This window comes from Mercurialis annua, linkage group LG1-X (assembly GCF_937616625.2).
Source record: "Mercurialis annua linkage group LG1-X, ddMerAnnu1.2, whole genome shotgun sequence".
Taxonomy (NCBI): domain Eukaryota; kingdom Viridiplantae; phylum Streptophyta; class Magnoliopsida; order Malpighiales; family Euphorbiaceae; genus Mercurialis; species Mercurialis annua.
Window position 1 is genome coordinate 52,047,610 of NC_065570.1, and position 62,710 is coordinate 52,110,319.

A 62,710-nucleotide genomic window follows, 5' to 3' on the forward strand; every position below is an offset into this window, starting at 1 on the left:
GGACGGTGGTTGTCCGATTAACTCTCCGATGCTAAAGTCAGTTTAGAGCTTTGAGCAGCGTTTTGAGTATATGAATGTAATCGTGATTCTAGGCATACCTCGTGCTCCTTTTATAGTAGTCGAATATACCTAGTAGAGTTGTATTAGGTAGGTGAATCCTACTTTGTAGGGATTCGGCCGTATCTTAAGGATTCTCCTGATTTGTCGAGATCTACCTTAATCTGATAAGAGTCCTATTTAGGAACGTCTTCCTAAATAGTCTTATCTTCCTAAAGTAGAGCTTATCCTTCCATATGTAGTGTTTGTGTCCAAATAGGACAAGGTTTCCATATTTAGTCGTTTATCCGAATCCCGGACCTGACGCGCTCTTGGCGGATCATGTGGGATTCGGTCTTTATTAGTGTATTACCGAATCTTAGAGATTCGGTATCTCCTTCATATCTTTCCGTCTTCAGGGGGAGTCCGGTGTCGCCTGAGAGTGGATCTCCTGCAACTCGGCTCCATTATATTTACAGTAGGATTCGGTATCCATCATTAGCCCCCCCGCAAGTGAGCTGAAGTAGTTTGGCATTTATGCCTTAGTGGATTTTAGCTCTTTTGGAGCTGAGTTCTCTTATACGGGCGAGTCGCTTTGTATTCCGGGCGAGTCGTTTCATATGTTTGTGGGTGACGTTTCCTCTTTAGTAAGATTCTGTGTTGCCACGTGTCGGCTTTTAATGATTTAAACGGTTAATGATTCAAAAGCGTTTTGTATTTAATCTCTTCGCATTTCTTCTTTTCCCTCTTACTTTGCTTTTCGAATTTACTCTCATTTCTTGTAGCTATTTCCTTTTCGTTCTTCGTTTGATTATTTGATTCTTCGTGACTTGTTTTCTCCAGATTTTTCAGGTATGTTTTCTTTCGTCGTTTGGATGTTAATATGGCTTTCTTCTTTGTATATTCTCCACGCTTTATATTCTGGAAATTTCTTCTGTACTTGTTGTTCTTTGATGTGTTCTTCAACGTGTTCTTCAATATATTTTTTGTTTGATCCTTATTTTGTGTTTATGTTTGTGATTTCCTGTTCTAGGATGCCTCTTAGTCGAGTAGAAGATGCTTGCGCTGCTATGGCTTTTACCAGATCGAAGCTTCGTAGGGATGAAGTCTTAGATATCTATTTTAAGTATAGTTTTCCTTTTGATTATAGGGTAATATTACCCGGTGCCGATATGGCTGCGTCTGATTCTCCCGGATCTTCTTGTAGGGCGGTTCTTTTTGAAGAGCAATTTGCTGCTGGTCTTAGGTTTCCTTTGGATCCATTTTTAGTAGAAGTGTGTAGGGATTTAAAGGTTGCTCTAGGGCAACTTTACCCTGGTACGATTAGAGTAGTGCTCGCCTTTTCGGAGGCATGTAGGCTCCGGGGCTGTGCCCCTTCTCTCAAAGTGTTATATCATTTTGTAGATTTTAGGAAGTGTGATGGCTGCTTCGTTTTCGCCCTTGGTAGAGAAGGGCGATCTCGTATTTATCTTCCTTGCCTAACCAGTCGCTGGCGAAGGCGTTTCTTTATTGTCTATCATAAATTTGCTTTTCTTCATTTTTCGGATGGTTTTTCTTCTCATCCAGTTCGGAGCTGTTCTTCTTCTTTAAGTTTATCCGAGTCAAAACTTGCTTTTGACATATCTTCTTGTAGTATTGTGTCTCGTCCCATTTTAGATGTCTTGGTTAATAGTCATCTTCGGAGTCGATGGTTTCCTTTGGAGGATCCTCCTCGAGGCTTGGCGGATCTTTGCTACTCTTTTGTTCAAGGTATATTAATTTGCTTAAGTTCTTTTTAATGTTTCTTTTGTAGGATGTCTTCTTCTTCTGACGATTTCCTTTCCGGATTTCAAGTAGATTTGGACGTTCCGATGGGTGGTCCTGACGTTCCTGTCGCCAACGTTATTCCTGGCGACATTGTCGTGGATGGAGCTCCTGTTGATATCCCCCTAGCTTCCGCCGAGGTAGCGTTGCCTGAGGTTATTGTTATAAATGATGATGATGGTGATGACTTGGCTGTTCCAGTCGGCGACGAGGCGATTCCGTCACTACTTCCCCCTCTAGCATCATCTATCGTTTCGGGGGGAGTTGGGGGTGTGGCCTTAGAGGGGCCTGTTGTTGCTGATTCGGGGGAGATTTCTCTAGGTCGAGACCCGGATTCTCCGTCTAGAAAAAGACGTCGAGTTGTCGATGATTCTCCTATGAGGGAGAGTTTTCCTGGAAGCTCTTCTTCTGCTCCAGACTTGGTTCAATGGGTCGAAGGTCAGGATCCTGCCAGTTTGCTGAATCCGAGAGTGCTAGCGGAATATATCCGGACTTTGGCGATTCCTGATGATGTCACGTGGTTCTGTGGTAGGCCGGGTCAGGAGCTTTCCGATCTGGCTTGTTTTCATGGTTTCTCTGTAAGTGCTTTCTTTCTTGAGTATAATATGTTTTTTGTATTCAGTTGCTTTCTTATTTGTTTATTTCTGGTGTGTAGGCCCTTCAATCTGTTCTGGTATTGAACGACCGCCGACAGTGTGCCGAGGAGGAGGTCGAGCGTCTGTCTGCTCTTTTGGCGACTTCCGAGTCTGAAAGGGCGAAATTGAAGGCCTCTTTGGAAGAGCATGATTCCCTTCTGGCGCAGCTCAAGGCGCAGGATGCGATTAATGATCGCCAAGTGAAAGTGATTGAGAAAAAGACCGATGACTTGACTCAAGAGATCGAGGAGCTCATTCGGATCAATTCCCTTGTTGGTGGGGAGAGGGATAGTCTTAGATCGGAGGTTGAAGGTCTTCACATCCGTCTGCTAGATACGAAGGCTTTTTACTCTGCCCTGATAAGCGAGTATCGCCTTGCGATTGGGAAGAAACTTCTGGAGCAGAATCCCAATATTGATCTTTCTGGGGTCAACGGGTTGGATCCCCAGGCCATCGCCCGTGATCTCCTCGTCAAGATTTCTAAAGACCGTGTTTAGTAGTTTTCTTTTGATTGTATTTGCTGATGTATTAATTTTGCTTTTTGTAATTCGCAATTTATGAATATATTTTCTTCGTTTTTCTTCGAAATGTGCTTTTGCTTTATCTTTATGTACTTGTCTTGCCTCGAGGGTTATTCTAAACCCTGTTCTTGGCGTTGTTTTTTGTAGAGTTAATCTAAACTCTTTTTATTTTTGTTTTTGTTTCGAGTTAATCTAAACTCTTTTTTGGCGATTCGCCTTTTCTGAGTTAATCTAAACTCATTTTTAGCCTTTCGTGGCGATCTGCCTGGTTCGGCTATTTTGCTTTGAGTTAATTTAAACTCATTTTCTTGGCTCTTAGCTTTTCTTGAGTTTGATCTTTAATTTATTTTTTCTTCTTTCGTCTTTGATTTAATCATTCGTGGCTGTTCTTGATTTTTATTTCTTTATTGGTTCGTCTGGCTAATCAGATGGTAGCGAAATTGAATTTTTATTGATAAAAAGATGGCATACAAAGCATTAAAGATAGATTTGACGCCATCTGGTAAGACGGAGAGTCGTTACCGATGATGGGTCGTTTTTCATTCCTATTCTTCCTTCTTTTCGGTCTTGTTTTCTTGGAGATCCACCACTGACTCATCATAGCACTTCTTGGCTATTCCTTGGTCTCCTCTCAGCGTCACTACTCCCTTTTCAGTCGGTACCTTCATTGCCAGTGCTCTGATGCTGGTTACCGCTGCCGAGTCATGGAGGAAAGGTCTTCCTAGGATGGCATTATATGTCAATTCCATGTCCACTATGTTAAATAGTGACATGATTTTCTTGTTCATTCCTCTTTCTGGGCCGATTATTACTTCCAAGGTGACTGCTCCCAGCGGGGTGATGGAGGGTCCACCGAGTCCTGATAGCGGAATTGGGACTCGGCGTAACCTTGACGCTGTTCCTCCCAACATTTTGTATGCTGCATTCGTCATGAGGTTTACTGCACTTCCTTCGTCGATAAGGATCCGCTCCATGTTCCAATTTTCAATGATAGTAGTCACTACCAAAGCATCGTTGTGAGGTGCTTTGACGTGTTCATAGTCTTCTACATCGAAGATCACTGGCGGCATGTGAGTTTCTCGTATGTTCATTACTTCCTTCCTCTGCTTCCTCCTGATCGTGGAGCTACTATGCCCTCCACCATTAATCATGTGTATGGTTCCCAGAATTTTGGATGGGCGCTCGTCTTCCTTTTCTTTTGGCTTGTCTTCTCTGTTTCTTTTTTCTCCCTTGTCATTGCTCTTCTCTTTTCGGGCCACAAATTTCCTCAGTTCGCCTGTGTCGATCATTCTTTCGATCTCGACCTTTAAGTCTCTGCAGCTATCCGTTTCGTGTCCGTAATCGTCGTGAAATTTGCAGTACTTTCTGGTGTCTCTTGCTTCTGCTTTCATTTTGGGTGGCCATACCACGTTTTTGATGTTTTCTTTGATCCACATGAGGACATTAGTTCGGCTGGTGTTTAATGGAGTGAAGTTATTCTCATCATCTCTGGGATCGTATCTCGATTCATATCTTGTCTGGGGGGCGAATCGTCTGCTTTCTTCGGGTCTTCCTCTCCTGTCATCAGGTTTGGACTTGGTTTTTTCTCTGGATCTCTCTTTTGATTCTTTTCCTTTTGCTTCCTTTCCGCGAATCGCCCTTCGCCCTTCGTCTAACTCGAAGTATTTCTGAGCTATGCCCATTAAGTTCGAGAAAGTTGTGGGTTTATTGACTAGCAGCTTGTCCACCAGCTTTCCGAATCGCGTCCCGTCTCGCAATGCTTCTGTCGCCATGTCGACGTTCAGGTTGTCTATCTTCATAGCTTGCTTGTTGAATCGTTCGATGTAGCTTCGCAGGGTTTCTCCTTCTTCTTGGATACAGGCTCTTAGGATACTGGTAGTGGTTTTAGCTGGGATGTTTGTGAGGTATCTGTTGAGGAATTCTGTTGAAAGCGAAGCGAAGCTTTTGATCGAGCCTGGTTTTAATTTGTTATACCATCTCTGGGCTGTGCCCGTGAGCGTGGTAGGGAAAACCCTGCAGAGGATGGCGTCTGATACGCTGAGTAGCCCCATGGTCGCTGTGAACCTAGAGGTATGGTCTCGGGGGTCTCCTTCCCCATTGAAAATTGGCAAGGTCGGCAGCTTCATGCTGTACGGGATGGTTTCCTCCATGATCTCGGGCGAGAGGGGTGATCCTTTCAACCTGAGGTCCTCTATGTCTAATTCTTCAGATTTTAGTTTCTTGAGCGCTTTGGCGATCTTCTCTTCTAAATCTTCTTCCACCACATATGTGGCTTTGCTTTTTTGGGGTGTCTCTGACGATTCGCCCTCTCCTTCTTGGTGTTTTTTCTTATTTTGTTCTTTCCCTGCATCCCTTTCTTGTCGCTTACTCCTTGGTGGGGCGTCTTCTTTTTCCTTCTCCCTTCGTTCGTCTCTTTTCGTATTCAGACCGCTTCGGGCGTCCTCCTGGTTGTGCTCATTTCTGGGTGCCTCCGGTGATTCCTCGTTAGATTTTTCTCTGTCAGGACTTTCCTCGTCGCTGGTTTCCTTTTCTCGCTGGTTTCTTGCTTCGTTCCTTTCTTCGTTTCCTCTGGTCCGAGGTTCTTTGCTTTTGTTGTTTTCTGCCCTTGTCTCTCGTCGGCCTGGGTTTGCTTTTTCTGTTCTTTCTCTTCTTCTGGGAGCTGTAGGGCTGAAGTTTTCCCTAAGCATTTTCATAGTTTCTTCGTGCCTGTCGTTTGTTCTTTTGGCCTCATTGGCCAATCTGTCAAGATTTGCCTGTACAGATTCTAGTATCTTTCAGCATTTCGCTGTGTGGATCTTGTGCCGCTGCATTCGGTGCTTGTTCTTCAGTGCTTAGGTTGAAAGCAATTGGGATGCTTCCTCTTATTGGATTAGTTTGGTACTGGGGTGTTGAGAAAGAGAGCCCTCCGGTGTTGCTTTTTTCCCCGGAGTTGAGAAGCCCGTCTTCCGTCACGTTGATTATCTCCGGAGTGCTTTTTGGGTCCATTGGTTGCTTGTCCTTCAGGTTTACTCTTTCAGAAGTCATCTTCTTCAATGAGATTTGTTTTTGAGTTCAGAAAAGCTCCTTCTTTTGAAGTTTAGTTAAGCTTTTCCCACAGACGGCGCCAATTGATGGAGTCTGCCTTCTGAACCGGTGAGCGAACCTGCAAAACAGGGTAGAAGCTAACCGGACGGTGGTTGTCCGATTAACTCTCCGATGCTAAAGTCAGTTTAGAGCTTTGAGCAGCGTTTTGAGTATATGAATGTAATCGTGATTCTAGGCATACCTCGTGCTCCTTTTATAGTAGTCGAATATACCTAGTAGAGTTGTATTAGGTAGGTGAATCCTACTTTGTAGGGATTCGGCCGTATCTTAAGGATTCTCCTGATTTGTCGAGATCTACCTTAATCTGATAAGAGTCCTATTTAGGAACGTCTTCCTAAATAGTCTTATCTTCCTAAAGTAGAGCTTATCCTTCCATATGTAGTGTTTGTGTCCAAATAGGACAAGGTTTCCATATTTAGTCGTTTATCCGAATCCCGGACCTGACGCGCTCTTGGCGGATCATGTGGGATTCGGTCTTTATTAGTGTATTACCGAATCTTAGAGATTCGGTATCTCCTTCATATCTTTCCGTCTTCAGGGGGAGTCCGGTGTCGCCTGAGAGTGGATCTCCTGCAACTCGGCTCCATTATATTTACAGTAGGATTCGGTATCCATCAATAACTGATAAAAAAGATAATTAATTAAGGAAGTGATTTTTTTTTTAATGTATTTAGGTGTATGGTTTTGACTTGTCAAGTCATGTTATTTGGAATTAAACTATTTCCTTTTTATCTTTTTTTTTCAGAGAAAAAACGCGGTAATATGGCGGACGTGGCCTTCATGCTTAAGCCATCAAGGCCCCTCTCCATTTATCGAATCCAGTCATCATTTAGGATCTTAGAAAAAGAAGTGTCAATTTTATATTCATCAAAAAAGAAGTGTCAATTTTATAAATTAGTTTAAAACACACACATCATTTTGCTAACAGTCAAATAAACAAGACTAATTTTAATATTTATGTCTTATAAAGGACATTTAAGATCTTATTTAGTTAAGTCTTAATCTTTTAATTTAATCTTACACAAAACTTATCCTAAAATCTATGTATTTTCTATTTGTTTTTTTATTTTGTTTTTAAGATTTTTTTTATCCTTGTATTTTTTATAACAGTTTTATAATGTTTTTCTGTTTATAAAAATATAAAACTATCAGTGACCAAGTAAAACTGTTTTTGAAAATAACAAAGATTAAAAAAAAAAACTTCATAAAATTGTTTTCGAAAATATAGTGACCACGCAAAGATGTAAAAACGCTTAGAGACAAAATAATAAAAAAAAGTACAGAGAGCTTATAACAAGTTAAGTCTAATTATTAATTATGCCATCTAAAATTCAATTATAAATTTTAAAATGTAATTATAGTGAATAATTTACGAAAATTTAGATATTACTATTAGCAGTTACTTTATTCAATTTTTTTTAATATTTTTTAAAATAAAAAATACAATTATATTTCCATTTTATTTTAAATTTAATCTAGTATCAAACTTAAAAAATATTATTAGGACCAATACTAATGTATTAATATTCATTTGTTTCCATGAAATTAAAAATATGAAATATAAATAAATTTACTATATTGATTTGTATAGTTAAAAATATTATTTTATGTTTTTATTAAATCCTTGCACAAACGATCTCTTATTGTTTAGTTATCAAAAAAAATTAGCGAGTCTATCCAGTAAAAGTTGATAGCTAATTTAGTATTTAACTTATTTTTAATATCAAAAAGTAAGAATTATTTTTAAATATAGTTATTATTTTTCTTTTTATAGTTTGACTTTTTATACTAGTATTACAAATAGTTAATATTTTTAAAATATTAAATTAATAATGCCAATAGGATGAAGGTTTGCATTGTGTGTTGTTTGACTAACTCATATTTTTTTCAAACTTTGAAAAGTTAGGAAGCACAATTAGACATAAATGTAGAGGCTTCGATGAAGTTCCTGAACAAAGAAGATTAGTGGCATTATTGCTATAACGAAGAATGAGAAAGGATATATTTGTAATGTGATAAACAGTTGGGAGGGAACGGTTTTATTTTCTTTTAAATGCGTTTCCTTTTAAGTGGTCCAACTGAACTTTATAGCAGATACAACCTGTAAATTATCGATTGAGTTTAAATAACTCCCCCTTCTCTCAAATTTATTAATATAAAGTTAAATATGTTTTTCAAATTTTGGCTCTATGATACGTGTGATGTGATTTTATTTTAATTGAATACTCTACCAAGAGTAAAGGGTAGTCCATTTTTTAAAGATGTGTGTGATAAGAAAAAAATTGAGAGTTTTTTTTTCTTTTTTCCAAGATAACAGTAGATTAAAAGGGAGAATATTACACCAAAATTTGAATTACATTAAAGAAGCAAAATGAGCGTTAGTTGCTTGAGCTAATCCATGGGCGTCTGTATTCTCCTTTCTATCGATGTGGTAAAACTTGCAGTTTTCGAAGAACATGATAAAATGTCAAATATCTTTACACATACCCCAACTAGCACTCGAATGAGCAACACCTGAATTGATAGAACGAGATGCCATTCGAAACTAACATGTTTCCAGATTTTCCTAATACACCATTTCATGACTTCTTTCAGTGCTAAAAATTATAAAATTTCAGGATCCCAAATATTTCTGAAGATTGCTGAGAAGTGGCCTATTCTTTAACCTACACTGTCAAAAGCAGTCCCTTCAACTGAACCAAATTTCAGGTTTTTGCAGGTACCTGCATCATACTGAACCCTTATGCCATTTAAACGACAAGGTAATGATCTGACCTCTAGCCTAACTTCCTTAATTGAGGCGGAGAGGGATGTTTCACTGCCTGTTGATTCCACTTCCCTTGCCAGATCAAATTCCTGAGAATAATTGATGGCATTCCATCCGTTTCCTCTATAGACCAACATGCCTTCTTGAAAATCAAAGAGTTCATGGCTTTCCATAAGGACTACAGGATGTCGAAAAAATATTAGAATTAAGGTTTGGACTATCTCTGTCTTTTAACTCAGTCAAGATCCTTAACCAAGTTTGCTCATATGACTTGGATTGAATTAATTCTATATGTAATGAAAGAGGGGACCGAAACCAAACTCTTTTGGCAAAATCATAGAGAAATAAAAGATGAAGTTTTCAGGGGTTCCACACTTGGGGCAAACTAGGTCACCATTTAACCTAAAATTCAGATTTCCAGCTGTAGGAATGCCATTAAGTAATGCCCTCTAGAGGAACATCTTGAGCTTGTTTGGAATCTTCAGCTCCTAGAGACCTTTCCAGTCTCTTCTGGAAAGCTAAGAGGCTATTTGACTCTTATCCTGAGCTTGATTTAGGGCATTGTAGTATCCTAATTTGACTGAAAAAATACCAGACGCAGTGTGATGTCAGATAGTCTTATTAGGAATAGAAGTCATCTGTAAAGGAATAGAGAGAATTGTCCTGACATCTTATTCTAGAAATAAATTCTTAATTAAATTTTCATTCCAAGACATCAAGTCTGTGTTCATAAGCCCCTAAACATTGACAAGAACTTAATTTTCCAGCACCATGGGATTAGTTCTGGGAATGAAAGGACGATTCGAAGGGATCTAGGGGTCCTGCAAAGTGCTAATGTCAGTTTTTTTAGTGACTTGCCACCTCCTTTCTTGGTTAAGAAGAGTTATTTTAAAGAATAGACTTTGCCAACCCCATGAATCATTGTTTTTTCTTGAAGCTTGCCAGATGGATGTGTTATTGAAATATTTGCTTTTCAAGACTTTGAACAGGAGAGAGTCCTGATATTGTGTTAGTCTCCACAATTGCTTGGCCAAAAAGGCCTGATTAAAAGCTACAAAGTCCTTAAAACCTAATCCACCCTCCCATTTGCTTCTGTACAATTTTTGCCAAGCTATCCAATTGATCTTCCTTTTTTTTTTTCTATCATTGCTGCCCCACCAAAAATTAGCCATAAGACTATTGATTCATTTACAGAGGACTAAAAGGCAGTTCGAAGCACATCATAGTGTAGACATGAATGGCAGCAATAACAACTTTGAGCAAAGTCTTTTTTCCTGCCAAAGATAAGAACTTTTCATCAACATTAGGAAAAATGTTATTTATATGACATTGAGTCTTTGGTACAGTAATTTATTTTACATGCCAATTATAGGTCTTTTGTATTTTATTTTTTTAAAATTTATCAAATTTCATTAATCGAATATGAAACAGTTACATTTGTAAGAAATTTGGAAAAATTCGAAAACTAAACCTAATAACCTGACATGGAACAGACAACAAGCTGCCTGATTCGCAGATCTACTTACAAAAATAAAAAATAAATTATCTAATTGTTTTGCCAATAAAGTGTCGTTTTCGCTCAATCTTCTCCATCACCCGCAAACTGATTTATGAAATCAGAAACTACAACCGTGACATTGGATACAACCAACACATGAAGACCCTTCATAAAAAAAGGACAACAACCTTTCACATATAAAGGACAACAACTTTTATATAGAAAGGACAAAACAAAATTCTCAAAACAAACAAACAAAATACAACGTTCATAGAGTCAGAACATGCACCAACGTTCGACATGTTCCTACAATGCGTTAGAATCTTATCTCTTTATCTACTTTAAAAATTTGTGGATATGAGTTTTATGGCAAGAATGGAGTTTTGGATATTGTGAAAGATGTTGTGGTGTTATTGAAAGCTCATAGAGTTTGTCGTTTATATGAGATTGATGAATCAATCACGACTTTGTCTCTTTCGCCAGATTCTACTAATGACATTGCCAAGATCAAGGCCAACAAATTCGTAGTTGTGTGCCAATTGGTTGCTAAGTTAACTGATTTATCTTTTGTGTCATTTTGTATTGACAAGTTCAAGACGTTTGTGGACTTGTTTGAAATTTCTCAATTATAGTAACTGGTTATAGTGAAGTGGAGAAAGTGAAGTTTGGTTGTATTCTAATTTATTGAAGATGTAAGAAAATTCTAGTTAAGTGGAAAATTGTTAAAATTATTCCTATAATTCTAATTAGTCTAGAACTGTTTTAATCCTATTATGTGTTGAATATCAATTATACTCCCTCCGTCCCACAAAGATAGGCAAAGTAGGGTTTACACAAGAATTAAGAAATGTTGGTTAAATTAGTTATTTTTTGTTAATTTCCAATATTAACCTTAATTTAATTATTTAGATATTTTAAATTTAATTAATTTATTTTATGGGAAAGATAATTATGTTTTGGGAATTGTAATTGAATTTTGGAAAAGTAAGTTTCTATTACTTTTTGTATTGAATAAAGTGATAATTAATGATGATTTAATGAATATAATAAAAATGGTTGAAATTAATGAAGGATAATATTGGTAGTATTCAAATTAATATAGGAACTTTGCCTATATTTTGGACGCCAAAATAGCAACTTTGCCTATCTTTGTGGGACGGAGGGAGTATTTATTATAGGTCGTTGTGTAAGAAAAGGATGTGTAATTCTATTATGATTTGGACTCCTTATTTCTTTGACCTAATTTTGAACTTTATAAGTAGGCAAGTTTTATAGCTTTTAAAAGTCTCAGCCATATTAACACGACTAAAATATTATTTAGATTTATAATTGAATTTTGAGAATTAGAAAATTCTCTACCGTTATTTTGTAATCTTGATTTACTAGTGAATAAAAACTCGTCTCTTTATTAGTGGAGTAGTTTCTGACGAACTACGTAAATTTTAAATTTATTTTAGTTTGATTCTATATTTTTTCATAAATTTAATTTTCTAATTAATTTTTTACTGGTGATTAACTTCACAACAAAAATCATCTCCCAATAATACATCGAATCGCACATTATTTTACTGGATTGCTGGAGATGAAACATAGTGCTATATAATTTTACTTTTTTGATTTTTGATTTTATTGTAAATTTCAGTATCAACCATTTGTTATTTTTATGTCATTATGCTCCAAATAATTAATGTTTAATTTAGTTTAAATCTGAATATATAACATTAGAAAAATATAAATTTATATTAACTTAAACAATAATATTTTAAGTAAACACCCAGCAACGATATTATAAATGGGCTATTTTTGTTTTAATATAATTTTTGTGCTTTCTAAATAAAAGTATTTTAAATTTTTTTATTTTTTATAGATTGTAAAAATATATGAACATAAGTATATTGTTTATTAAATAAACATAGGGAGTATGTAAGTGTTAATCAATTATAAGTATAGTGTGTAAAATATTTAAATAAATTATTCAATAAAAAATGGTGAACATAGCACATCAATTTTGGGGTAAAATTTAGGGCATTTTGGTGTAAACCGTGGCATATATAGCACTAATTAATTATATGCATATGTGTCTTTAGAGTGATAGAGTTGGGGGACAAATGTTTGATGTAAGATACACAGCTAGTGTACACATTATACAAGATTAATTGCGTTGCTGATGGGATTTGGGTTTTGGAGGGTTCTGGCAAACTTTGGAAATTGCCCGCCCGGGTTCTACGGGCTGTCTGCTGCTTTGTCAGGGGGTTAGCTTAGTTTTTACCAACAAAGTGTGCGGCACTACCAAACTCACTTGACAAACACGATGCCAAGGAATGAACTCAAAACTAGACAATACACTTGGCAAGTAGAGTAGAGATGCATGCATATATAATATATATATATATACAGTGGCGGAACCAGAAATATTTTCCAGCCCGGGCTAAATAATCTAAGAAAATTGCTGAATTTTTTTTGTGATTTAGTGAAATATACTAACTCATCTTTTAAATTTTGTAAATTCATTATAACGCCCTTCGTTTTTAAATACACACATGTTTCAATAAAAAATTATTTCACCACTCCAATTTAAAATTAAAACATTAAAAATTTAAATTTGTAGTTTTAAATTAATATTTATAATTTATTAAGTTTGAATTATTTTACACTTTAATAATTTTTTGTGTAAAAATATAAATATAAACTAGTTTAATCTTTGATACTAAATTAGAAAGATGAAATAAATTCTTATTAATTTTTTTTATAACTACAAAGTATGAAAAATTATTACTTTGAATAAAGCATTTAATTTTTTTATTAAAATAAAAGAAAATTTGTAGTTTAAAATTAAAATATTTATAATTTATTAAATTTGATTATTTAACACTTCAATAGATTTGTGTGTGTAAAGTTATAAAAATAAACTAGTTTAATTTTTTATACTAAAGTAAAAACATGAAATAGATTCTTATTAATTTATTTATTTTTATAATTAAAGAGTATGAATAATTATTATTTTGAATAAAACATTTAAAACTTATATAGTAAAAAATCAGGGAAAAGCAAACACAAGGAGTCGAACTTATGAGGCTTATAGGCAGAAGAAAGGCAAATTGAGCTAACCACTAGGCTAAAATAACTATTCATTAGTTGTTTTTACAATAATTTATATATTTGAGCCCTGGCTGAAGCCTACCCAAGCCAAAGGGTAGTTCCGCCACTGTATATATATATATATATATATATATATATATATATATATATATATATATATATATATATATATATATACCAGCAAAAATATAAAAAAAACCCTCGTAATTCTTTCAAAAATACAAAAGCACTTTTAATTTTTGGACACACTAGCCAACGTGATTTTTGAATTGAACAAATAAACCCTTTTTTAAAAAAATTTAATAAATAAATCCTTCTGTTAAATATGAAAGTTAACGGAGTTAGATCTTTTAGGAAAAAAATATTCAAAACAACCTTAATATTTTTAATAATTTTCAAACTAAATCCTCAAATTTTTTAAATTAGAGATCCATATGCACTTTTGCCTTTTACATAATCTTAATTTTTCTAAAGAAAACTGATTTTCTCCGGCGAGCAGCTCTGCCACCGGCCGCTGGAGGAACATTAGACAGACGAAGCCCTCTTCGTCTCCGTCTGTTCTTTGAGAACACATGGATTTGTTCTCTGTCAACAAAGAACAGATCGACGATCGGTTGACAGAGAACAGATCCAGAGGAAGAGGGTCGGCATGAGAGGGTCAACGGCGGTTTCGGGCAAGAGTCGGAGGAGGAGAGTCGGGAGCTTTTTTTTTCTTTTTAAATATACGGTTTTCGAAAAAAGTTCGACAGTTTTCGAAAAAAGGCCGACAATTTTTGAAATATTTTATTGGTCTAATTATGAACAAACACCAATAATTAAGTGAAAGGGCACAAAATAAATCACGCTTGCCGGAAGTCGATTCTTCTTCTTTTTAAATATGTGGTTTTCGAAAAAAAGGGCCGACGGTTTTCGAAATATTTGATTGGTTTAATTATGAACAAATACCAATAATTAGGTGAAACGGCACAAAATAAATCCCGCTTGCCGAAAATCGGTTTTTTCTTTTTAAATATATCAATTTTAAATATTATTTAATTATTGGTATTTAAATGCAAAAGAGGGTGAAAGTATTAAAAAAATCATATATATAAAATCTATCAATACTTTAAGTATTGAGGCTATTTGTAAACTTTTTTCTATGAATATATAAGTGACACGTTAACGGTTAAGGTTAGTTTATAACTTTGATAGATGGGAGGATTTTTTTGTTCGATAAAAAAACTGAGAGAATTTTATTATACCCAAAAAAATTAAAATAACTGTTTTGTATTTTTTGAAAACTTACGAGAATTTTTATATATCTTATGCTATATTACCCAGTCTATTGTCTGGAATGGAGTAATTAATATATTAAAAAATAAAATTAGTAGTAGATAATTAAAAAAATTAAATATGATTATTATTTTTTTCAAACAGGACATAATGATTTTTGTATTAAATTATCTAGTCTTAATTTGATAAATAATTTACATCAGATAAAAATATTAAGAAATAAAATTTATTTGTGTGAGAAATAAACTGATTCATGAAATTGCAATAACAACTACTATTTAATTAAATAATGATTTTGTGCCTTTAGATGATATTTTGTCTTCTTACATTTTACTACAATTAATGAGGATGTGTAATATTTAATTATTTAAATATATTTATAATTTGCGATAGAAAAAATTCCAAATAGATATTAGTTTGGAACATCGTTGTAATCTCACCTTAACAATTTTAAATTTTAGAAAAAACCGATGATTACTTTACATAATATTTGAATTCCGATTTGATTATTGATAATTCCAAGTAATTAATTAGATATATAAAGTAAAGTAAATTTAAATATGTTTACCCTTCAAATTCAATAAAAATTCTACAACATCACCATAAACATGTAGAATTCAAATATTTAAGTATTATTTTTACCCTGGCCATATTCATTTTATATTTTCCGTATATACATATTGATTGTAGACTATATAAAGTCCTCATTTTCTTAATCATTAGAAAGAAGAGGAGCGTTTACCAGAAAAATTAAATTTACGATTTAACAGAATAATACTTACGGATTATACTTTTTGAACTTTAATTATTGGTTAGACAACTCAAAGTTGACAATTACTCATTGAATTCTCCAAGTTTATGCATGCATGTTTATGTTTTCAAATCTCTACTGAAATCGAGCTTTTACCACAATCAAACTTTGGTGATTTTTACGTCATTAGAAAAATTGGTTTTAATGATGGAAATTTGTGACAAAAAAAATCTATTAAAAATTTATGACGGATTAGTGAAAGATTTGTGATAGAATTTTTGATCCCAAATCGATCACTAAATTTTGTGACGGCAAAAATCCATTCGCCAATTTAGTTTTTTTTTTCAGATTTAATTTTATATTATGATTATTCTGGTGAAGATATTACTTGACGTAAAAAAGTTGATTTGGAGATAGAAAAGCCATCAATTTTGAAGTCGTTAATGGAAGATAGACTTGAGTATAAAAATTCTTAGGGAGAATTTTATGATGTTGATCAATATACTACTTTATTCTACAAGGAAGAAAGATATGGCTTTTTTTTTTATAAAAAACACAATTTGAGAATTTTATAGAGTATTTGTAAGATGAATGATTGAGTTAATCTCGTTATACTTTTTTAATACTCTATAAGTGATTTGAATCTAATAATTGCTTTTAATAGTTCATTGAATAAATAGTGTGTTTGGACATAGTCAAATTTTAATAAAACCATGACATTGCAAAAAGATATTTTATTTTGATCAAGTAGTATAATCTTAGGCACAAAATGGATTATAATATTTGTAATTTAGAATGGCATCACTATTAGATCATAAGTCAATTTGTTTGGAGATAATCGGGTGAGAACCGGTCTAAGCTATAATTGTAGCTAACTATTTGTTGATCCGAAATTTATGCAGTTTCATGTTGTTCATATTGCATGTGCGCCAATTTCAATTGGTTTTCTTACTACAATTAAATTGATACTAGAGTGTAGTTATGGACAACAGTCAATACATGAAGAATTTTGGGTATTGGTTCAGTTAAGGGCAAAATGCATAATAAGGAAGTTAAAATAATACTGTATGTTCAACATGTTTTCTAAATGCACAATGTCGGGTATCTCAGTATATAAAATTACAAGTTTTATGACGTATATGGCGATGAAGTGAGACTGAATGTTGCATTTGTGATATATGCTCATTGGATTTGCCGACTTATAAAGATTAAAGGATAGGCTACGACCTCATTATTTGTTTTTGATTTAATCATTATAGACTACTAGTGAAGTTTGTTTCTGATATCATTTTGAATACCAACAAAATTCGAAATTTCATGAAATTTTGATTGATACAACTGAAGATAGTAAATCTTCAAATCATTTCGGTTTCAGTAAGTTCAAAACGTTCTTAAAGCTTGTATGGTCCTCCTCAAATACCTAATTTGGAATAAGTTCACTTTGTACTTAAAATGAAGAAGTTGGAGCACAACAATAATCATAATTTATTGCAGAATCCAAATTAAGGTGGAAATCGTTGGAATAATACCAATAATTCTAATTATATTGTGACACTATTGTGGAGTATTTGGATAAATAATAACTTTGTTATCATTGCTAATTAGAAAGTATAATCCAATTATGATTAATATTTATAATACCATATGAATTATTTACCCACTATAAATTGTTCATCTTTTAGAATTGTACCAAAGAACCGAACACAAAATGTACATTAAACATTAATGTGAATAAGGGAAAAAGAGATGTGTATGATGTGAGCAATATAAATTAATACTGACCCTTTTGGGTTATTCTTATGGTTAGTCATACATTTTGTGGATTTTTCTTCTAAGATAGAGATGTTCTCTATTTGGTGATTTTCCATCAATTTTGTACTCCTTTTAATGCTTAGTGAATGGTTCGATTCTTTTGCCTGTGGATGTACGCTTTAATGCCGAATCATGTAAATTTTTTGTGTTATTTATTTTGTTATATTGTTGTTTGGTGATCAAATCCATAATTAAATATCTATCAAATGGTTTTGGTTTCGCTACGCATACCAATTCAGTTACAACAATTGGTACCATGATTTCAACAATTGGTACCATAACTCCAACAATTGGTATCAATGTTAGAATGAATAAAGGGTCAACGCGCCCACTAAACTTGTGACACGGAGTCATCTAACCAAATTTATACTTTTTGAGCAACTAATCCCCAAAACTCTTCATTTTTGGGTCAAATAACCCCATAATTGCATTTTTAAAACGCATAAAATACAAATCGGAGGTGGGCGATGCAAAAAGTAATTAGATACTTCCCTAATTGTTGCGATATAATTATCCTAAATCCATTTTTTAAAATAAAAATATAAATTATGGGGTTATTTGACCCAAAAATATAGAGTTTTGGATTAGTTGCTTAAAAAAGTATAAATTGGGTTAGATGGCCCCATGTCACAAGTTCAGGGGCGCGTTGACCCTTTGTTCATGTTAGAATACATATGACTATATTTGAAAAATATTAGTATTTCTTTAATGCAATATCAAATAAATCAAATATTACTTGAAATAGATATAAATTTATTTATTTTTTAAATTAGTATTTCTAACATATGCCAAATACTCCAAATTTCACCCTGCGAAGAGCAGTGAGTTTGAGAAGAAAGTACATCCACATAAGTTGTTGTCTTAAAAAGAGTCAATAAAAACTATTACAGAGATTAAAGAAAAGTTTCAAAGAGACTATCAGCGCCTATATCTAATTGTTGTAGTATAGCAATTAATGTATTAGTAAAAATATGGTATAAACTATCCTAATCTCAAAAATAAAGACAACAACGAGAAGCTAGTTGCAAAACCGAGTTGGGAGTCTACCATTAATAGCTCTGCATATGAGGAAAGATGGAGAAGGACGAAGATAACGCTTTCACACATCTCTACTCCAAGCGAGTTTAGGGAAAAAAAAAAAACTATAACATGATTATAAATTCTCTTATATGATAAGTTGTCAGACGAAGTAAAACGACAAACATAATAAACTCCTGAAAAACAAGAGAAAATAACATTATATAATATCAAATGCAGTCTTTTACTAAGTGCTTCAAAATAAATCAAAAAAATGCCAATAACTACTAAAAAAATATCAAAATGGAGACGTGGAGAAAATTGTATTGAGCCGTGGGGTTCGGAATTTTCTCCACGACACTATAATTGAATTTTTAATTATTTTTGTATCAGTAACTAAATTTTTTTTTTGTTACTAAGTTTTTTTTTTATTAATGGTAGATAATTTTAATTTTATTCTTTATCTTATTAAATACTTTTTTAATCATTATAAAAATTGTATTAATTATACTATTTGACTACACATTTCGCCCCGAGGACCATCTTCAATGGTTTGCATGTCAGCAGCAGACATCGTTTCAATGGTAGGTGCTTACCGTATTGGTAGCATTGGTTCTTGGAACATAGGCATTCTAATATTAAAGACTAAACTAATAAATTTTAAAAATAAAGATGGAATTATTTAATCAAAACATATTTAGTTCTTGCAATATATAGTTTTATTTTCTTTATTATTGTTTGAATAAGTATTGATAGTTTTAAAATGCCTTCTTGAATGGAAGTTTATTTTGTATTTTCTAATAAATATTATTTTTTTCAATATCTTTAATTTTTTTAATTATATTGTTCTAACTAAGCAGTTATGTCATTTTATTTTTAAATTTACTAATTGATGAGCGTCAAGTAAGTAGAAATATATTTCTAACTTATTTAACCGCATCTAATACGAATTACTTGGAAAAAAAATATTTATAAAAATTAAGAATTTAATTACTCCTATTTCGTTGGAATGGAATGCATCATGCATGGGAGAAGTATTCTATTAAATGTGTGTCACATCTTATTGAGACTTGAATAAGACAGAAATCGGTATTTAGAGGCAAGTTAATAAAATACAATAACCGAAAAGATTAAATAATGCATCCAATTGTGTTGCTTATCCTATCCGTTACCCAATTCTTGCTACCTACATTTCACTTATAATGATTTAATTTAAAGCATCCACGCAGTAGCTTGAGCAGAGGTTGCATAGTGCTGTATTTTAAACTGAACCGAACTAAATCGAATTAAAAATAATATTTTCGTTTTATCTATTATGTTTTTCTAAAATTTAATATTTTGTTTAATTTTTAATCTTAAAATAATTAAAATATCAAAAAACTGAATTTTAAATATAAAATGTTATTTCAAAATAATTTCTTAAATGCTAAAATATACCAACGACGTATAACTAAAATGATATAAGCGTTGAGAAGCAAACTGTTAAGGTCGTGAGTTCAATTTCTCATAAGCTTTTTCCTTACCCCAATTATAAAAAAAAATGCTAAAATATATAAAATATATTATAATTTGACTTAGATTTAATTTCTATATTGATTTTTTCTATATATTTAAGAATTTAAAAGAACAATTATTTTATGTTTTGGTGAAACTAAAAATAGAACCAAACCGAACATAATTCTATTTCCTCAATTCAATTTTATCTGTATTTTCTTAAAAATTTGTCCAATCTATTTCGACATTTTTAGCACTGATTCAAACTAAATTACTGATTTCGTCTCTCGATTTGTAGTTGTGGATTATACTTGGTTGCACATATGATGCCGTTTCCCTGCAAACTTTGAGGATTTTCGTTAGTAGCAACTCAATTCTAAATTATAAGCAGCGAACGAAGAGAGAGATAGTGCTTTGTTGGATAATTGATTATAAATTTTTTTATTTTTTTTATTTATATAATTAAATTTTAATTTGTTTTATTTTAGTGATTAAATTTTAAATTTATTTGAATAAAAAAAATTTGATAATTAATTTCATTTTTTATAATGATGAGTAAAATTATTTTTGTTGAAATAATTAAAATTTAGTCATTAAAATAAAATAAATTCAAAATTAACAAATAAAATTAAATGGTCAAATTTAGTGATTTTTAAAATTAATTTTACCCGTGCATTATTGGTGCAGCATGCGGAGCTACATAATTAGCTTTAGCTGTATCGATAGTTACTTTATTTTTTTGACATATGATAGTTAATTATCTGGATTAGGAACTTGAGGGGGTCATATTTACGATTTACACTTCATTATAAAATAAATGGTGTAGATTAATTTGATTAAAATTGTATTTTTTTGATCTACACCGTTCATTTTATAATGAAAATTGTAGATCATGAATATAACCTCCTCAAGTTCATTTTGAACTTAAGAAAATCTCAATCTTAATTATCCAGTTATAGCTTGTAAACTCAGAAATAAACATCACAGCTTTATTCAATTAAATTTTAGATTAATTATAAACTAAATCATGAAGCTTAGTATATTTTACAATTCTCATTCAATTTCAATTATGATATTTAAAATAGGTCAAGTGTATTATCCTTTACATAATTCAGAAACAGTAAATAAGCTTTTTTTTTTACCACTTGGACCTTAATATTTTTAAACGTTGCAAAAAACTCAAATTTTGAAAAGATCATTTAAGCCTTTTTGTTTCACTTAACCCCTCTCGTTTTTTGTTATTCTGTGGGGTTTTCAAATGTAAGGGTCTATTTGCACTATTTAAAAACATTAACGTTCCAAATGACCAACAAAAAACTACAAAAACTCATGTGAATAATTTTTTTTACCTTCTGCCTTTAAAACATGAACTATTAATTTTTATAATTCAGAACATCAAAAAAATTTCAGATAACAAAAACTTCAATATAAACATTAGATCTAAAGGTGTCAAAAAATCAAACATATCTTTTCGATATTTTAAGAATCTATCCAAACTTTTTAAAAGTTATAAATTTATTCCAATTAGATAAATTTTTTGTATATTAACCAATTTTTAAAAATTTATCTAATTATACATACGTAGTATTTTAAAAATTATTACCAATATTTAAGATGCTACATAGTTTGGATAACTCGATATTGAAAAATGTTTAAATTGATTTTAAAAAAATGAGATAGAAACTCGAGTGAAGCATGCAAAATGGAACAGGTTATAATAACAACTAATTTATGGGGTTCGTCAATAAAATCACATACTATATAATATGGTATTTCCCTTTCAGCACGAAATAGAAAGTCTAATCCCTAATAAATACCTGCATTTACAGGTTAAGGTAGGGTTAGGTTAGAGTTTGTTCAGCTAAAATAATATAAAAGAAAAATTAAAAGCACTTTGTTACTATATCCCTTTCATAATAGCTAGCTATATAGTATATAGTTCTTAGATTCTTGCCCACGTTACATATAGGGTTACAATTTTTTATTTGGTAAACTATATTCTTTAGTTGATTCATACTCATTTTGAGCTTTTTATAATATTATATTAATAAATGTTTGCCATGTATTCTACTATTTAACTCATGTCTTAAATCTTAATATTGAAAAAAATTATCCAATACAATTATTATGGCACACCATTTTAAAATATATTTTTCATTTCTATAAATACTGTAGTCATATTTTAGATTTATTTTAATTGTTCAAATAAATAAAAATAAAATTTATCAATATGAAAGATGTGTGCTATAAAATAACACGACACATCTTGGCATGCGATACTTATTTAGATATGATATAAAATGTTATTAGTGAAGAAAGACAAAGTTAGAAATTATTTTAAAGAAAGATAATTGTATAATTTTGTTTAAAATTAAAAAACAAAGGCATCGACAATATGTTAAAAATAAATTTAAACATTTTAGCAAATTAACATAATATTTTAAATAAAAAAATTGAAAGCGATCACATTTTTTATGTCCAAAATATCCAAGTCCCAATTAATTTTTTTTTTTTTTATAATTGATGTTAAGTTTATTACTAGAATTCAATAAAAATTACGATCCTAGGCAAACCCTTAAACTCCTCTTACTCAGTGTAGAGAGCAATTAAACTAACAGCTGCAACTATAGATCAGAAGCAACGTCTAATAGAAAGCAGAGCAAGTGCAACTACAGAAACATAGCCGAATCAACAGAGCAAACATGAAAGATTACAATCTTAATTTGCAGATCATAAATAAATAGAGAAATTTTAATTAACAGAGCCGAATTTAGCCATAGCAGCATTCTTGATCCCGAAAACAAAGTGAACTGTCTAAACACAATACATAGCAATGTGTTAGCGATATAACCATCTCCATTAATTTAAGTAAATTTTCATATATAAAAAGCATTGCAATAATTAGTTTGTTCAAAAATATGTTGTTATCTTTCTTGATTGATCCTTTTTTGGGTCTTTTACCTTCCACTTCTTTTTGGGTCTTTTTTTTGGTTAATTCCTAAAAAAATCACGAACTTTACACGAAGTTTCATTTTAATCATGACCTTTAAAAATTGTCATTTAAAGGCACGAACTTTCATTTTGTTTCAAATCTATCATTTCAGTGTATTTTTGTTGACTAAATTCTTCAATAAACCATTAATGAAAGATCGAAATCATAAATCGACATTAAATCTTATTATCTTTTAGTTAGAGTATATAGGATTAGAAATTTTTGGTTCGATAAAATACATCGGATTTTACTTTGGCGATATATTTGAAACAAAATGAAAGTTCGTACTTTTAAATGACAACTTTTAAAGTTCATGATTAAAATGAAACTTCGTGTAAAATTCATGATTTTTTTAAGAATTAACCCTTTTTTTTTTGATAATTGGGGGAGGGGGAGCGTTTGTGGGAGGAATTGAACCCTAATTTTTTATTTCTAAGCTTTTATTCTTAATTTTTTTTCCTCCTTTTATGTTTGGATTGGCAAAGAATCTAATTCCTATTTTGCGTTTTTCTTACGTTTTAATTCCTAGAGATGAATTTGAGTTAATTAGGAAAGTAAAGGTTAACTAAAAATCTTCTACTATATTGCTATATTGATTACTAAAAGGTAGCTAAACAATTTATTTGCTAAAATTGGATTTAAAACGGAATACTGCTATACTTAATTACTTAAAATTAAGTTGATTGGCAAAGAATCTAATTCCTCTTTTGCTTTTTTCTTACATTTTAATTTCTAGAGATGAATTTGAGTTAATTAGGAAAGTAAAGGTTAACTAAAAATCTTCTACTATATTGCTATATTGATTACTAAAAGGTAGCTAAACAATTTATTTGCTAAAATTGGATTCAAAACGGAATACTGCTATACTTAATTACTTAAAATTAAGTTGATTGGCAAAGAATCTAATTCCTCTTTTGCTTTTTTCTTACGTTTTAATTTCTAAGTTAATTAGGAAAGTAAAGGTTAACTAAAAATCTTCTACTATATTGCTATATTGATTACTAAAAGGTAGCTAAACAATTTATTTGTTAAAATTGGATTCAAAACGGAATACTGCTTTACTTAATTACTTAAAATTAAGTTGATTGGCAAAGAATCTAATTCCTCTTTTGCTTTTTTCTTACGTTTTAATTTCTAGAGATGAATTTGAGTTAATTAGGAAAGTAAAGGTTAACTAAAAATCTTCTACTATATTGCTATATTGATTACTAATAGGTAGCTAAACAATTTATTTGCTAAAATTGGATTCAAAACGGAATACTGCTATACTTAATTACTTAAAATTAAGTTGTTAAGTCATTGAATACTGTCATATTAATTACTTAAATTACGTTGGTTATTCGTTTAATGATAAATTAGAAAACAAATTAATTTGTTTAATTATTGAAGTTAGAATATAATTTAATAAAAACTGTAATTAATTATATATAAAATATATTGATATAATAAATGTAATATGTAAACTCTTGATTATCTATAATTTTCTATAATTAATGTATAATAATATAATAGACAAACTCTATATAACATCATTTATTTTTGTGGTAATTTCCTGAAATACATGTTTTGGTAACTTATTTACATATTTACCTGCCAAATTTTGATTTTTCTTTTTTATCTTTTTTTATTTACGAAAAATACCTTTTTGTTTTTTTAATTTCAAAAATATCTTTTTTCGGTCTTCAATTTTGGTTTTCGGTTTTTTCGGTTCGGTCAACCGAACCGACCGACAGTTTTTTTATATAGTGTAAAATTAGTGTATATATAGTGTTAATTTTTATTTATTATAGATTTTTTTTCTGGAATTTTTTTTATATAGTGTAACAGTAATGTATATATAGTGTTTTTATGGTGTTTATATAGTGTAAGATTAGTGTATAAGTAGTGTATATATAGTGTATAAGTAGTGTATTTGGCATTTTGTAGTGTTTTTTGTGGTTTACACCATGAAACACTGCAAATACACCATAAACACTGCAAATACACATATCACTGTAAATGCACCATAAATATGCTAAAAAACGGCAGAAATACACTATAAATACACCAAAAATACACTAAAACATAAATATATTATAAAATTACTACAAATGCACCATAAATCAATTTTTTCTTTACAAAATCAGTAGCAATAAACAAATCTATGAATAAGAAAAGACAAAATAAATAATTATATGAATAATAAACAATTTTATAAACAAAAAATTATAGAACTACAATAATTTATTTATAAAATATTTAAATTATTACAAAAATCTAAAAAATTACACAAATCTAAAAACGAGTCGAGAAATCCATAGCGCGAACGGAAGAGACGAACGGACTAGCGCGAACGGAAAAACAACCGGAAACGACGAGAAATCCATCGGAAGTAGACGAACGGAAGCGCGACCGGAAAGACGACGGAAAAGTAATCGGAGGAGATAAACTGAAAATCAAATGAAAAAGAAAAAAAAAAGAAGAAGAAAAGAAGAGAGAAGAAGAGAGAGAAGATAGAGAAACAAAAGGTGGATATGTAAAAGTTTAACTTAAAATGAGATAAGGCTTCTTTATATAATGGATATTTTTAGTAAATAAGTTAGCTTATTAGGTAATGTAGGATAAGAGGATAAGATGGGCCAAAATGGTGTAAATGCTTTACCAAAAACAGGTATTTGGAAAATAATCCTTTTAAAAATTATTTTTAATTAAAAATTAAATAATCATTGACATGTCACATTACGAGCCACGAGCGTAGCATGTAAGTCAATACTAGTCATCACAAAAACCTATATTTATGTAAAAAAATAATTCTCAGGGCCCGGGGGGTCCAGTGGCCCTAATGTGTGTCCGTCACTGGTGCTACTTAATGAAATCTGTATTATCGGCAATTATATATCTGCAAATTCGGCTCTACTGTTATCAAAAACTGAGCTATATAAATGTCAATCGCTATGTAACCACAAAAATAAACCATTTTCGAAAGTTAGCTTACCCCATAACTAATCAATTTAACTACATTATGCAAATTCTTTTAACAGAAAAAACCAACTTTTTTATTAACTTCATCCGCATTAATTACTTTCCATATGTAGTCTAATAAATGAAACCATGCATGAATCTAATTATTTCTCTTAACCTAGTCATCAAAGAGATGGTGGATGATCTGGACACGAGATGGCCAATCACGTTACTCTACAAAAGAAAACAAAAAGTAGACAACTTTCATTGCTTTCGGAAATTATTTTGATTTTTTTGAGGTCTAATTACTTAAAAACATCCCACGTTGAACTTTTTTTTTTATTTATACCCCAACCTAGAAAAAATTTCAATTGTACCCTATTTTGGAGGAACAGATTTGTGAGAAAACCACAAAAATATTACTATTTAAATAAGAGTTTACAAAAACATACACCAAATTAAAAATTTACATTCATGACAAAATAAGGAGAAACTTTATATTTTCTACCCAACCACTAAATAAGAGACACATGGCACACTCAAAACCAAAAAAAAAGAGTCAAAAACATGTTAAAATAGTCAAAACGCGTCAGAAAAGCGTCTGCCACGCGTCTGACACGCGCGCCAGTCACGCGTCAGCGCGTGTCAACATGTAAAAAAAATAAAAAAATGTATCATCTATGTATCTGATACGTATCTACTATGTATCTGAACTGTGTCACTGATTCATTTTCTCATATTTTAAAAAACAAAAACAAATAAATAAATAAATATATGTGTGTGTATATATATACACACACATATTATTTTATGTACTATTTATGTGTATCTGAGGTGTATGTATAATATATTTTAAATTCAAAGATATATGTATCACATGCTTTAAAAACGCATAAATTATGTTACAAAAAGTATATATATTATATATTATGTATTAAAAATATATGTATCTATCATATATAAATTATGTATAAATTGTTTCTAATATGTATTTAAAAAATATGTCTTCCTATTAAATATTTGATGCTTGCTCCGTCCTTTTATTTTTTCATGTTGCACGAGATTTTGCTTTTTAGTTCAATTTATAATGTATTTACGATGTATCGGCCATGTATTTACAGTGTATTGCAAGATATAGATGATGCATCGGTAATGTATTAAAATTTTATTATTAATTTTTATCCTCTATATCTATGATGTATCGATGGTGTATTTGTGATGTATCAGTAATATATTATGATGTATCAATAATGTATCAGTCATGACATTTTAAAATGTATTTCGTTAAAATAATTCAAAAAAATTAAACATGTATCATCGATGTATCTGCTATGTATCGGAAATGTATCATCCATGTATCACTAATATACACATGTATCGTTCATTTTGAAATTTATTTTGTTGAAAATAATCCTTCTGAGTTTGAGATAGATTCTAAAAAATTTAATCAATGGTGTATCTATAAAATTCATTTTGTTGAAATAATAATAAAAAAAGAACATATATCTACAATGTAAGAATGGTGTATTTTATGTTGTATCGACAATTTATCTACAATATATCGGTGGTGTATATATACGATGTATACATCATGAATGTATCTAATATGTATAATAATGTATATACAATAAATTAAACCAATAACTGTATAATACTTTCACTAAAATATATTAAAAATTCAAAATATAGAATCTTCTACAATTTTTATATTGCATAGAATCAGATTTTACATCTCGAAACATATCACATACATCTCGGATACATTTCCGATACATCTCTAGAATATAATTCAACACCCAAATTTTGATCTAGTTGTATAACATCTAAAATAGAATCTAACCCATGTGAACCCTTACTCCCATGCATCTCCAGTAAAGAAGACGCCCCATTATTAACTTCGAAGTTTTCAAGACTCATTTCCTCACACCCTATCATCCAAATGAACAGTCCCATTTTTTTACCAGCTAAATCATTAACATTAGAACCAACTTCCTTCCCATTTGGAGAAACCTTAATTCCATTTTCTTGAGAACCTTTAACAGGAGAGGTTTTGGAAAGTGGGTCTTCAGAAAGACTAGGAATTTCAAGTGGGGTTTTAACTTGTTTCATTTCCTGATAAAACAAATTCAGAATAAAATTTGCAACAACACCATCATTATTCAATACACAACAGCTAGTAAGTTGTAATTTAAAGTAAACTAAGATTAAAAAGAAGAACAAAGCCACTATAAATTTGGAAATTTTGAGCTAGCAGTGCAACATACAAGTAAAAAGAATTGAAAACAGATATTTAAAAAGAGAGAAAAATACCTAAAACAAGATTAGTGTTTTGAAATCTAGAGCCCCATTTTTTTGTCGTAATTCAAAGAAATAAAATTTTCCCGGGTATAAGTCCTCTAATTCACCGGAAACTAAAATCAATTTAACATTTGACAAAACTAAAAATCAATTTAACTGAGTGTATTAAAAAGACTGACCGAGCAACAGCGTTCAAGAAATCACAGAGGAAAACAGAAAGACGTTAACAGTGTACGAGGACGAAGCCCATGACGACGACGGAGAGGAATCAAGTGACGAAGATAGGAGTAATCGGCATCGCCATCACGACAGAGGCAGGAGCGAGTGTCACCGACGGCAGAGACAGAGAGAGAGAGATTGAATGACACGAAGAAAGAGAGCCGATAGAGAAAAACTAGACACCGTCAATGGCAGACGAGAGAGGAACAGTGAGGTTAGAGATAGGCATCGTCGATATTTTTGGTTTATGAGGATGGAGACGTGGCAGCTTAAGAAGAAATGGTTATAGAAAGTAATAATTAATCCAACTAAGGTATTAAATGTGAAACACATTTGATAGAAGGGAAAAGTTTGAAATGTGTTGGTATTTGAGTAAAATAGTACCGCTTTATTAATTATTCTGTAATTTTCTCCAGATTTGTTCCTCCATGGATGGAGAAACAGTGTTCCTCCTTCCATGGAGGAACATGGAGCTCCTCTTTTTTTGAAAGTGGGACGGCGACGGTTCCGGCGAATTCGGGCGGAGGAGCCAAAAATCGAAAAAAAAAATAATTTTTTTCTTTAAAGTTAGTTACGGGTTTTTAAATTGGAGAAGTGTGCTGGTAGATCGAAAAGTTTTTTTTAATAATTTTATTTTTTTAATAAATTTTTTAAAAGCACTAACCCTAAATATACTAAACCCTATACCTTAATCTTAACCCTACATATACTAAACACTAACCCTAAAGATACTAAACCCTATTCATAACCCTAACCCTAAACATACTAACCTTAAACCATAATCCTAACCCTTATAAGTATACTAAAACCCTATTCATAACCCTCTAAACCCTAGTTGTACACAAAATATAACTACAAAAATTTCATAATAATCATACAATTCAATAACGATAAAACCAAACTTTACACTTATAAATCAAATATATATAATTGAAATTCAAAAAGAAGAAGAAAGAGCACTTATCTTTGTGTTTGTTCCTGACGTGGAGATTAAAACCATTAACCAAACTACTTTAGTATATAGTAGACAATGTAAGATAATAACACATCCTACAAAATGAAGAAAAGTTTTTTTAGGCTGCCCGGATCCAGCTGAAAAACAGATAAGTCAATACTCAGTTTCGGTTAAGGCATAGAAAAAAACCGGGAAGTCCACCTACTGTCTCTGAGCAAAGGCGAGAAAGACATAAATGATCAATCTGAGAGTAAATTCACAAACTTAATAGCCTTGTTAGAATAAAAACAATGAGAATATGAAAGATTATTTGGAGATTAAACATATATATACATACCTTTGATAGTTTAATCTTGTTCTCTGAACAATATCTTTGAAACCCCTGTTATAAAAGGGGTAAATACTGAGATCAAAAAGATTTCAAAATTAATGTAATGAGCAAATATAGAACACTAAACGTCAAATTCTATAAGAGAAACTGACGTTTCTAGTGTTTTTGTATTTTTTAATTTTTTGGGTAGTTATTGTTTATTTTATCAGTAAGTATATAAATTACGTAGTTCTATAATCATGCAATTCCATAAAATGGAACTAAAATTATAGTTAGAATTATGTAATTCAGAATTAAGAAAAGGGGAAAAATACTTATATTCGTGCTTCTTATTTCTTAAAAATTGGAAATCAAAATTGACAATATCTACCTCTTGGTTGTCTGATACAGAACATAAAATTTGGTATCTGAACTGCAGCTGCTTCATATAGGTTCAAGGATTTGTTTCAAACTCAAATTTACTCGAGAAATCTGCATTTTAGAAACATATAAGCATTGGAAAATAAATTGAACAACATAAGTATGAATCTAGCAAGACTAATACTAACCTTTGCAAGAATATATGACCAATGACCATCAAATAACAGTATGATAAGTCTGCTGTTTAAAGACTTATAGTACCTGGAAGATGAAAAATAAATATAAAATGAAAATTTCATAATGCCTGGATGCTGAACACTTCATAATGTGGCAAGAGGCACTCTTCGCAAAATTAAAAATATAAACTGAATTAAAAACCTATCGAATAGAGTGCAGGCATTACATTTCCACCCAATCATTTGGCTAGCTACTTAAAATAGCATTTCAATACAGACAACAAAGTACTTTCAAACCAAGCTACGGTTTAAAATAACAACTTTTGAAATCAAAGATAACAACAAGATGGAAGCAGAATAAGCTTGTCTTACCTTGGGATCGTCATGATCATTAAGGGATGGTTCAACGACAGCTTTATCTGACCAAGACTCAAAATGGTAATTCTGCTTCAGAAAGCACCCGTTGATCCGAAGGAAACAAGCTTCAAATCTGCATCTTCAATGAAATTAGTTGTAACAATTGAATGCAATACCTTTGCAACATCAAGAGATTGGCAGTCTATAGCTGCAATTGCCACCTATTCATATAGTGCCCATTCTACACCAAGAAAAGAGCGCATGCGAGTTAGAATCTGAGACAGCATATTCTTTTCTTTGAAGTCCCCATCATGACGTTGTATCCTCAGTTCAGTCTCTAGCTGCTGCTCACGTTCATGAAGACCGTCTCTTCCACTAATCGTCGTTGAAAGGCAGCTTCTATCAGTGAAGCTACCTCTTCTATTTTGCCTCTTCTCTCTTACCTCTTCTCTCCTCTAGCAATGCCTATAATATTTCTCTCTCTCACTGCTCTATTTCTTGAAGGATCATTTTGTTCTTCTTCCTTTGCTCAAGTTCAAAAGCATGCCTCTTCTGCTCAGCCTCTTCTCTTTTCTTCTGTTGCTGCAGCTTTCTTGATGAATTCTCTCGTTCCATTTCCAGTATGGAGTTCTTGTTCTTCCTTCCTCTTCTCGATAACTAATTTATGAGCAAGAAGTCTCTTACTATTTCCCTGTAAAAGAAGAAAATTACAGTCAGTCAAATGCAAAATCCAGATATCCAAACCAACAAAACTATATGATGAGAAGAAAAAGGCAGACATGCCATTCAAATTCCATTGGATTTCAAAGAACACGTCTATAACTTCCAGTCATGGTGGTTATTGAGAATTCCCTGCAAAAAAAAAGAAAAATGAGCAACTTCCAACAGGGTGGGAGAGAGAGAGGGAAGAAACCTATTATCATTACATGTATAAGGATAGTGTTGGTTCAATACTTGATAATTAACATCGCAACTCTCAGCCACATTGATAGAAACCTGCTCAAAACAAATAAAATCATAATCATCAAATAGCATAAGAAGATCAAAGACCACCTTGTGAATGTGAATATAATAGGACCCCTTATTTCCCTAGAACATAATGCATTCTAAATTGAAAATTTCAGAGCAGTCAAACTCCTAAGCTTTGTACTTCCTGAACATAGAATAATTATAACAGTGAAAATTATGCACCTTGTTTGTACTGAGGTGTTGAGTTCAGCCCAACACTCTTTCCTGTTAAATAAAGACTTCAAGATGACTAACAAAAATGTCAGTACATTTCTCTTTTGTTGTTCCAAAAAACCCTTTTCCTAGAGAAAAGAATATAAATTACTAAAAAAAACATGTTAGCTAATTCTGTAAGAACATTAATCTAACATATAAAAGACAAAATATTGTAGGCCCAACATAAAAAAAAGCCGTGTAGAAAATGATAGAAGATAACTCACTAAAGCCCTTTCAGTAGTCAGACAGCGAGGAAGTTGCCTCAATGTCCATCGATATCACCACTTTCCTTGTAATACTCCTGCACCTTCCTCACTGCAGCTCTTTGTTTTTACAGATCTAAGTCAAGAAAAACTAATTCATTGTGCTGCTTTAGAAATGGAAGTAATAAACCAATTGATACATATTCTCAATTTCAAATATTATAGAAATTTGTATCATATATGAGTAACAACTGCTCAGCTAGCATTTTAGAAAGGAAGCCTAATTGCTAGCATTTAGCTCCACAACACATAAAATGCAAACTACCTGTTTAAGTAAAGTAGCTGATGAACCCATTTCTTTCTAATGAATCTGCTAATCCCTTGATAGTAGCCAATATTTCCTGTGTAGCCAAAATGGAAAGTGAGCCATGTTGGAGTAATGAAAATTGTAAACAAACATACACCACACACAAACACATAGACAACCAGATTGATCAAGGACAATAGCTTACCCTCTGACTTGACACTGCACGCTTATCCTTGGTGCCAGAAAAACCAAAAGATCTTGGATGTGCGACGATGGACAATGATTCAAAAACACCTTTTAAAGAAATGGGGTAGCCGTCATTGTCAAATACCATTCTATTTGAGACAACTTTGACATTCTTAGAAGACTTGTGAAGTTCCTGAATGAGGACCTGACAATTTACATAGTAAATAGCATTGGGACCAGCTCACAAGTGGTTGGAACTATAAGCAAGCTATTCCCATAAAGGCAAACTCAAAAACTTACCGCCTCTATGATATCTGCAAGCCCTGCTGAAAATACGAGAACATGAATGTCTCTCTCCTGCAAATTATAGCGACAAACAGATAGTTCACGTGATTAATCCTTTTCAAACATGTCAACTGTAAGAAAATACAGTATAATTGAAAGCTTTGACAAAAATGACAAACCTGGATATGTTTCAGAATTCTACTCCTTTGATGAGCTACAGACCGATACATTTGATGAAACAGCTCCTGCTTTCGAAATGTTGTGGAAAAAATAAGATGTTGAATCAAAAAAATGATTTAAAGTATTGTTTTTAAAATAAAAATGACAAACCTTTGGTTCTTCTTCCTTTATAGCTCTGCTTCAGAAGACATTTGTTGATCTGGAGGAAACAAGCTTTACATCTACATCTTCAAAGAAATAAGTTGTAATGTAACAATTGAAATTAGCTGTAACATCTGCATCTTCAAGCAAACCCATTTTCCAATCTCCACATATATCCAAACAACTGGTAGATTCCTAGAGAACAAACCAGCAAAAACTTAATAATCCAACCAAATTTTAAAATTCTTAATTAAAAAAATACTTAAATTCAAGCAACCTGATTTTTTAATCTGTGAGCACATAATGCACCTAAAAGCAGGATTAAACTATGCACCCCACTTATGGTGCCTCTTGCTTCGTATTCTTTTTCAAGTCTTTGTTTAAAAAGAAATTCAATTGGAATGAATGCATTAATTTGACCATTAGCATCACAGGAGGTAGACTGAAAAATTGAGAAATCAAAAATCAAAAATCAAAGACTATTTAGCTATTTAGATATAAAATCTAAACAATTTGAGTTGCATGACTAAAATAAGAAGACTAGAAGGCATGTGGGTTATTATCATTAAAAAGATATGTGAAATTACTAACCTGTTTATAGCCATGCAACACCTGACAAAGTTCATTGTGTAGCTCCTTGCTCCTTATTTCCTGTGTTTATGTTTTATGTTAGAAGACATTTTAACTATAAATTCTAAAGCCAATTTAAAAACAAGCAAAGCCATTCTTACATGCCAACTTGCTATAGCTTTGCACATGAATACAAGTGAACTTAAAGCTCTCGAAAGATTTGCTTGGACCTCGAAGGGATCCCAAATACTCGAGTTTAGTTATTGATTCACCCTTGATGATGATAACTTCTGAAATCAAATTCATACCATTGCACATAGGCCTTGGAAAGCAACCTCCTTTTCAATATCATCACGAATCCTGCCATTCAAACATTTTCTGATCTCATGACACCATAGAACTTGGCACAAGAAAGCATCATCAGCGGAACATTGCAGCATTAGGCCCACTACTAAGACACTCAGCAAGCCTAGAGAGAAGACAACCTGAAATGTTGAATAAATTTCAAAGTCAGGCCACTAGTACAACTGTATAAGAGAAACTGTCGTATGTAGTGTTGTTATTTTTTAATTCTCTAGATAGTTATTTTTTATTTTATCACCAAATATATAAAATATGTAGTTCTATAATAGTAATCATGCAATTCCATAAAATCGTAACTAAAATTATAATCAGAATTATGTAATTCAGAATTAAGAAAAGGGGAAAATTACTTATCACTGTGCTTCTTACTTCTTAAAAATTGGAAATCAAAATTGACATCTACTTCTTGGTTGCCTAATACAGAACATAAATCGTAGGATTGAATTGCAGCTGCTTCATATATGTGTCAAGGATTTGTTTCAAACTCAAATTTATTCTAGAAATATGCATTTAAAAAATGAACAAGTATTGAAAAATAAATTGAATAGAACATAAGTATGAATCTCGCAAGACTAATACTGAGCTAAGCAAGAGTATATGAGCATCAAATAAGAATCTAATAAGTCTGCTGTTTAAAGACATATACTGCCTAGAAGCTGAAAAATAAATATAAAATGAACATTTCATAATGCCCGGATGCTGAACACTTCATAATGTGGCAAGAAGCACTCTTTGCAAAATAGCATTTCAATACAGACATCAAAATACTTTACCAGTCTATGGTTTAAACTAACAACTTTTGAAATCAAAGAGAATAACAAGATGGAAGCAGAATAAGCTTGTCTTACCTTGAGATCATCATGATCAGTAAGGGATGATTCAACGACAGCTTTATCTGACCAAGACTCGGAAGGGCAGTTCTGCTTCAGATGACATTCGTTGATCCAGAGGAAAAAAGCTTCACATCTGCATCTTCAATGAGATTAGCTGTAACAATTGAAATTAGCTGCATCTTCAAACAAACCCATTTTTCAATCTCCCACATATCTCCAAACAACTGGTAGATTCCTAGAAAACAAACCAGCAAAAACTTAATAATCCCACCAAATTCTGAAATTCTTCATTGAAAAAATACTTAAATTCATGCAACCTAATTTTTCATTCTTTGTGAACACATAATGCTCCGAGCAGCTTGTGGAATTTTATAGCTTAAATTTTTATACGCCAATCTAAATATTAGGAGGACCTGGAAACAACAAACAACACTCATGCTCCAACAACATCCAAAAGAAGAATTAAAGAATTGAACAAAGTAAACAAACCAAAAGATCATGGCTATGTGATAATGGATAATGATCAAAAATACCTTCAAAAGAAATGAGACGGCCGTCATTGTCAAATACCATTCTGCTTGAGACAACTTTGACATTTTTAGAAGACATGTGAACTTTCTTCCTGACAATTGACATAGTAAAATGCATAGACACCAGCTCACAAGAGGTTGGAACTATGAGCAAGCTATTCCCAGAAAGGCAATAACAAAAACTTACCTCCTCTATGATATTTACTGAAAATATGAGAACATGAATATCTCTCGCCTGAAAGATAAGAATAGAGGTTCAATATTATTGGGGTATCGAAAACATTTTCCTATTAAGTATAGTCTCTGGAAACAAAAGTTGAGGTTTTGGCAACCTTGAAAATTGAAATGAGCTCAAGATGTTGAACAGTAAACAAATAGACTTACCTCAAGAAATTCGAATAGCTCAACAACACCATCCTCAAAAGGAACAGTGGACTATGTAAGAGACTCGCTAATTGCATCATATGTAAGGCCTTCCTCAAGAAGAAGACTATGGTTTTTCCCCCACCTGCCTTATGCAAAAACAAATGAAAGAATCATAAAGCACACAACATAGCTACCTATATCTAATGGAATGTTAGTCTTGAGACACAAACCTTTACCGCTATGCTCGCCAAACTTCCTCTTTCTTATTATCCATTTGCTGAAATTGAGTCTTTTAATGTCCGCAGAAATTACGTTAATCATGATTACAAGCAACAGATGCAAAGCTGTTTATAGACTAGAAGCCAAAAGCAGGATTATCCAATTGTGAGGCCTCTTGCTTCAGATTCTTTTTCAAGTCTTTATTTAAAAAAATCCAATTGAAAATGGATGCAGTAATCTGACCAAATCAAATTGAAAATGGATGCATTAATCTGACCATTAGCATTACAGGAGGTAACTGCTGCTCACGTTCATGAAATCCCATCATGACATTGTCTCCTCAGTTCAGTCTCTAGCTGCTGCTCACTTGAAGGATCATTTTGTTTTTCTTCCTTTGCCCAAGTTAAAAAGCATGCCTCTTTCACGACTCCTCTCGTTCCATTTCCAGTACTTGTCGTTGTTGTTCCTCCTTCCTCTTCTCAATAATTTATTTACGAGAAAGAAGTCGCTTATGTTCCGTATCCACAATCTCCCCTAATCCAGCTAAAATTACCACCTAATTTTGATGATTTCTTAAAGACAAATTTTTTTGCAAGATGATCTTGGATTTCATCTGATCCGAGATCCAAAATACCAATTATATAAAACTCTTCACACGATCAACTGAGATATGATTTGGAAATTACTGTTGCTAAAACCATATTTATGAAGAAACTTAATTTTTTCATATTGCTCCACCATATAACGGAATCCTGGAAGGTCATATAACCATTAAACAAAAACAAGTAGAGACACAACACCCGATAACCAAAGGTCAAAAAAATAACTAAACTTCAAAGTAGTAGATACAAGCAAACCCATTTTTCAATCTCCCACATATCTCCAAACAGCTGGTATATTCCTAGAAAACAAAGCAGATAAAATTAATAATCCTACCAAATTTTGAAATTCTTAATTGAAAGAATACTTAAATTCAGGCAAAATGATTTTTAAATCTTTGTGAACACATAATGCTCTGAGCAGCTTGTGGAATTTGATAGCTTAAATTTTTATAGCCGATCTGATAAGATATTTACAACACAAACAACATGCATGATCCAACAACATCTAAAAGAAGAATTAAAGAATTGAAACAGAAACCAAAAGATCTTGGCTATGTGATAATGGATAATGATTCAAAAGTACCTTTAAAAGAAATGAGGCGCCCGTCATTATCAAATATCATTCTATTTAAGACAACTTTGAAATTTTTAAAAGACCTGCGAAGTTTCTGCCTGAGGACCTAACAATTGGCAAAGTAAAAATCACTAGAGGTTGGAAATATGAGCAAGCTATTCTCAGAAAGGCAATCTCAAAATCCTACCTCCTGTATGATATCTATTAAAAATATGAGAACATGAATGTCTCTCGCCTGAAAGATAAGAATAGAGGTTCAATGTTATTGGGGTCTCGGAAACATTTTCCTATCATTAAGTATAGTCTATGGAAACAAAAGTTTGAAAACTGAAATGAGCTTAATAACATAAAGATTTACCTCAAGAAATTCCAATAGCTCAAAAACACCATCCGTAAAAGTAATAGTGGACTTTGCAAGAGATTCGCTAGCTGCATTATACAAAAAAATGGAAGAATTATAAAGGACATAATATAGCTACCTATATCTGATGGAATGTTAATCGTGAGGCACAAACCTTTACCGTTGTGCTCGCCAAACTTCCTCTTTCCTATGATTCATTTGCTGAAATGGAGTCTTGTAATGTCTGCAGAAATTACGTTTATCATGATTACAAGCAACAGATGCAAAGCTGTTTGTAGACTAGAACGCAAAAGCAGGATTGAACTATGCACCCCAGCAGTGTTGCCTCTTACTTCAGATTCTTTTTCAAGTCTTTGTTTTTTTTTTAAATCCAATTGGAGTAGGATGCAGTAATATGAGCATTAGCATTACAGGAGATAAACTGAAAAATCAAAAATCAAAGAATTTTCAACTGTTTAGATATATGAGTTGCATGACAGAAATAAGACTAGAAGGCATGTGGGTAATTAACATAAAAAAGATAAGGGAAATTATGAACATGTTTATAGCCATGCAACACCTAACAAAGTTCATTGTGTAGCTCTTTGCTCCTTATTTCCTATATGTATGTGATTAGTTGAAAGACATTTTAATTATAAATTCTAATGATAATTTAAAAACAAGCAAAGCCATGCTTAGATGCCAACTTGGAATAGCTTCACACTTGAATAAAAGTGAATTTAAAGCTCTCGAAGAATTTGATCGGGCCTGAAAGAATCCCAATTACTCGAGTTTAGTTATTGATACCCCTAATGATGATTAATTCTGAAATCAAATTCATACCATTGTGCATAGGCCTTGGAAAGAATCCTCCGTTTCAATATCATCACGAATCCTGCCATTCAAACAGTTCCTGATGTGATGACTGGTGACACCATAGAAAGCAAGCATTTTGCAGTTACATAAATGGACCAATACTTACATAGACAAAGCAATACACCATGATTGTATGAAATTCTCCATATGAGGTGATGCAATCTCAGGACAGAACCATGCAAGCCTCTCAAGTGTGATTGCACTATTTTCTATTAGTTATTTGTTGAGGTCCTATTTAGCAAATTATGTAATTAACTAATTATAAATTAAAAAACCAATTGCACATGCACTGCTGAACAACTATGCATGGGGTATATGAAACCACATGTAGTAGAAATACTAATGACATAGACAATTACCTCTGGATGTTGAAGGAATTATACTAAACTTGTTATAAGAGTCGTAACAATTGGAAAATTTCTTGACGAACCTATAACTATAAATAATTGATTTCAATAAATAAAAATAAATTCATAAGAGAATTCTTATAATTAAATCAGTATGTGTGTGTGTATAAAAGGAAAACAAATCTAGAGAAAATAGAAAGCTCGGCACATACCTTGACTGCTAATACTCCAGTAGCCCAACAAGCACTGTTTGCAACAGACAGTTTTCTTGAGCTAGGTGTGCTATGTACTATGATCAACTGACATATGATTTGGAAATTACTATTTCCAAAACCAGATTAAAAAAGAAACCTATTTTTTCATATTGCTCCACCATATAACGGAATCCTGGAAGGTCATAACCATTAAACAAAAACAAGTAGAGACACAACATCCAATAACCAAAGATAAAAAAAAAACTAGATCTCAAAGTAGTAGATACAAGCAAACCCATATTTCAATCTCCCACATATCTCCAAATAGCTGGTAGATTCCTAGAAAACAAACCAGATAAAACTTAATAATCCTACCAAATTCAGAAATTCTTAATTGAAAGAATACTTAAATTTAAGCAACCTGATTTTTCAATCTTTGTGAAAACATAATCATCTGAGCAGCTTGTGGAATTTTGATAGCATTAATTTTTATACGCCGATCTGATAAGATTTTAGGAGGATCTAGAAATAACACAAACAACACTCATGATCCAACAACATGCAAAAGAAGAATTAAAGAATTGAAACAGAAACCAAAGGATCTTGGCTCTGTGATAATGGATAATTATTCAAATGTACCTTTAAAAGAAATGAGGCGTCTGTCATTGTCAAATACCATTCTATTTGAGATAACATTGACATTTTTAAAAGACCTGCGAAGTTTCTGCCTAAGGACCTAACAATTGAAATAGTAAAAATCACAAGGGGTTGAAAATATGAGCAAGTTATTCCCATAAAGGCAATCTCAAAATCTTACCTCCTTCATGATATCTATTGAAAATATGAGAACAGGAATGTCTCTCGCCTGAAAGATAAGAGTAGAGGTTCAATGTTATTGGGGTGTCGGAAACATTTTCCTCTCATTAAGTATAGTCTATGGAAATAAAAGTTTGAAAACTGAAATGAGCTTAATATGTTGTTGAACAGTAACAAATAGATTTACCTCAAGAAATTCCAATAGCTCAAAAACACCATCCGTAAAAGCAATAGTGGACTTTGCAAGAGACTCGCTAACTGCATTATACAAAAAAAAATGGAAGAATCATAAAGCACATAATATAGCTACCTATATCTAATGGATTGTTAATCGTGAGACACAAACCTTTACCGTTGTGCTCGCCAAACTTCCTCTTTCCTATTATTCATTTGTTAAAATTGAGTCTTGTAATTTCTGCAGAAATTACGTTGATCATGATTACAAGCAACAGATGCAAAGCTGTTTATAGACTAGAACGCAAAAGCAGGATTGAACTATGCACCCCAGCAGTGTTACCTCTTACTTCATATTCTTTTTCAATTCTGTTTTTTTTTTTAAATCCAATTGGAATAGGATGCAGTAATCTGAGCATTAGCATTACACGAGATAAACTGAAAAATTAAAAAATCAAAAATCAAAGAATTTTCAGCTATTTAGATATACGAGTTGCATGACAGAAATAAGACTAGAAGGCATGTGGGTAATTATCATTAAAAAGATATGTGAAATTACGAACCTGTTCATAGCCATACAAGACCTAACAAAGTCCATTGTGTAGCTCTTTGCTCCTTATTTCCTATATTTATGTGTTATGTTAGAAGGCATTTTAATTATAAATTCTAATCATAATTTAAAAACAAGCAAAGCCATGCTTACATGCCAACTTGGAATAGCTTCACACTTGAATAAAAGTGAATTTAAAGCTCTCGAAGAATTTGATCGTGCCTGAAAGAATCCCAATTACTCGAGTTTAGCTATTGATACCCCTAATGAAGATTAATTCTGAAATCAAATTCATACCATTGTGCATAGGCCTTGGAAAGCATTCTCCGTTTCAATATCATCATGAATCCTGCCATTCAAACAGTTCCTGATGTGATGACTGATGACACCATAAAAAGCAAGCATTTTGCAGTTACATAAATGGACCAATACTTACATAGACAAAGCAATACACCATGATTGTATGAAATTCTCCATATGAGGTGATGCAATCTCAGGACAGAACCATGCAAGCCTCTCAAGTGTGATTGCACTATTTTCTATTAGTTATTTGTTGAGGTCCTGTTTAGCAAATTATGTCATTATTAATTAAAAAACCAATTGCACATGCACTGCTGAACAACTATGCATGGGGTATATAAAACCACATGTAGTAGAAATACTAATGACATAGACAATTACCTCTGGATGTTGAAGGAATTATACTAAACTTGTTATAAGAGTCGTAACAATTGAAAAATTTCTTGACGAACCTATAATTATAAATAATTGATTTCAATAAATAAAAATAAATTCATAAGAGAATTCTTATAATTAAATCAGTATGTGTGCGTGTGTGTGTTTGTGTGTATAAAAGAAAAACAAATCTAGAGAAAATAGAAAGCTCGGCACATACCTTGACTGCTAATACTCCAGTAGCCCAACAAGCACTGTTTGCAACAGACAGTTTTCTTGAGCTAGGTGTGCTATGTACTATGATCAACTGACATATGATTTGGAAATTACTATTTCCAAAACCAGATTTAAAAAGAAACCTATTTTTTCATATTGCTCCACCATATAACGGAATCCTGGAAGGTCATAACCATTAAACAAAAACAAGTAGAGACACAACATCCAATAACCAAAGATAAAAAAAAAAACAAGATCTCAAAGTAGTAGATACAAGCAAACCATATTTCAATCTCCCACATATCTCCAAATAGCTGGTAGATTCCTAGAAAACAAACCAGATAAAACTTAATAATCCTACTAAATTCTGAAATTCTTAATTGAAAGAATACTTAAATTTAAGCAACCTGATTTTTCAATCTTTGTGAAAACATAATCATCTGAGCAGCTTGTAAAATTTTGATAGCATTAATTTTTATACGCCGATCTGATAAGATTTTAGGAGGATCTAGAAATAACACAAACAACACTCATGATCCAACAACATGCAAAAGAAGAATTAAAGAATTGAAACAGAAACCAAAGGATCTTGGCTCTGTGATAATGGATAATTATTCAAAAGTACCTTTAAAAGAAATGAGGCGTCTGTCATTGTCAAATACCATTCTATTTGAGATAACATTGACATTTTTAAAAGACCTGCGAAGTTTCTGCCTAAGGACCTAACAATTGAAATAGTAAAAATCACAAGAGGTTGAAAATATGAGCAAGTTATTCCCATAAAGGCAATCTCAAAATCATAGAGGATCAATGTTATTGGGGTGTCGGAAACATTATCCTCTCATTAAGTATAGTCTATGGAAACAAAAGTTTGAAAACTGAAATGAGCTTAATATATTGTTGAACAGTAACAAATAGATTTACCTCAAGAAATTCCAATAGCTCAAAAACACCATCCGTAAAAGCAATAGTGGACTTTGCAAGAGACTCGCTAACTGCATTATACAAAAAAATGGAAGAATCATAAAGCACATAATATAGCTACCTATATCTAATGGAATGTTAATCGCGAGACACAAACCTTCATCGTTGTGCTCGCCAAACTTCCTCTTTCCTATTATTCATTTGCTGAAAATGAGTCTTGTAATGTCTGCAGAAATTACGTTGATCATGATTACAAGCAACAGATGCAAAGCTGTTTATAGACTAGAACGCAAAAGCAAGATTGAACTATGCACCCCAGTAGTGTTACCTCTTACTTCAGATTCTTTTTCAAGTCTGTTTTTTTTTTAAATCCAATTGGAACAGGATGCAGTAATCAGAGCATTAGCATTACACGAGATAAACTGAAAAATCAAAAAAAATCAAAAATCAAAGAATTTTCAGCTATTTAGATATATGAGTTGCATGACAGAAATAAGACTAGAAGGCATGTGGGTAATTATCATTGAAAAGATAAGTGAAATTACGAACCTGTTTATAGCCATACAAGACCTAACAAAGTCCATTGTGTAGCTCTTTGCTCCTTATTTCCTATATTTATGTGTTATGTTAGAAGACATTTTAATTATAAATTCTAATCATAATTTAAAAATAAGCAAAACCATGCTTACATGCCAACTTGGAATAGCTTCACACTTGAATAAAAGTGAATTTAAAGCTCTCGAAGAATTTGATCGTGCCTGAAAGAATCAAGATTACTCGAGTTTAGCTATTGATACCCCTAATGATGATTAATTCTGAAATCAAATTCATACCATTGTGCATAGGCCTTGGAAAGAATCCTCCGTTTCAATATCATCACGAATCCTGCCATTCAAACAGTTCCTGATGTGATGACTGGTGACACCATAGAAAGCAAGCATTTTGCAGTTACATAAATGGACCAATACTTACATAGACAAAGCAATACACCATGATTGTATGAAATTCTCCATATGAGGTGATGCAATCTCAGGACAGAACCATGCAAGCCTCTCAAGTGTGATTGCACTATTTTCTATTAGTTATTTGTTGAGGTCTTGTTTAGCAAATTATGTCATTATAAATTAAAAAACCAATTGCACATGCACTGCTAAACAACTATGCATGGTGTATATAAAACCACATGTAGTAGAAATACTAATGACATAGACAATTACCTCTGGATGTTGAAGGAATTATACTAAACTTGTTATAAGAGTCGTAATAATTGGAAAATTTCTTGACGAACCTATAATTATAAATAATTGATTTCAATAAATAAAAATAAATTCGTATGAGAATTCTTATAATTAAATCAGTATGTGTGTGTGTGTGTATAAAAGAAAAACAAATCTAGAGAAAATAGAAAGCTCAGCACATACCCTGAATGCTAATACTCCAGTAGCCCAACAAGCACTGTTTGCAACAGACAGTTTTCTTGAGCTTAGGTGTGCTATGTACTATGATCAACTGACATATGATTTGGAAATTACTGTTTCTAAAACCAGATTTAAAAAGAAACATATTTTTTCATATTGCTCCACCATATAACGGAATCCTGGAAGGTCATATAACCATTAAACAAAAACAAGTAGAGACACAACACCCAATAACCAAAGATAAAAAAAAAACTAGATCTAAAAGTAGTAGATACAAGCAAACCCATATATCAATCTCCCACATATCTCCAAATAGCTGGTAGATTCCTAGAAAACAAACCAGATAAAACTTAATAATCCCACCAAATTCTGAAATTCTTAATTGAAAGAATACTTAAATTCAAGCAACCTGATTTTTCAATCTTTGTGAAAACATAATCATCTGAGCAGCTTGTGGAATTTTGATAGCATTAATTTTTATAACAATCTGATTAGGAGGATCTGGAAATAAAACAAACAACACTCATGATCCAACAACATCAAAAAGAAGAATTAAAGAATTGAAATAGAAAACAAAAGATCTTGGCTCTGTGATAATGGATAATGATTCAAAAGTACCTTTAAAAGAAATGAGGTGCCTGTCATTGTCAAATACCATTCTATTTGAGATAACTTTGACATTTTTAAAAGACCTGCGAAGTTTCTGCCTGAGGACCTAACAATTGACATAGTAAAAATCACAAGAGGTTGAAAATATGAGCAAGCTATTCCCATAAAGGCAATCTCAAAATCTTACCTCCTCTATGATATCTACTGAAAATATGAGAACAGGAATGTCTCTCACCTTAAAGATAAGAATAGAGGTTCAATGTTATTGGGGTCTCAGAAACATTTTCCTCTCATTAAGTATAGTTTATGGAAACAAAAGTTTGAAATCTGAAATGAGCTTAATATGTTGAATAGTAACAAATAGATTTACCTCAAGAAATTTTCAATAGCTCAAACACACCATCCGTAAAAGCAATAGTGGACTTTGCAAGAGACTCGCTAATTGCATCATATGTAAGGCCTCCCTCAAGAAGAAGATTATGGGTTTTCCCCCACCTCCCTTATATACATAAAAAATGAAAGAATCATAAAGCACACAACATAGCTACCTGTATCTAATAGAATGTTAATCATGAGACACAAACCTTTACCGCTGTACTCGCCAAACTTCCTCGTTCCTATTATTCATTTGCTAAAATTGAGTCTTGCAATGTCTGCAGAAATTACGTTTATCATGACTACAAGCAACAGATGCAAAACTATTTGTAGACTAGAACCCAAAAGCAGGATTAACTATGCACCCCCAATTTTGATGCCTCTTGCTTCAGATTCTTTTTCAAGTCTTTATTTTAAAAAAATATCTAATTGAAACTGGATGTAGTAATCTGACCATTAAACATTACAGGAGGTAGCCGCTGCTCAGGTTTATGAAATCCCATCATGGTGTTGTCTCCTCAGTTCAGTCTCTAGCTGTTGCTAACATTCATGAAGGACCATCTCTTCCACTAATCGTTGTTAAAAGGCAGCTTTCATCAGTGAAGCTCCCTCTTTTGTTTTGGCTCTTCTCGCTTACCTCTTCTCTCATCTAGCAATGCCTGTGATATTTATTTCTCTCTCTGCTCTATTTCTTGAAGGATCATTTGGTTTTTCTTCCTCTGCTCAAGTTCAAAAGCATGCCTCTTCTGCTCCGCCTCTTTTCTTCTGTTGCTACAGCCTCCTTGATGAGTCCTCTCATTCCATTTCCAGTAGTTGGCGTTGTTGTTCTACCTTCAACTTCTCAATAATTGATTTAAGAGCAAGAAGTCCCTTATGTACCTTATCCACAATCTCCCTTAATCCAGGTAAATATCACCTAATTTTGATGATTTCTTTATTGGAGGATATATCATGATCTTTGCTTTATTGAAGACGGTGCAAGATGATCTCGGATTTCATCCGATTCAATATCCAAAGTACCAATTATATGGCATTCTTCACATGATCAACTAAGATATGATTTGGAAAATACTGTTTGTAAAACCAAATTTAAGAAGAAACCTACTTTTTTCATATTGCTCCACAATCTAACAAAATCCTGGAAGGTCATATAACCATAAGTAGATACACAACACCCAATAACCAAAAATCAAAAAAATAACTAAATCTCTAAATAGTAGATACAAGCAAACCCATTTTTCAATCTCCCACATATCTCCAAATAGCTGGTAGGTTCCTATAAAATAAACCAGATAAAACTTAATAATCCCGCCAAATTCTGAAATTCTTAATTGAAAGAATACTTAAATTCAAGCAACCTGATTTTTCAATCTTTGTGAACACATAATGCTTCGAGCAGCTTGTGGAATTTCATAGCATTATAGGCCAATCTGATAAGATATTTACAACTCGATATTAGGAGGACCTGGAAACAACACAAACAACACTAAGTACATAAACCAAAAGATCTTAGTTGTGTGATAATGAATAATGATTCAAGAATACCTTTAAAAGAAATGAGGGCGTCATTGTCAAATACCACTCTATTTGAGACAACTTTGATATTTTTAAAAGACCTGTGAAGTTTCAGCCTGAGGACCTAACGATGGCATAGTAAAAAATAAAAATCACAAGAGGTTGAAACTATGAGCAAGCTATTCCTAGAAAGGCAATCTCAAAAACTTACCTCCTCTATGATACCCGCTGAAAATATGAGAACATGAATGTCTCTCGCCTGAAAAATAAGAATAGAGATTCAATGTTATTGGGGTCTCAGATTCCTCTCATTAAGTATAGTCTATGGATACAAAAGTTAGAAAATTGAAATGAGCTCAATATGTTAAACAGTAACAAATATATTTACCTCAAGAAATTCCAATAGCTCAAAACACCATCCGTAAAAGCAACAGTGGACTTTGCAAGAGACTCGCTAATTGCATTATATGTAAGGCCTCCCTCAAGAAGAAGATTATGGATTCTCCCCCACCTACCTTATACAAAAAAATGGAAGAATCATAACGCACACAACATAGCTTTATATCTAATAGAATGGTAATAGTGAGATACAAACCTTTACCGCTGTGCTCGCCAAACTTCCTCTTTCCTATTATTCATTTGCTGAAATTGAGTCTTGTAATGTCTGCAGAAATTACATTTATTGTGATTACAAGCAACAGATGCAAAGTTGTTTGTAGACTAGAACCCAAAAGCAGGATTAAACTATGCACCCCAACTGTGTTGCCTCTTGCTTCAGATTCTTTTTCAAGTCTTTGTTTTTTTGTTTTTTTAAATCCAATTGGAACAGGATGCAATAATCTGAACATTAGCATTACAAGAGATAGACTGAGCAAAAAAAATCTAAAAATCAAAGACTTTTCAGCTATTTAGATATTTGAGTTGCATGACAGAAATAAGACTAGAAGGCATGTGGGTAATTATCATTAAAAAGATAAGTGAAATTACTAACCTGTTTATAGCCATGCAACACTTGACAAAGTTCACTGTGTAGCTCTTTACTCCTGATTTCCTATGTTTATGTGTTATGTTAGAAGACATTTTAACCATAAATTCTAATGATAATTTGAAAACAAGCAAAGCCATGCTTACATGCCAACTTGGAATAGCTTCGCACATGAATAAAAGTGAACTTAAAGCTCTCAAAGGATTTGCTCGGACCTGAAAGGATCCGAAATACTCGAGTGTAGTTATTGATTCACTCATAATGATGATAACTTCTGAAATCAAATTCATACCATTGCGCATAGGCCTTGGAAAGCATCCTCCTTTTTAATATCATCACGAATCCTGCCATTCAAATAGTTTCCGATGTGATGACTGATGACACCATAGAACTTGCCACAAGCAAGCATTCTGCGGTTACATAAACTGACCAATATTTACATAGACAAAGAAATATACCATGATTGCATGAAATTCTCCACATGAGGTGATGCAATCTCAGGACAGGCCCATGCAAGCCTCCCAAGTGTGATTGCACTATTTTTTATTAGTTATTTGTTGAGGTCATGTTTACCAAATTATGCAATTGTAAATTAAAAAACCAATTGCACATGCACTGGTGAACAACTATGCATGTGGTATATAAAACCACATGTAGTGGAAATAATAATGACATAGACAATTACCTCTGGATATTGAAGGAATTATACTAAACTTGATATAAGAGTCACAACAATTGGAAAATCTCTTGACGAACCTATAATTATAAATTATTGATTTCAATAAATGAAATTATATATATATATATATATATATATATATATATATATAGAGAGAGAGAGAGAGAGAGAGAGAGAGAGAGAGAGAGAGAGAGAGAGAGAGAGAGAGAGAGAGAGAGAAAAGAAAAAAATCTAGAGAAAATAAAAAGCTGAGCACATACCTTGACTACTAATTCTCCAGTAGCCCAACAAGAACTGTTTGCAACAGACAGTTTCCTTTAGCTTAGGTGTGCTATGTGATATACGTATATTAGGTAAATCTACAACCAACTAAATAAAAAGAAAACCATGAAAACAGGTTTACTAACTAGTTGCTTGGCTGTAACATCAAGAAATTCGGGCAATCGAGGGCGCAAATGTACACACACAACTGAGGAAGTATAAAGATATTCAAATAAAAAATCAAAAACTATTCAGCTGTTTAGATATGAAATCTAAGACTAATCATTCACCAATCTCACAAAAAATGCTCAAAACTTACATGAAAATTGTACCAACAATCAAGGGCAATACCTACCTAGAACCCAATCAAATCAAACTACAAACCCAAAAAACTCAAAGCTCATAAAAAGATTCTTAGAATAACTGAAAATTCACAAACATGTAGCTAAAAAATAAAAAACACAACTAGGCACACAAACCCATTTAAAAGAGAAAAACAAAGCAAAAATTACTCACACAAATACACTCACAAAGAAGACACCTACAAACTAAAAGACAGACAAACACTAAGGCAAAAAATACACAAATCCACAAACACTAAGACACAAAAATACAAAATCGTTCACACCCAAAATTACACAAAATCACAAAGGAAAGGACACAAAACCACATACACAAAACCTAGAACCCAAATCAAATCAAGCCGCAAAGCACACAAAAAATTCTCAGAGAAACTAAAAATTCACAAACACATGTAGAAAAAAACAAAATCACGACTAGCCAGACAAATCCACTCACAAGAGAAACACAAAAACAAAAATTACTAACACGAACACAATCGCACTCAAAATCACAAACACTGATTTTGCACAAAATCACAAATATTACTGACCTAAAGAAAGACACTCACAAAATCACAAACACTGAAACACAAAATACACCGAGAGAGATATAGACAAATATAAACACACATATAAAGAACATAGAAGCACTAACACGGGTATAAACGAACACAAACACGGAGAGAAACAGAGAACTAAAGAACTCAGAGAGAAAACAAAATCAAAATACAAAAACAGAGCAAACAAACACAGATATATAGAAGAATCCATAAATATGAGCACAGAACCAGAGAAACGCGAACAATCAGAGAGAAAACAAAATTAAAATAGAAAGAAAACAGAGACAGAGATAGAGAAAATAAATGAAATGAAATGGCGGGCAAAGAGAAAAATAATGGTGGCGGGTTCGGTTCGGCTTATTTATAATCGTATACTAAAATCCTAATAAGAACTGGTTTTGGTTTGGATGTAACGGCTCTCTATAATTCCCAAACCATTTGGGAATCAAATTGCAACGTGGCGTATCCTTTCCGAAACAGAAAATAAATGACAGCTGTTGATTTTTTTAACCGAACAGTAAATAAATTTTAATTTTTTAACCCGCTCTTCTATAGTAGCCTTCAATTTTGATTTTGGTTTACAACTATTTTGTTTTAGATCCATTTAGGAATATAACTCATTATTTTGTTTTAGATCCATTTAGGAATATAACTCCCACGTGGCGTATTTTTATTTTATTTTTCAAAAATAGCTTATTCTAATTGTTAGCGGGAGTTAGCGGAGTTAATGTTAGACATTTTTTAAATAGACACACTGCCCATAACCTAACTAAAAATGAGCCAATCCATTTTTTATTTCTATATTGTTCTTTTTTTCATTTAAGAATTTCACTACATATTAATATAACCTCATAAAATAGGGGTGATGCTATCCAAGTGAAATCTATCCGGATAAAATGCTCTTTTTATTTATTTGATTATTTAACTGAAAATTATTACTAGTTTAACCTTTTATAATTTTGTTATTACTACCATTAATTTTTTAAAATTTTATTCACCTTAATATTTACTTTCAGTATTTTACATTTCTCAACAATTTATCTTTACTCTAACTAATTTTTATCTCTATTTATCTTCATTTACATGAAATCTTAATTGTCTGTAAATGAAATTTATATTATTACAAAAGCAAAATTTTAGTTACAAATCAAATGAAAGTTACCACGAAAAGAACAATTTTTATTGCTAAAGTATACAAACAAGAGACATTAAAAGTTCCTTAATTATTTTATTATACTAGCATCAGACTTATACGGTGCACGATATTTATTTTTATTTGATTTATGATAATATATCTATACAAATTTTATTATAGAACAGTTTTCCTTACACGTTTAATATCTTTGAAATAATTTTATTACTATTACTTAAATATGTATGTGACAATTTTTCATATAATAAATAATTAATGTTATTTTCATATTTATTTTTACCAAATTTTATTGAGCAAATTTTCTACAGTATCTTATTTTTAAACCTATTTACCACGCTGCCCGGATTTTGGACCCCTTTTCATCTCATACTTTTTTTATTTGTCAAAATGACATTGTTTATTTTTAAATTTCAAAAATACTCTTTTACATTTTATGTCTTTTTTGTAGATGTTTTTATTTTTTTGTATTTCTAGTGGTGTTTTTTATAGTATTTTTATGATGCTTTTTAATGGTGTTTTTATAGTGTTTTTATGATATTTTTATGGTGTATTTTATGGGTTTTTTAGTGTAAACATACCAACATTTGGTGTATTTATGATATATGTTTTTTAAGAAAAACATAAATCAATTCATTGTGTACGAAAGTAGCATCAAAATAAGAGAGCAATTATATGAAAAAAAAAAGAATAATTATGCGATTAAGAGAACAATTGTATGAACAAGATAACAATGGATCTACAATAATCTGTGTATAAAAGTTTAAACAATCACAAAAAATCACAAAAAATCTAAAAGGAACAAAAAAGACGATGACGAGGAAACCACTGAAAGAAAGACGACGACAATAAAACCACCGGAAGAAAGACGATGACGACAAAACCATCGAAAGAAAGACGATGATGATTAAACCACTGAAAGAAAGACGACGATGATGAAACCACCAGAAAAATGCCGATTTTTTATACTCGTTGATATGAGAAGCGGTGGCTTTCTAGAGAGTGATTGAAGAGAAGAAAAATTTCAGAGGAAGAAGAGAAAAAAAAGAGAGGTGAACGTGTTTGTGGAAATGAGAAAAAAATGAAAAAAATAAAAAGGAAGCCCTAATTAAAAAATATTATTTATAAAATTATTTTATAAGTATGGGTACCGAGGAAAATTAGCTAAACATGGGCAAAATTATTGTAGTTATTCTTTAAGTGTACGGTAATTTATAAATAATTTCAATTTTATAACAAAAAATGTCAAAATTTTGGATGTAATTTTAACAAAATTTAAAAATCATGAATATTTATAATAAATTACTAAAGAAAATAATGTAATATTACTAAAATTAAAAAGGAAAATATTTATGAGAATGATTGAAAATTTATTAATATTTATGACCGTGTAATGGTTTCTTTTACGTAGTAATTATTTACCATTTCGAGTCACTAAAATTATAAAAGAAGATTTCCTTAATAATTTAAAATGAATTAAGTAAAACCAAAATACAAAGAAACAAAACCAAAATGCAAAAAAAAAAAAAAAAGAGCATAGACAGAGACAAGAACAGAGAAAACAAATGAAATGAAATGGCGGGTAAAGAAAAAAATAATGGTGACGAGTTCGGTTCGGCTTACTTATAATCATACAATACAATCCTAATAAGAATTGGTTTTGGTTTGGATGTAACGGCTCACTATAATTCCCAAACCATTTGGGAATACAATTGCAACGTGGCGTATCTTTTTCAAAACAGGAAGTAAATGACAGCTATTAATTTTTTTAACCGAACAGAAAATTGATTTTGATTTTGTAACTGGATTGCTAAACACCGCCCGGTTTTACTTACCACCGCACAGGCAAAAGACATTTCTGCCCTTTTAGCAAAATTTTGAAAAAAAAAGTTCTCTCAACTCATTCGAATACATTCGAACAAATACATAAAAAATCGATTAAAATGACGAACAACGAGTACAATTCATCGGATAACGAGTATCGACGTTCGGAAACAACCCCCGATAAATATTTTTTTTAAAAAAAACTCGAAATAAATAATTTTTTTAAATTTTTTTAAGGAGAGACGTTTACATTTCACGTCCCCTCCAGAGGAGTGGACGCCGGAAAGCGGCGTCCCCTCCTCAGGAGAGGACGTGGGAAATCCACGTCCTCTCCAGAGGAGGGGACGCCGCTTTCCGGCGTCCTCTCCTCTGGAGGGGACGCCGGACGTCCCCTTTTCAGGCGGAGGGGACGCCGGAAAAATAGAAAAAAAAAATTAAAAATTATTTTTTATCTCGAAAAAGCCGGAACATATTGTTTCCGACTGTCGGTACTCGTTTCCCGACGAATTATACTCGTTATCCGTCATTTTACTCGACTTTTTACGTAGTTGTTCGAGTGTGTTCGAATGAGTTGAGAGAACTTTTTTTTTTGAAATTTTGCTAAAGGGGTAAAAATGTCTTTCGCCTGTGCGGTGCTAAGTAAAAGGGGGCGGCGAATAGCAAAACCCTTTTTTAACCAGCTCTTGTATATGGCGTATCTTTTCCGAAATAGGAAACAAATAGTACTTGAATAAAGAGTTAAATGACAGCTGTTGATTTTTTATTTTTAACAGAATGTCCTATTTGAATGTAACGGTTCACTAATAATCTTTTAATGCAAAATATGTATGAGAGATTGTTAGGTAGGCTCAGTCTACCGCATCATCTGTGAATTAGCCTATCACATTATGACATGTCATTAAAATAGTGGCAATATCGCAATTTTGTTTATTTTTTTTTTACACTTTTGAAAAGTAATATTACGATAGTGCCATTATTTTAATGACATGTTATAATGTGACAAGTTTAATCCATAGATGAAGTGGTGGACTGAGTCTGTCTAAAAAAATTTCAGTATATGTTATTTGACAAAAAAAAAAGGGCAATTATAAGAATTTTAAATTTTAATTTGAACAATATTGATATCTATCACTAAATTAAGTCATAGTTTTCACTATTTATAAAAATTCTAATGATGAATAAGATAAACCTAACTAAAAATGAGCCAATTTAATTTTTATTTCTATATTGCTCTTTTTTTCTTTTAAGAATTTCACTATATATCATAGAACCTCATAAAATTAGTATGAGAGTCTCTATCTTGACAAGTTCCCATTCAATGAAATATAATATATATGTTTTGTGTAAGTGATGATATTTAGTAACACATCATGGCTTTCCAAATAAATCCCTTATATATAATACTATTAAGGATATCTCATTCATGTTAGTTTTCTTTCGTCGAGCAATTATTTTACATTTTCGAAACACCAAGTCCTTTATATAATGTCATAAATAGCTCAATAAATATTTGGTGACAAAAAAAAATTAACTGAAGAATAAAATTGTTGGAATATGCCTAGAATTCTAATTCCTATTTGTATTAGAACTCTATTAATGAAGTGTTTGGGAGGAGGATAACTTTGTTATCATTGGCTAATTAGGAAATATAAATCCAATTAGGATTAATATTCCTAATGCCATATATAATATTTATTCACTATATATACACTACCTTATTCACCTTTTAGAAGACACCAAAAACTGAATACACAATGTAGACATTGATGTGAATAAGGGGAAAAGGGGGTGTGTGTGATGTGAGGAATATAAGTTAATTCTTACCCTTTTGGGTACTTCTTGTAGAGAGAGAAACACTTTGTGGGTTTTTCTTTTAAGGGCATATTTACTAGAGATGTTCTCTATTTGGTGATTTTTCACCAATTTTGTACTCCTTTTGATGATTAGTGGATGGCTCGAATCTTTCGCCCGTGGATGTACGCTTTAAAGCAGAACCACGTAAATCTCTTGTGTTATTTATTATTTTGCTATATTATTGTTTGTTGATCAAATCCATAATTAAATACCTACCGAATGATTTCGATTCCGCAGCGCATACCAATCCGGTTAAGAACCGGTCACGGCAATTGGTACCAAAGATTCAACGATCGGTATCAATATTACAACAATTGGTATCGGAGCCAATTTGGTTTTCAGATTTAATTATAGATTATGATTATTATGGCAAAATTATTATTTGGAGGATTTCGCAAGACGAAATTACTTGACACAAGAAGATTATTTGGAGATAGAGAAGCCACCAAATTTGGAAGTGCCGAAAGTCGTCAATTGAAGACAGACTTGGGTATTAAAATTCTTAAGGAGATTTTTGTGATGGAGATCAATATGCTACTTTAAACTACAAAGAAAAAGGTATGACTTTTCTAAACACACAACTATTTGAGGATTTTATAGAGCCTTTCTAAGATGAATGATTGGGATAATCTCTTTATACTCTCATGAAATTCTATTAGTGATTTGAATTTAAAAAATTGCTTTTAAGAGTTTATTGAATGAAGAGTTTGTTTGGGCATAATCAGATTTTGATAAAATCATGATATTGCAAAAGAGATTTTGTTTTGATTAAGTAGCAATCTTATACACAAGATGGATTACAACGTTTGTAATTTGGAATGGCGTCACTATTGGATCACGCATAAGTCAATTTGTTTGGAGATAATTAGACGAGGACTGAATGCTAGCGGTTACAAGCGAATCAGGTTAGAGAACCAGTCTACGCTTAAAATTGCAGCATAATTATATTTTATCCGAAATTTATGCAGATTCAGGTTGTTCATATCACATTTGTGCCAATTTCGATTGGTTTTCCGTCTACAATTGAGTTGATAGTGGAGTGTAGTTATGGGTAACGGTCAATACATGCAGAATTTTGGATTTTGGTTCAGTCAAGGACAAGATGCATAGTGAGACAGTTAGAACAATAATGAATGTTCAACATGATTTCTATATGCACATGTCTGATATTTCAAAATATAAAACTACGAGTTATATGGGTTATTTGGCGATGAAGTGAGATTGGATGTTGCACTTGTGATGTATGCTCATTGGGTTGGTCGACTTATGAAGATTAAGGGATATTCTACGACCTCAACATTTGTTTTTTGATTTAATCATTATAGGCTACTAATGACGTTTGTTTCTGGTATCAGTTTTAAGACCAACAAAATTCGAAACTTCGTGAAATTTTGATTGATACACCCGAAGATAGTAAATCTTCAGTCATTTTGGTTCCAGCAAGTTCAAGACTTCTTGAAGCTTGTATGGTCCTCCTCAAATAACCTCTTTTGGAATAAGTTCAGTTTGGACTTAAATGGAGAAGGTGGAGCACAACAGTAATCACAGTTTATTGGAGAATTCAAGTCAAGGTGGAGATTGTTGGAATATGCCTAGAATTCTAATTCCTATTTGTATTAGGACTCTATTAATAAAGTGTTTGGGAGAAGGATAACTTTGTTATCATTGGCTAATTAGGAAATATAAATCCAATTAGGATTAATATTCCTAATGTCATATATAATATTTATTCACTATATATACACTACCTTATTCACCTTTTAGAAGACACCAAAAACTGAACACACAATGTAGACATTGATGTGAATAAGGGAAAAAGGGGGTGTGTGTGATGTGAGGAATATAAGTTAATTTTTACCCTTTTGGGTACTTCTTGTAGAGAGAGAAACACTTTGTGGGTTTTTCTTCTAAGGGCATATTTACTAGAGATGTTCTCTATTTGGTGATTTTTCACCAATTTTGTACTCCTTTTGATGATTAGTGGATGGCTCGAACCTTTCGCCCGTGGATGTACGCTTTAAAGCAGAATCACGTAAATCTCTTGTGTTATTTATTATTTTGCTATATTATTGTTTGTTGATCAAATCCATAATTAAATACCTACCGAATGGTTTCGATTCCGCTGCGCATACCAATCCGGTTAAGAACCGGTCACGGTAATTGGTACCAAAGATTCAACGATCGGTATCAATATTACAACAAAAAAAACTACTATAATTCATGAAACATTTCATTTTTGTTGTTGAAAAAACTTCAATTTATCTTTGATTCTTGATTCAAGAAAAAATGAATTGCACTTGCGTTTTGTCGATAAATGTTAATCCATAAAAAAATGAGTTGGCTATTTATTGTATTTTACAAATTTAAAATAATATAAAAGAAGAAATGGATACCGTTAACGATAAAACTAAACCATTAAAGGCAGTCGAAGAGGATTTAAAAAAAATTATAGATGACTAGGGTTCTTTTAAAGAAAATAGACTCAACACCAGTGAGTCATAATGTTAATCGGTCTCGCTAATAGAAATGCATTAATAAACCTCATTTCATGATAGGAAATAATACTCCCTCCATTTTTTTTTACTTATTCATCTATTGTTACTTTTAAAAAAAATTAATCATTATCTTTAAATTCACGCCAACATAATAAATGGTTTTATAATTCAATTTACAAAACACTTATTAACTAATAGGGTTATATTAATATCTATATTTATATTTTAACATAAAAAACTTTTTTAATATGCATATATTTTGATTAGATGGACAAGTAAAAAACAGAAGGAGTATCAAATTAACTTACACGAAATTGATCCTGCTAAAATTAGTTTTTATTAATTAGTCTAATGAATTTATCTATTAGCCCAATTTTTTTGTCAATTTTTTTTTTTTACCAAAGATAGAATTCATTGATGAAGAGTAAATTACATTGGAAAGTCATATAACAAAGTTAATATATGATCTTTCAATTTTGATCTAAAATTCTAACAAACAACCCAAGATACAAGCAAAAAATAAATCGAAATTAAGCAAATCTAAACATCGATTCCGCATAAAAGGACCGAACAAGAACTTAAGAGCGAAGTTCCGTTGGAGCGGGTCTTCGATTTGTCCTTCCGATTTGACCGGCAAACCGCTTGATCCGTTGAAGCTAAGTATTTCCGATCCTCATCTTCAATGAAGTTCTAAAAAGTTAGAACAATACCCATCCAAAAATTTTAGATCTACAAAAAATTGACTATGAAGTTTGAACAATCACTTGAGATTCTTGATAGATCTAAAAACACACACCATAAAAACATAGAAACATATACTTTCAAGCAAAAAAAACACTAAAATCCATATCGAAAAAGCTATTAAACGGATAAATTTATTGAAATAAAGGTTAAGTTTATAAAAGATTAAACTTTTATGGGCGGAGAGGAGGCGATTTCCGATTGAGATCGGAAAATCACCTCCTCCCACCCTTTAAGAAATGAAGTAGAGAGGAAGTTTTTTATAGAGAAAGGAGAGGAAAAAAAATTTAGAGAGAGAGTGTTAGAGATAGTGTCATACTAGAGAATTTTTTTGTCAATTAGCCCCTAAAACTATTTCTAAAAGTGATATATTTGATGCTATGGATAAAAAGCTAATAAGTGCAAGACATTAATGAATAAAACATTACTTTTACTATTAATTGTTCAGGCCATACAAGTCGGGGGCAAATTGATATTTAAGCCCATTAGATATTATTCAATAGTTGTGGAATTTCAAAGAGAAGTACTTAAATCAATACAAATAATTAGAAAAAGTAACCAAAATCATCCTCTAATTTATGAATCCATGCATAAATAAATCTATGCCATGGCATGCTAAAGTAGTACTAGGTAGTTGCAAATGGCAGCCTAATTAAGGAACATAAGGGCAGCAAAAGCCATTATTATTATCCCTCGCATGCATGATATTTTCTCGGTGGCGGCATTGTTGGTGGTGCTTGAAGCAGTTTTTGAACCAGTGTTTGATGTGGAATCAGTAGAGGTTGAAGAAGATGATCCAGACGACGGAGTTGGCTGAGAATCTGTTGATGATGATGTGGTAGTTGTGGCAGTTGAATCTGATGTTCCTGCTTCTTTGAATATCTTTGCATTTGCTGAGTCTGCTGGAAGGTTCAGTATAGCTGCAATCCAAATATCACCAAAATTAAACTCGATGTCATTACTGTGTAGCGCGGAAATGAAAATGCTTAAAATGTTGAAACTGACGAAATGACACATGTTATAAAAGTAGTTTATTGATGTAGATTTTTTGAAGCATTTTATATGATAATAAAACACAAATTCAGTGCAATATAGAATTAAATAGCTTTAGTTTCATATTTTTCTTTTTATGCATATGGTATGGAAAGTTATTTAAACCTTTCACATCCAAACTAATCCCTACGCGCTTTCGTAAACAGGCAAAATAAAAGATTAAAAATTACTAAATTTTATATTAATTATATGCAATTGTCCACCGTATGTTCTATGTAGATTTGCTCTATACAAAAAAAATTCTTATAGAAAAATAGCTATAACTTTATGGTAATGAATATCATAATAGCCAAATGGAAAATATCAAAACAAAAAATGGAAAACGGCGAAAAAGACAAATAGCTAAACGATATGTTTTTTTTTATAAAAATAGAGTTTTTAGAAGAGTTTTCACAAACGAAAAGAAAACGCTGAAATGCAGAACTCAAAAAGTTTACTTCCAACACAAGAAAAGTATTAAAAGAAAATTACAGGGGCAATCGGAGACTTTGGCATCAATATCGCAAGCAGAAGCCATTTGAAGAGCAAGAGTGGTATTCACAGGCAGACCCATAGAAGGATCAGTACTCTCTATGATAAGAACACACAAGCACTTAGGTTTGTTAGCCTTCACTTTTTTAGTATTCTGGCAGCATTCCGGTGTTGGTTTAGCAGCAGAACCACTCACGTAAGGGATGCAAGAAGCCAGATTAGTTAGTTGGTCTGCACAATCCTGCTCATCTTGCTGCAGTGATGCATGACAACCCACAACTGAAAAAACTGCCACCATGCAAAACAATGCAATCTTTTTTGAATTTATTGCCATTTTTTGTTGTTTCAATTTATGTTCTTGAATTTGCCTTGTGGATGGGTTTATATATAGTTTTGAATTGCATGAATCTGAAGGTTGGTTCTTATCTTTTGATTTAATGGGTGTTTGGATACCATACCTGCTATTTAATCTCTCTTGAAAACCTGAATCATGCGTGCCAGTTATATTCATCAACTTAAAGTTACCCTACCTAGCTCTGTTAAATTCTTAAATGGCGGTCTTTTGAAAAGGAAGACATCTTTGCATGCTTTAAATTATCAATTAATTTGTAAATTTGTAGGAAAAAATGGAACTAATTAATCACGTACAAATATTCATTTTTTTTACTTTCATTATTTATAGTCTAGCCGTTTAAATACATTAATTTTGGCCTAATTTTGATAAGTATAGTTCAATTGTAGCGAGTTAAACGTAGATAAAAAAAGTTGTCTAACTTTTTCAATTTATTTTTCATTAATAACCAAATATAACTTTTTTCCAGTCTAAATATACTTATCTATATTATGTTACAATCAAAATAATTTAAAAGACTTGACATTTTAAAAAGACTTAATGGTAAAAAAAAGTTAAACCTTTACAAATTGTTGTAATTTAAATCAAACTTTTTAATTTTTATAATATTAACCAAATTGTATTTTTTTTATTGCAATAATAGCCAAATTTGAAATCTTTTTTTGTTGCAAGTTTAGCCACCAATTTGGCTACTATTGCAACAATAAAAATGCAACTTGGCTATTATTATAAAAAGGGTTAATTCCATAAAAAGTCACGACCTTTACACGAATTTTCATTTTAATCAGGACCTTTAAAAATTGCATATAAAACCACGACCTTTCATATTTTTCCAAATCTATCACCGACTATTTTTCCGGTGAATTTTACCTTTCATTTTTTTTTCAAATCTGCCGGATTATGGTGGCCACGTCATCAAAAATACACCAAAAACTGATTTGGTGATAGATTTGAAAAAAAAATGAAAGGTCGTGGTTTTATATGGCAACTTTTAAAAGTCGTGATTAAAATGAAAATTCGTGTAAAGGTCGTGACTTTTTATGGAATTAACCCTTATAAAAATTAAAAGGTTTGATTTAAATCGCAACAAGTCGTAAAGATTTGACTTTTTTCACTATTAGACCTTTTAAAAAAATGAATAATTGGCTAGAATAGAAATATATTTATTAAAATTACATAAAAATTGGCGTTTTTTAGAAGTTTATAGCTCTAAATTAAAAAAATCAAAAGGATTAAATATTTTTAAACAATTAGGTCTAAAAAATTGCATCTACCACCAAAAAAAAAATTATTGTTATCTTAGGTCAAGATTACTATATTTTATAGGCCACTGATTCATAGTTCGAGAGAAATTCTTAGATGGACTCGGTCCATCACGTCATCCGTAAACTAAACCTATTACATTATGACATGTCATTAAAATAATGGCATTATCGTAATATTACTATCTAAAAGTGTAAATAAGTAATAAACAAATTTACGATAGTGCCACTATTTTAATGACGTGTCATAATATGATAGGTTAGTCTACGGATGACGTGGTAGACTGATTCTACCTAAGAATCTCTCCATAGTTCGATTGATAGGACGACTAATTCAACCAGCTGCTTTGACCGGTTAACTAAATTTATCTTTTATCCAAAATTTAACTGGTTTTTATAAGTTTAACCGATCCGGATATTGATAAGATGATAAAAACATGACAAAATCCAATATCATTAGAATTATTAGTTCTTTTTCCTTCCAAATCGGGTAAACCATCAATTCTCAACTGGTTGAACCAACAACTTCGGTTTATAAAACATTGCTCACACCAAAATAGACTAAGAACAAAATAACTATAGAAAAAGGCCGATACTTAATACTTTTCTCATTACAAAATTAATAACCAATTTACCAAATAGTAGCTATTATTTGGATTAGAGGAAAAAGAATTGAATGATTTAAGATTGCTGCAATAACCCATTTTATTGTACCATCTGAAGTGACAACAAACGAGTGGATCATTTAAAAAAGGGAAAGTGAATTATACATTTTTGGATAGGAAAAATATACCACTTCGGTACAATAAGATGAGTTAAAATAGGTGGGTTAAATAGCATTTTTCATTCACACATGGGAAACAATGCAAGAATAGGATATGGAGATGACTTGCATTTATAAATGCCTTGAGAAATGGTATTCCACATTCCAATGAAACACCCAAATCTCTATCATTTATTGATTTTTTTTCCTACGAAATATAAGCAAGTTTTTATTTGCCCCCCCCCCCCCCCCAAGAATTTCTCCTGTTCATATGATATTAGAATATATGACGATAGTATATATGTTAGTACAAAATTTGAAATGGTTTCCAAGTTTAAATTAAATTGAATCTAGAATTTCTTGTAGTCCACTTGAGTGTTAGATTTATCAATCTTAAATTTAGTTTGGACAAAACAGATTTGAACTTAAATGACAAATACATGAGATTTTTACAAAACTATCTGGAAAAAATAACTTGTTTATTAAAAAAACTGAAACGAAAAAATAAGTTTCCAATGTACTGGAAACTATTTTTTTCAAAAATAATAGATTAAAAACACATGAAATTAACTAAAAGTAAACCAATTTTAAGAAAGCTTACTTTTGGTTTATTTTTCGATATGTTAATGCCAAAAAAACACTAAATAAACACTACAAAATACTTAAGAGACACCTAATAAACATTTAAAATACATTCATATATAACGGTCAACAAAATCAAACATACACCGAAAAACCACTAAAAATACATCGAAAAAATACCAAGAAAACACTCTACATACATGTAAAAAACACTTAAGAAAATACCCATACAATACAATCAGCATTGAGCATACCACGTGTTCACCGCCGTTTACCAGAAAGTTTTCCGGCCAAATTCCGGCGACTGGACAATGAAATTTTGGTGTTTTTTAAATACAGTATTTTTGTAAATAAAAATTAAAAAAAAAAAGTAAAAAAAGTGGGTCAAATATGAAGTGTAATTTTTAAAAGTTTAAAATACTTTTATAAGTAAGTTTTAAAAGATGATAAATGATGTATTTTCCTCTAAATACATAAAAAATAAAAAGAACATAAACTATAAATTCAAAAGTTTATCTAACATTATGGTACTCAAACTAATCAACATTATAAACCGGATGATTATTAAGTACACTCCTCTCTTTTTTCTCAAATTAAAATTCTAAGGCGCCGCCGTTTGAATTAAAGGTTTTGAAATTCATGAATTTTAATGGAGTATGAAATGCATGTATTTTTAAATTGCACAGTTTGGATTGAGTATAAAATTTGTGGACTAATAGGGATATATATGAAATAATTACTCCCTCCGTCCCACTTTAGAAGTCCCATTTGACTTTACACACAGATTAAGAAAACATTAATTATTCTTGTCTTTTCATATTTTTTCATGTTTTGCCCCTATTAATGATAGTGGAATTTTCCATAAAACTCTTTTAAGATAACTAAAATAAGGATAAAATGGGGTATTCAATGAAAAAATATTCTCAAAATAGTAATGAGACTTTTTAAATGGGACATCCCAAAATAGAATATGGGACTTCTTAAACGGGACGGAGGGAGTAATTGTTAACACAACTCATCATTCATAAAAAATGATAGATTTTAACTTTTCGATCTAAAAGGTGGAAATTTAAATGAGGAATTTTGGAGTACGAAATTTTTGGAAATCCATTGATTTTCATCTCGTTTTTGCGTATCCAAACGACAAATTTCAGTGAAATCCATGAATTGTGGAAGATCCATGGATCTATTTCTTTCAAAATCCTCAATCTAAATAGTGTATAAATGATTAGATTCTTTTTTTTTCCTTTTTGATTGTTGTCACTAATTAATTTTCTCCGCCGTCGGTAACCATCTCCTTTTTATGTT

General features: G+C 31.7%; 2 protein-coding genes and 3 long non-coding RNA genes across 10 annotated transcripts; all 5 read right to left on the reverse strand.

Moving 5' to 3' along the window:
* Positions 1 to 31,195: 31,195 nt before the first annotated feature.
* Positions 31,196 to 32,973, reverse strand: LOC126665125 (uncharacterized). Its single transcript, XM_050357828.2, has 9 exons — positions 32,953 to 32,973; positions 32,802 to 32,867; positions 32,638 to 32,694; positions 32,357 to 32,542; positions 32,170 to 32,245; positions 31,866 to 31,980; positions 31,609 to 31,749; positions 31,344 to 31,413; positions 31,196 to 31,269 (listed from the first exon to the last, which is right to left on the reverse strand). The coding sequence occupies exons 2-5, from the start codon at positions 32,850 to 32,852 to the stop codon at positions 32,174 to 32,176; spliced, it is 366 nt and encodes a 121-aa protein (XP_050213785.1). The 5' UTR covers positions 32,853 to 32,867; positions 32,953 to 32,973; the 3' UTR covers positions 31,196 to 31,269; positions 31,344 to 31,413; positions 31,609 to 31,749; positions 31,866 to 31,980; positions 32,170 to 32,173.
* An 87-nt stretch (positions 32,974 to 33,060) lies between these two features.
* Positions 33,061 to 33,962, reverse strand: LOC130014869 (uncharacterized). Its single transcript, XR_008789551.1, has 3 exons — positions 33,675 to 33,962; positions 33,535 to 33,594; positions 33,061 to 33,138 (listed from the first exon to the last, which is right to left on the reverse strand). It is a non-coding gene; the product is annotated as an uncharacterized LOC130014869 (long non-coding RNA).
* A 766-nt stretch (positions 33,963 to 34,728) lies between these two features.
* LOC130014867 (uncharacterized) lies at positions 34,729 to 41,221 on the reverse strand. 4 transcript variants are annotated; one of them, XR_008789543.1, is made up of 25 exons: positions 41,193 to 41,221; positions 40,979 to 41,049; positions 40,734 to 40,858; positions 40,595 to 40,646; positions 40,451 to 40,519; positions 40,311 to 40,370; positions 40,091 to 40,185; positions 39,920 to 39,988; positions 39,761 to 39,831; positions 39,045 to 39,096; positions 38,776 to 38,950; positions 38,576 to 38,652; positions 38,323 to 38,447; positions 38,184 to 38,235; positions 37,673 to 37,782; positions 37,516 to 37,584; positions 37,359 to 37,429; positions 37,188 to 37,235; positions 37,010 to 37,106; positions 35,836 to 36,725; positions 35,624 to 35,747; positions 35,427 to 35,474; positions 35,243 to 35,331; positions 35,027 to 35,122; positions 34,729 to 34,944 (listed from the first exon to the last, which is right to left on the reverse strand). It is a non-coding gene; the product is annotated as an uncharacterized LOC130014867 (long non-coding RNA). The 4 variants fall into 4 exon arrangements; XR_008789546.1 differs by lacking the exons at positions 38,184 to 38,235; positions 38,323 to 38,447; positions 38,576 to 38,652; positions 38,776 to 38,950; positions 39,045 to 39,096 and adding exons at positions 39,397 to 39,485; positions 39,575 to 39,622 and having other exon boundaries at positions 39,926 to 39,988; XR_008789544.1 differs by lacking the exons at positions 38,184 to 38,235; positions 38,323 to 38,447; positions 38,576 to 38,652; positions 38,776 to 38,950; positions 39,045 to 39,096 and adding exons at positions 39,397 to 39,485; positions 39,575 to 39,622.
* A 52-nt stretch (positions 41,222 to 41,273) lies between these two features.
* LOC130014868 (uncharacterized) lies at positions 41,274 to 49,245 on the reverse strand. Of its 3 annotated transcripts, none has more exons than XR_008789550.1 (27): positions 47,954 to 49,245; positions 47,700 to 47,770; positions 47,307 to 47,358; positions 47,161 to 47,229; positions 47,021 to 47,072; positions 46,782 to 46,869; positions 46,625 to 46,693; positions 46,418 to 46,540; positions 46,241 to 46,288; positions 46,060 to 46,153; positions 45,873 to 45,979; positions 44,969 to 45,790; positions 44,724 to 44,792; positions 44,510 to 44,638; positions 44,327 to 44,374; positions 44,149 to 44,245; positions 43,940 to 44,031; positions 43,534 to 43,857; positions 43,330 to 43,400; positions 43,085 to 43,187; positions 42,946 to 42,997; positions 42,802 to 42,870; positions 42,662 to 42,721; positions 42,441 to 42,534; positions 42,270 to 42,338; positions 42,113 to 42,183; positions 41,274 to 41,513 (listed from the first exon to the last, which is right to left on the reverse strand). It is a non-coding gene; the product is annotated as an uncharacterized LOC130014868 (long non-coding RNA). The 3 variants fall into 3 exon arrangements; XR_008789549.1 differs by having other exon boundaries at positions 46,631 to 46,693; positions 47,021 to 47,080; XR_008789548.1 differs by lacking the exons at positions 41,274 to 41,513; positions 46,782 to 46,869 and adding an exon at positions 41,858 to 41,910 and having other exon boundaries at positions 46,631 to 46,693; positions 47,954 to 49,243.
* An 8,159-nt stretch (positions 49,246 to 57,404) lies between these two features.
* Positions 57,405 to 59,062, reverse strand: LOC126672909 (non-specific lipid transfer protein GPI-anchored 13-like). The gene is made up of 2 exons (XM_050366860.2): positions 58,444 to 59,062; positions 57,405 to 57,839 (listed from the first exon to the last, which is right to left on the reverse strand). Exons 1-2 carry the CDS (start codon positions 58,952 to 58,954, stop codon positions 57,568 to 57,570), a joined length of 783 nt encoding a protein of 260 aa, XP_050222817.2. The 5' UTR covers positions 58,955 to 59,062; the 3' UTR covers positions 57,405 to 57,567.
* Between the last annotated feature and the right edge of the window lie 3,648 nt (positions 59,063 to 62,710).

Bases quoted from the DNA above. Each gene is read 5' to 3' on its own strand.
- LOC126665125 (XM_050357828.2), bottom strand. From the start codon at position 32,852: ATGTATCGGTCTGTAGCTCATCAAAGGAGTAGAATTCTGAAACATATC. The intron at 32,695-32,801 runs GTTTGTCATTTT...TATAATTTGCAG, and splicing joins GAATTCTGAAACATATCCAG to GAGAGAGACATTCATGTTCT. The intron at 32,543-32,637 runs GTAAGTTTTTGA...GTAAATTGTCAG, and splicing joins TTGCAGATATCATAGAGGCG to GTCCTCATTCAGGAACTTCA.
- LOC126672909 (XM_050366860.2), bottom strand. From the start codon at position 58,954: ATGAATATAACTGGCACGCATGATTCAGGTTTTCAAGAGAGATTAAAT. The intron at 57,840-58,443 runs GTAATTTTCTTT...TTTGGATTGCAG, and splicing joins CAAAGTCTCCGATTGCCCCT to CTATACTGAACCTTCCAGCA.